The sequence below is a fragment of the Natator depressus genome, chromosome 24 (genome assembly GCF_965152275.1).
Source record: "Natator depressus isolate rNatDep1 chromosome 24, rNatDep2.hap1, whole genome shotgun sequence".
In the NCBI taxonomy this organism is placed as follows: Eukaryota; Metazoa; Chordata; order Testudines; family Cheloniidae; genus Natator; species Natator depressus.
Window position 1 is genome coordinate 14,714,009 of NC_134257.1, and position 67,896 is coordinate 14,781,904.

Sequence of the window (67,896 nt, forward strand, 5' to 3'; positions counted from 1 at the left end):
TATCAGGTGGGTGGGGCTTTTGGCACCTTGCAGGATCAAGGCCTTTGACTGTATTTATAATATAAATATAAGGAGGGTGTGTATAAATATGTTCTTGTTGTCTGCACACATGTTTTAAAATTCTGCATATTTTATTAGTCAAAATAACACTATGTAATCACACCAGATTCACTTATTTTTGTAATTGATTTCAAAATACCTGTCGGCAACTATGTCTGCCACCATCCACACACACAAACATTCCCCCAGGAAGGAAACCCCTCCGACAGACCAGCTTCTGTTTCTCTTCACCCTCCCCCGCAGAGCCCAGCAGGGGAGCCATGCACCCACACCCCCTTCCCGCAGAGCCCAGCTGCAAGGCAACCTCCAGCCCAGATACTCAAACCCCCACCCCACCAGAGCCCGGCCTCCGACAAACCAGCTTCTGTTTCTCTTCACCCTCCCCCGCAGAGCCCAGCAGGGGGGCCATACACCCACACCCTCTTCCCGCAGAGCCCAGCTGCAAGGCAACCCCCACCCCACCAGAGCCCGGCTGCAAGGCCCCGCAGCCCAGACACCCACACCCCCTCCCCACCAGAGCCCAGCCACGCTCCCCCGCCCCCAGCCCAGACTCTCACACCCCCTACCTCCAGAGCCCAGGGATCCAGAGGGAGAAACAGCCTGATACGGGGTCTCAGGCTTGTAAGGAGTTTCCTGCGCACCGCCTCCTTCTTTCAGGGCACGCTGGGAACTGCAGCTGCCCAGAACCCAGCAGTTCCCTCCCCCGGCACTGACTTCTATTTGCAGGGTGGGCTCTGCTGGGTCCAGTGCGCCCTAGTGGAGCGCTCTGCAGCCCATTTCTTGGGGGGAGGAAGGGGAAGGAAATTCTGCACCTAACGTTAATTTCTACGCAAATTCTGCATTGCGCAGTGGTGCAGAATTCCCCCAGGAGTAAAAGTTAACAGATCAGAAGATTTCCTGGACAGACGTCAGGATATGTTTCTACGGGCACAAGGTTCTAAAGATTCAGAGCAGGCTGCACATCGGGGACAGGAGGACGGTGAAGAAATTTGGCATCATGTGACCTCCAGAAGAAAAAAGGGGAACCTCCATGTACCAGCAACGCCGGTACAGGTAAGTAACCATTTTCATGTTCTCTCCACAGGTACTAATGCGGAGAGTGGACCAGATGATACGTCTGAGGGAAGGGAGCAGAAGGAGACTCCGCCGATTGGAAGGCATGAGATGCACTGTCCTAGGGATGGGGGTTCCACGACCACCGCTCCCAAGAGGAGGAGGCGGGTGGTGGTGGTCGGGGACTCTCTCCTCAGGGGGACTGAGTCATCTATCTGCCGCCCCGACCGGGAAAACCGAGAAGTCTGCTGCTTGCCAGGAGCTAAGATTCACGATGTGACGGAGAGACTGCCGAGACTCACCAAGCCCTCGGATCGCTACCCCTTCCTGCTTCTCCACGTGGGCACCAACGATACTGCCAAGAATGACCTTGAGCGGATCACTGCGGACTACGTGGCTCTGGGAAGAAGGATAAAGGAGTTTGAGGCGCAAGTGGTCTTCTCGTCCATCCTCCCCGTGGAAGGAAAAGGCCTGGGTAGAGACCGTCGAATCGTGGAAGTCAACGAATGGCTACGCAGGTGGTGTCGGAGAGAAGGCTTTGGATTCTTTGACCATGGGATGGTGTTCCATGAAGGAGGAGTGCTAGGCAGAAATGGGCTCCACCTAACGAAGAGAGGGAAGAGCATCTTCAGAAGCAGGCTGGCTAATCTAGTGAGGAGGGCTTTAAACTAGGTTCACCGGGGGAAGGAGACCGAAGCCCTGAGGTAAGTGGGGAAGTGGGATACCGGGAGGAAGCACGAGCAGGAGCGCGTGAGAGGGGAGGGCTCCTGCCTCATACTGAGAAAGAGGGGCGATCAGCGGGTTATCTCAAGTGCCTATACACAAATGCACGAAGCCTGGGAAACAAGCAGGGAGAACTGGAAGTCCTGGCAAAGTCAAGGAATTATGATGTGATTGGAATAACAGAGACTTGGTGGGATAACTCACATGACTGGAGTACTGTCATGGATGGATATAAACTGTTCAGGAAGGACAGGCAGGGCAGAAAAGGTGGGGGAGTTGCACTGTATGTAAGAGAGCAGTATGACTGCTCAGAGCTCAAGTATGAAACTGCAGAAAAACCTGAGTGTCTCTGGATTAAGTTTAGAAGTGTGAGCAACAAGGGTGATGTCGTGGTGGGAGTCTACTAGAGACCACCGGACCGGGGGGATGAGGTGGACGAGGCTTTCTTCCGGCAACTCGCAGAAGTTACTAGATCGCAGGCCCTGGTTCTCATGGGAGACTTCAGTCACCCTGATATCTGCTGGGAGAGCAATACAGCGGTGCACAGACAATCCAGGAAGTTTTTGGGAAGTGTAGGGGACAATTTCCTGGTGCAAGTACTGGAGGAACCAACTAGGGGCAGAGCCCTTCTTGACCTGCTGCTCACAAACCGGGAAGAATTAGTAGGGGAAGCAAAAGTGGATGGGAACCTGGGAGGCAGTGACCATGAGATGGTCAAGTTCAGGATCCTGACACAAGGAAGAAAGGAAAGCAGCAGAATACGGACCCTGGACTTCAGAAAAGCAGACTTTGACTCCCTCAGGGAGCTGATGGGCAAGATCCCCTGGGAGAATAACATGAGGGGGAAAGGTGGAGAAAGAACATGGGGAGGAGGTGACCAGCCCTCTGTGGAGAAAGAAGTGGTTCGGGACTATTTAGAAAAGCTGGACGTGCACAAGTCTATGGGGCCGGATGAGGGGATATGAGGGGGAAAGGAGTCCAGGAGAGCTGGCTGTATTTTAAAGAATCCTTATTGAGGTTATAGGGACAAACCATCCCGATGTGTAGAAAGAATAGTAAATATGGCAGGCGACCAGCTTGGCTTAACAGTGAAATCCTTGCTGATCTTAAATACAAAAAAGAAGCTTACAAGAAGTGGAAGATTGGACAAATGACATGGGATGAGTATAAAAATATTGCTCAGGCATGCGGGAGTGAAATCAGGAAGGCCAAATCACACCTGGAGTTGCAGCTAGCAAGAGATGTTAAGAGTAACAAGAAGGGTTTCTTCAGGTATGTTAGCAACAAGAAGAAAATCAAGGAAAGTGTGGGCCCCTTACTGAATGAGGGAGGCAACCTAGTGACAGAGGATGTGGAAAAAGCTAATGTACTCAATGCTTTTTTTGCCTCTGTCTTCACAAACGAGGTCAGCTCCCAGACTACTGCACTGGGCAGCACAGCATGGGGAGGAGGTGACGAGCCCTCTGTGGAGAAAGAAGTGGTTCAGGACTATTTAGAAAAGCTGGACGAGCACAAGTCTATGGGGCCGGATGCGCTGCATCCGAGAGTGCTAAAGGAGTTGGCGGATGTGATTGCAGAGCCACTGGCCATTATCTTTGAAAACTCATGGCGATCGGGGGAGGTCCCAGATGACTGGAAAAAGGCTAATGTAGTGCCCATCTTTAAAAAAGGGAAGAAGGAGGATCCGGGGAACTACAGGCCAGTCAGCCTCACCTCAGTCCCTGGAAAAATCATGGAGCAGGTCCTCAAGGAATCAATTCTGAAGCACTTAGAGGAGAGGAAAGTGATCAGGAACAGTCAGCATGGATTCACCAAGGGCAAGTCATGCCCGACTAATCTAATTGCCTTCTATGACGAGATAACTGGTTCTGTGGATGAAGGGAAAGCAGTGGACGTGTTGTTCCTTGACTTTAGCAAAGCTTTTGACACGGTCTCCCACAGTATTCTTGCCAGCAAGTTAAAGAAGTATGGGCTGGATGAACGAACTATAAGGTGGAGAGAAAGCTGGCTAGATTGTTGGGCTCAATGGGTAGCGATCAATGGCTCCATGTCTAGTTGGCAGCTGGTATCAAGTGAAGTGCCCCAAGGGTCGGTCCTGGGGCCGGTTTTGTTCAATATCTTCATAAATGATCTGGAGGATGGTGTGGATTGCACCCTCAGCAAGTTTGCAGATGACACTAAACTGGGAGTAGAGGTAAATAGGCTGGAGGGTAGGGATAGGGTACAGAGGGACCTAGACAAATTGGAGGATTGGGCCAAAAGAAATCTGATGAAGTTCAACAAGGACAAGCGCAGAGTCCTGCACTTAGGACGGAAGAATCCAATGCACCGCTACAGACTAGGGACCGAATGGCTCGGCAGCAGTTCTGCAGAAAAGGACCGAGGGGTCACAGTGGACGAGAAGCTGGATATGAGTCAACAGTGTGCCCTTGTTGCCAAGAAGGCCGATGGCATTTTGGGATGTATAAGTAGGGGCATTGCCAGCAGATCGAGGGATGTGATTGTTCCCCTCTATTCGACACTGGTGAGGCCTCCTCTGGAGTACTGTGTCCAGTTTTGGGCCCCACTACACTAGAAGAAGGATGTGGAAAAATTGGAAAGAATCCAGCGGAGGGCAACAAAAATGATTAGGGGACCGGAACACATGACTTATGAGGAGAGGCTGAGGGAACTGGGGATGTTTAGTCTACGGAAGAGAAGAGTGAGGGGGGATTTGATAGCTGCTTTCAACTACCTGAAAGGGGGTTCCAAAGAGGATGGCTCTAGACTGTTCTCAGTGGTGGCAGATGACAGAACAAGGAGTAATGGTCTGAAGTTGCAGTGGGGGAGATTTAGGTTGGATATTAGGAAGAACTTTTTCACTCGGAGGGTGGTGAAACACTGGAATGCGTTACCTAGGGAGGTGGTGGAATCTCCTTCCTTAGAAGTTTTTAAGGTCAGGCTTGACAAAGCCCTGGCTGGGATGATTTAATTGGGGATCGGCCCTGCTTTGAGCAGGGGGTTGGACTAGATGACCTCCTGAGGTCCCTTCCAACCCTGATATTCTATGATCAAAATGCAGTTTGGGAAGGACATTGAGGACGTGTTCCAGCTTTGTGGGTCATCAAAAAATGAAGGTACCCAAAAATAAGTGGACACTCGGCAGAATTGCCCAGCTGCCCTGAAATATTATTGGCCAGCAGTTGAACTCAAATTGCAGGGTCGAGGCCAATTAGAATTTAACTCCTCATCCTTTGAATTCAACTGTTGGCAATTCTGCCAAGAGTCCACTTATTTTTGAGTACCTTCATTTTTGCATCCCCAACTTCTGGGGATTTTGTCCAGATTTCTCTTTTTTTGAGGTTTTGCTTTTATATATAAAGGGCCTGGATTGAAGTTCAACAGCTGTATGCATCCGATGAAGTGAGCTGTAGCTCACGAAAGCTTATGCTCAAATAAATTGGTTAGTCTCTAAGGTGCCACAAGTCCTCCTTTTCTTTTTGCGAATACAGACTAACACGGCTGTTACTCTGGAACAGCTGTAGACATGACCTGAAGGCATTTTTAAAAGCAAAATGTGATGACTGATCTGCTCCAGGCACGATCTCAATCAAGATTTGCGGGCCTATAATTCGATGAATGTTTCCCATCTTTCCAGCAATATTCTGTTTAAAAAAAAAAACAAAAAAAACCAAGCCATATTTTTGGTGGTTCACTTTTCTAATGTTGGTGTTTAAATATCCCTCTTTCTTGTTGATACTTAGGCATGTGAGTAACTTTAAAACTCAATGGCCTAGATCAGGGGTCGGCAACCTTTCAGAAGTGGTGTGCCGAGTCTTCATTCACTCACGTTAATTTAAGGTTTTGCGTGCCAGTCATACATGTTAAAGTTTTTTAGAAGGTCTCTCTCTGTAAGTCTACATACGACAATAGTTTAGTTATATAATATAGAAAGTAAACAAGGTTTTCAAAACGTTTAAGAAGCTTCATTTAAAATGAAATTAAAATGCTGATCTTATGCCGCTGGCCCGCTCAGCCCACGGCCAGCCTGGGGTTCCGTTCACCTAGGCCGGCAGGAGGCTGAGCGGGGCCTGCGGCCGGGACCCCGGCTGGCAAGGGGCCGGCAGCCAGAACCCCCGACCGGCAGCGGGCTGAGCGGGGCCAGTGGCCGGGACCCCAGACCAGCAGTGGGCTGAGTGGCTCAGCCCGCTGCCAGTCTGGAGTTCCGTCCGCCGGCTCCTGCTTCTGGGATCCCGGTCCTGCCCACATAGAGTGGGTACCTACCTTCTCCCGGGTTCTAGCCCATTCGCTTCCTCTCTCTGCACTGAGCTGAGGGTGGGAGTGCACTGAGCACAGGGCTGGGGGTGAAGGAGCAGGCTGGGGGTTGGGGTGTAGGGTCTGGCCTAGAATGAGGGAGGGGGCTCAGGGTTGGGGCAGGAAGTTTGGGTGTGGAGTGCTTACCTGGGCAGCTCCCATTTGGTGCGAGGGGTGCAGGTGGGAATGTGGGGGTGGTGGTGGTACAGGAGCTCCCGTTTGGTGCTCAGGGTGGGGGTGGGAATGTGGGGGGTGCAAGAGTCAGGACATGGGGGTGCTGGGTCTGTGTGCAGGGTGCAGGAGTCAGAGCTGGGGGGCTGGGTATGTGTAGGGGGTGCTGGAGTCAGGGCTGGGGTCGTGGGGGGGTGCAGGGGTCAGGACCGAAGGCTGGGTGTGTGGGAGGGGGATGCAGGGGCCAGGGCAGAGGGCTGGGGGCCCCGGCTAGGGTTGGGGAGGTGCTCCCAGCCCCCTGCCCAGAGGGCTCAGGGCAGAGGGCTGGAGGGGATATGCCCTGATTCCACCCCCCTTCCCCAAGGCCCCGTCCCCGAGAAGAGTCCGCGCTGCGGCTCCCCCTCCCTCGCCACGGCCCTCAGGTGATGGGCGGCAGGGAGGGAGAGGAGGTGGGGCAGGCACCCAGCACGCTGGGGGAAGAGGCGGGGGAGTGGGGAGCTTGCCTGCCCTGCAGCAGCAGCCGGCAGGACCAAGCTTCTTCACCCTGCCCCGGCAGGGGACTGGGGTCGGGGGGCGGAAAAGAGCAGGCCGGGGTGGGCAGGAGTTTTAATGGCCGGGTCTTGGCCGCTCAGCCCGGTGCCCGCACATGTGTTTATTGTGCTGGCGCCCTAAAGTAGGCCTGGTCCACAAGCTTGGGTCTTTGGTTCGGTTTTTTTTAACCTGGTGCATCTGCGCATGTGCGGTAATCAGCTGCCGACTTGATTTTTTCCCCCGGACAATAAAACAGAAGTTCTCTCGGTTGGGCACGTCAGCTAATTTGACACAGCGTCAGACACGACTGTTTTTGCGAAGTGCGGAAGCAGGTTAAGATAATGACAACCTGATCAGAGTCCCCCCGAGACCTTGCCAATGAGCGGGCGCGCGTCTCCCACCACCACCGCGCTGGCCACCCCGGTGCGTCTGTCTGGGAAACGCCACCCGTTCCTAAACCGAATTTCGCACCCCTTGATAATCTGTACCTTATTCCCTGATAACCAGAAACTTCTATGCTTGAACTCTGTACCGTTTTCTTTTTACTTCAACATGATCTTAATAAAATTATTAAATCTGTTTTTATCTGTTTAATCTCTGGTATATTCTGTAGGCGAGAGCTTTATATTAAATGGATGTTGGGAACAGGGAGCGGGATGAGGAGCTCGCTCCGTCGGCTCCACGCATCAGCCCGGTGTTGCGGTGCTGCCGGGTGCGGTGCCCTTCCCCGGGGGGTTGGGGAGGGAAGAACCTGCTGGTAGAAAAAAACCAGCTGCCTCGTGCAGCTGCGGGTCTGTTCCCGGGAGCTGGGGGGTCAGCGGGTCAATCCCCGCCCCCGGCGCCCGCTGCTTTATCTGTCCGCAGGAGCGGCCTCGGCTCCTCTCGCCGCTGCCGCCGGACGTGGCTGATCTGCATAACCCCGCCCCCCGACAGGGGACCCGCCCCGCGCTGCCCCCCCGTCTCCGCGCCCCAGGCGCTGGGTGCCGCAGCCCCTCTCGGACCCGGCCCCGGGGGGCGCCTCCGGCGGCCACTGGTCCAGCCACCGCCGCGTCCCTGTCCTGAGCTCCTCCAGCTTCTGCACTCGGCTCGGGGAGCCCGGCAGTGAGAGCCGGGCTGTGCATGGAGGGGAGTTTCTGGGGGTGCGGAGCGTGCAGGGGCGACGGAATTTCCGGTCCCTAAAAGTGGGGGGCCACAAGCGCCGGAATGTGGCCACCCCCCTCCCGCAGCTCGCCTTCCTCCGAGCCCCCACCCTTGCCGCTCCCCATCCCCCGAGGCCTCGCCCCCGCACCGCCCCTTCCCCCAAGGCTCTGCCCCCGGGCCGCCCCTTTTCCCCAATTCTCCAACCTCGCATTGCCCCTTCCCCCTTGTGCTTCCCCTTCTTCCTGAAACCCTGCCCTGCCCCGCCCCTTCTCCCAAGACTCCGCCCCCACCCCGCCCCTTTCCCCTAGCCCCGCCCCCACATCGCCCCTTTTCACCATCGCCGCTCCCGCAGGGTCTCACCCCTCCTGGGCCCGCCCCTGCCCCGCCTCTTGCTCCAAGGCCCCGCCCTCGCCCCGCCCTTTCTACCGGGGCCCCGCCCCTTCTCCGAGTCCCGTCCCCACTCCGCCCCTTCCCCGGAGTCCTCACTCCCACGCTGCCCATTCCCCTCGAGGCCCTGCCCCCTCTCTGCCCCTTCCCTCTCATCCCCACCCCTGGTTGGAGGTGGCGGCTGACAGCTTGCAACCCCCCCCCACGTAATAACCTCACGACCCCCATTTTGAGAACCCCTGGGGTACAGAATGGCTCAGCAAAGACCCCGGGGGAATTCAGAGCCCAGGCACATGAGCTGCGCCTTCTGTTCGTTCTGCCGGAAGCCTGCAGGTGGCGCTGTTACACACTGGGGAGGGGCCACCCTGGGGCCTGTGGCGGGACCCGCACGAAGGGGGGAAAAGCCAATTGCGGCTGCCGGCAGGCCCCGCCCCCCAGCAGCGGCAGGCTCCGCCCCCAGCTCCCGGCGGGCTTTGCGGCAGCGGCCGGCGCGCTCGGTGCTCGGGTCCCGGCATGGAGCGGGGCGGGCCCGCGCTGGAGCTGAAGCTCTGGGCGGCCCAGGAGATGGGGCTGCCCCCCGGGAAGGTGCCCCCCGACGGGGCCTTCCGCCGGTGAGAGCCCCGGGCCCCCCAGCGCGGGGACCCGCCCCCGGCTCCAGCCCCCCCCCAGCGCGGGGACCGCCCAGCTCCCGTCCCCTCCCTTTCCCAGCACTGGCACCCTCCGCCCCCTGGCCCCCCCCACCATGCTCCCCGTCTCCTTTTCTTCCGCGGGTTCCCGTTTCCCTCCTTGTCTGCGGGCTCCTGCGGCTCCCCCCGGCCGCCTTTCCCCTGCTCCTTCGGGGTCCCCGCTGTGGGGGCCGGCCTCCCTCTCTCCTCGCGTCCTGCCCCCCTGGTGGTCCTCCCCTCTTGGCCCCCCCTTGCTCCCTCTGCTCCTTGGTACCTTCCTGCCTCAGCCCCCACCCCCCCTCACACACCCACCTGGGACCTCTCTTCCCCATGGGTTCCCTGCCTGCCCTACTCCCCCCACATCCACATTCAGGGCCCCTTGATTGTATCCCAGCTGTGGGGCCAGAGCCCCCCCCCCCCACTCCGCTCTCCCCCAGAAAAGGGCCTCCCAGCCCCCTGCCAGGTTACCCCCAAGCCCTGTGAGGTTACCTGGATGAGCCTGGCCCGGTGGGGGGAGGGAAGGAAAAGGGGGTATCCAGCCCTGGGGCAGGGACGTGGGGGGGGGGGGTATACGGCCCTCAACCGAGGGCCACCCGTGCTCCTCGTAGAGGTTTCCGGTCGCGTCCCTGTGGGGCTGATGCTGTTGCTCTGTATCCCCAGGATGTGCTCAGGCCAGTGTGCGGAGATCTGGAGATACGTCACCCGGCATGTGCACCACCAGAGGTGAGAGGAATGGGGTGCGGCGCCTTTCCCCTGAAAGGGCCGCTGGCTCCCACCCGGCCCCAGGGCGGCGGACTGGCTGGCTCAGCGGGGCAGCAGCGGGGAATCGGACATGGGGGCCTTCTGCTTTTCAGGTCTCCTCCCAGAGCCAGGGGTAGAACCCAGGAGTCCTGGCTCCCGTCCTCCTCTGTTCTAACCACTGGACCCCCCTCCCTTCCCAGAGCCATTGCTGCTTCTGCAGTAGATTCACCCCTCTCTCTTTCCTCACAGGAATGTGAAGAAGATCCGAGGGAACTTGCTGTGGTATCCTTTCCTCGTTCCCCTTTGCCGTGGGGGCTTGTTACTATGGGCAACTTTCTCACCAAGGGGCCCATCCAGCCCAGTGTCCTGCCCCGTCCCTGCCACTTAGATCAAGCCCCTGGGCCCATCCAGCCCGGTGTCCCCTATGCCCTATAGGAGCGGGTTTAATTTCCTTGTCGAGCCTTGGCTGGCGTCTGTCTCCTGGCCTTGGACCTCCAAGCTTGCTGGCTCCAGCCTCTCCCTGACGTCTGTCTGTCTGTCTGTCTGTCCGTCCGTCCGTCCAGTCCTCTGTCACTCCACGTTCAGCCTCCTTTACTCAGGCCTTGCCTCAGGTACCAGCATCTGGAGGAGGCAGAGGTGAGGGGGCCGGTGGAGACTGCTGGTTGAATGAGAGATGGGGCAGGTGTGGATAGGGGCATGTCGGTGAGGGCTGTGGGTGGGATGGGAGGGGACGGGTGTTGTGGGTGGGATTGGGTGTTGCTGTGGTGGGTGGGGGAGTCGGTAGGGGATGATAATCAGGATTTGGAGGGGCGGGGAAGGGGATCGGGGTGCTGTGGGGTGGGATAGAGTGGGTCAGGGTAGGGGATGGGGTCGTGGGGCAAGGTGAGGATCAGGTGGTGCTGCGGGGTGGAATAGGGTGGCAGCAGTGGGTGGGAAGTGAGTCCGGGTGGGATCGTGGTGCAGAGGGGTCCTATGGCATGGGATAGGGTGGGGGACAGTGGGTGCCTTGTTACTGAGCTGTGGATCTGGGAGATGAGGGTGGGGGATTGGGATTGGGGTGCTGCAGGGTGGATGGAGCAGGGGCCTTGCCGTGGGGTGAGCAGGATGCCTGGGTCTATAGCAGTCGGTGTCTCCCCCTCCCCACAGGGAAAGCCCAGTGGGTCGGAAGCAGAGCAGGAGCGGCGCCAGCAGCTTGCCCAGGGCGTGGCCCGCCTGCGTGGGGAGCTGCAGCAGCTGGACCTGCAGATAGAGACAGCCCAGCGCGAGGTCATGGCTGACGGTAAGGGGGGAGCCCCAAGGATCTGGGAGGCGGCGTAGTCTGTGCCTCCAGCGCTCTACCCCAGGCCATCACTCTTGGGGTGGGGGGCACAAAGTCCACCCCAGTTCTCTCCCAACACCCAGTGGGATCGTCCCCCTGCAGCCCAAATCCATTTCCCCCCACTTCTTCGTGGGGGGCGGGGCAGGATTGTTCCCCTGCCCTGCCGTCCTTGGGGGCAGCATCTCCCCATGTGGTCTCTTCCCTATCTGCAAGGTTCCCGTGGCCCCTGGGGCTGCTGATTTTCCCCCTATGGTACCTCCCCAGACAATCACCTGTGGGGTTCACACCCATCACCTCAGGACTCCTGGGTTCTGGGAGCGGGGCAGGGGAGTGGGAGAGGCTGGGAGCCAGGACTCCTGGGTTCTATCCCAGCTCTGGGAGGGGAGTGGGGCCTTATAGTTAGCGTCTGGGGCTTGGGGTGGGGTTTCCCTGATGCTCTTTCTGCTCCCACCCCGCAGAGGTCTCCCTGGAGGCGGCCCAGGAGCGGATCCGTGACGCCCAGCGCCGCTCCCTGCTGCTCAAGGCCTATGCGGCCCGCCTGGCCAAGGAACGCCAGCAGCTGCAGGGCAGCATAGCACAGCTGTGGGGGCGGCTGGAGCAGCTGAAGGACATCAGCAGGTGTGTGGGGGGTGGTTCCGTCCTTAGCGTGGGGTCCCCACTGCTCCTGGTCACATCCCCCAGAATCCTTTGCTTCTGAAGCACTAGCTGGTGGACATCTCTGCTGGGCAGTAGCTTCCAGAATCCTTTGCTCCTTGGTAGGGGGTCCCATGGCAGGTGGCATTAGGGATTGCCCATCCTGGGTAGCATCTCTCAGGATCCTTTGCTCCATGGCAGGGTCCCGCTGGGGTTGGGTGGGGGAGATGTCCTGAACTGTGCACCCCACTCCTCTCCCCCCCCCCCCCCATTTTCACAGCCTCCTCTGGTCTCTGCAGAAAGGCCAAGGTGGAGCTGACGGTGGGAGGGAAGGTGCCTGACCTCGGATTTGCTGGCTTGGAGCCTGAAGTACTGGTGAGTTGGGGAGAGGATGGTGGGTAGATCCTGGGCGGGGGGAGAGGAATTTGAGAATCCTGCTCCCCTCTGCTAGTTGGGGATGGTGATCTGGGGATCCCAGTCCTGGATCTCATGGGGGGGGATCTGGAGATGCCAAGGCAGGATCTAGTGACAAGGGGTACCCCGTAATCTGAGCCCTGTGAATGCCAGCATGGGGCTCTGGTGATCTCACTGTGGGATCTGGCGATGGGGTTTGGTTGGGAAGGAGGAGGGAATCGGACTGAGCCTGGTGCCGGGCCCCGGGGAGAGTCTGTCGGGCCATTGGCAATCAGGTCTTGGGATCCTGAGGGATCTCCCTGAGCCTGGTGCCTGGATCCCAATAAGGGGGGAGGATCCAGTAGATCCTGGTGATCTGCAGCTTTCTTGAGGGCCGTCGTGTCTTCCCCACCCCTGTAACCCGTCCGTGTGTCTGTCCCTGTCTCCGCAGCGGGACGTGCGGACGGCCTGCCAGCTGCGCTTCCACTTCCTGAAGTCACTCTTCGAGCACAGCACATCTGGGGCCCGCCCGTAAGATCCTGTGAGCTCCCCTGCCCTCCCCTTCCCCCGTGCTCTGTTTCTGACCCGCCCCATGTGTGTCTCTCTCAGCAGCGGGACAAGCGAGGAGCTGCTGGAGGCGTCCTACCAGCACTGGCTGAGCACGGTGGAGGTAACGGGGGGGGGGGAGGAGCAATGGGGTAGGGACCCTGGGGACGGCTCGCCTGCTGCAGGGATGCAGCCACCTCTGGGAGGGGCAGCTGGTCGCCCCTTAGCGCCAGGCTGGGGCATTGGGGCAGCCCTGACTGCCAGGGGAGAGCTCCCTGCAGCGCAGCGCCCTCTAGCCCCGCATGGGGCATTGGAGCCAGCCGTGGGGGAAGGTACAGTGTCCCTGGCCCACTGTGGCTCATCTCCCACCTCTCTGCCCACGCAGGACATCGTGGGTTCCCACCCTCCCAACCATGTCCTGGCAGCCCTGGAGCACCTGGCCCTGGAGAACACCCTGCAGATGCAGGAGCTCACCAGCCTCATTGACATTCCCCGCGACGTAGAGGCCCTCAAGTGGGTACCGCTAAGGGGCTGACAGTGTGGGGGTGTGGTGCTGTACGGAGCTATCGCCCCCCAGTGGTGGTGGCTTGTACTTGGGGGTGGGGGCAGAGTCAGAGCTCGAGAGATAGGGGTGCTGTGGGGCTTTGGCCCCCTGGTGGTGGCAGCTTGTACTGCATGGGGGCAGAGTCGGGGCTCCGGGGCCTGTCACCCCAGTGGTGCTGCAGTGACCCATGGCACCAATGCTGGGACCTCTATCTCTGCCCTCTGGCCTGCAGGTTCCGCTATGAGAGCTCTCGCCTGGAAGACCTGGCGGGGCCGCCAGCAGCCCTGCCCTCAGTCCGGGGCCTCATACAGGTGAGTGGGGGCATGTGGGGGGGCAGGCAGGGCCGTATGTGGGGGCTGGGCAGTCCCAGTGGCTAGGATATATAGCAGGGGGGAGGGAGCCACATCTGGGGCTCCTGGAGTGTGGGATATATCAGGGGGAGGGGGCTGTATCTCAGTGCTGGGGGGTCCCAGGGACAACAGGGCTCATATCTCCAGCTGGGATATATTGGGGGGAAGGGGCAGAGTCCCCTGGCCCCTCCTTACCTGCTCCCTCCCCCGGCTGCAGGAAGGCTGGAGCAGGTGTGAGGAGCTGTGGGTGCAGCAGCTCCCCCTACAGGCCCGGGAGCAGCGCGGCACGGCGCAGCTGTCCTCCCTCGTGCAGGAGATGCACCGGCTGCTGGCGGACGGCTCGGAGCACGCCATCCTCGCCAGGTAGCTGCCCCAGGCCCTGGGAGACACCCCGCCCCCTGGACTCAGCCCTGCACAGTTCGTGACCACCCACCGCTGGGAGAGCGCTCCCTGCTGGCGGGATTTCCCACCCCAGGGGTACCCCGGCTCTGTCAGGGCCCCCTGGAGCACGCTCCCTGCTGGGGAGACTTCCCTGTCCTGCGCTCTCGGGGCCCTGTGGTGAGCACCCCCTGCTGGGGAGACTCCTCCCTGCCCCCCCCACCCCCCACTGAACTGGCCTGTCCCGCCCGGCCCCCAGGGCGGTGCTGGAGCTGGAGCTGCGGGCTGTGCGGCTGGCAGGGCTGCGGGATGGGCTGCGTCGAGGCTGCCAGGAACTGGAGCAGGAGGCAAGTGCCCGCCATGCCGAGCTGCAGGCCTTGCAGAGCAAGCGTCAGCGCATCCTGGACTTCCGCCACCTGGTGGTGAGTGCGGGAAGTGCGGGGGGGAATCTGGGGGCCAGAGCAGGGCAACCTCTGGACGTGGGACCTGCCTGGGGGGTGGGGAGGCAGTAGGGCACACAGGAGGATGAGGTGGGGTTGCCTGGGAGTGTGCCCGTGGGTGGGGGGTTCCTGGAGGGGGATCCACAGGGTACCTGGCTGGCCTGGGGGGAAGGAAGTAGAGGGGGGTGCATGCTGGGGGGAGTATATGGGTGTGGGGATGATGGGGGGGGGGGGCAGGCAGGGAAAGGAAGAAGTGTACAAGTTGGGGGCGGGGGGTTCCTTCTATGGGAAAGGGAGTGATTGTGGGGTTGAATATGGGGTGCCTTGCTGGCCCGGGGGGAGCAGGGACACTGTCTTGAAGCATCCCCAGGACTGACACTTTCTCCTCCCCCCCACCCCCAGCACGAAAAGCAGCAGCACGTCCGGGCGCTGATCAAAGGCACCTCCTACATCAAATCCCAGCTCCGCAAGGACCAGGCCGAAGTGAGACAACCTCCCATGCCATGGGGCGGGATCAAGGGGCACTGACAGAGGATGGGGCAGTCCAGGGCTGGGATACCAGGAGGCTGTGGGTCGGGACTGAGGGGCACCGGCAGGGCTGGGGGAATGGGGCCCAGGGCTGGGAGGGTGGGGCACCAGCATGGTCTCCCCCAAACCCCGCTCTCTCGCTCAGGTCCAGGCCTTCGTGCAGAGGAAGTTGCTGGGCCCGGAACAGGATGTGACCCTGGAGTCGCAGCAGCTGCACGGGGGGGTGGAGCGCGAGGTCCGGCAGCTGGGGGCCATCGCCCTCCCCTGCCTGCTGCACCGCAGCCTCCCGGGGTGAGTCTCCCCCCACCCTCCTGCTCTGTCTGATTGCTCTCCCCCACAGCGAGCAGGGTCCTGGGGCCAACTGTCCCCTCTTGGGCTACCCCAGGGGCTGGGTCCCCATATGGGGGGGCGCCCCTTGGTCTTCGGGGGTGTACCTGTGCCCCCCCCGCACTACTGGACTTGGGGTATGCAGGATTCCTGGGATTTTCTCCCCCCTCCCCTTCCCTGGGAAAAGCACCCTGAGATCTGCTGGTTGGAGGGAGATAGGTGCCCGCAGAGCAGTACTGATACTCTGCTCCTCTGCCCCAAGCTGGGGGCGCTGGGAGGAGCATCAATACTTAGGCAGTGGTATTAATGCTGCAGTCATGGCATGGAGATGAGCAGGAGCATTGGTGCTGGGGAATACTAATGAAAACCCCGTATTCTCTGGGCGGAGAGCTAATACCCTGGGAATAGGGCAGGGGCTTTAATACTCTGGTGGGAGCATGAATACTCCCTCCGGGGGGGGGTAATGCTCTGAGAGCATTGGTACCCGAGATCTGTGGTGGGAGGATTAATACTTTCTGGGCTGATAATGCTCTAGGAGCGTTGGTAGCCTATAGCGGTGAGAGAAGCATTGATACTCTCTGGGGTATTAATACTCTGGGAACACTGGTACCTGCTCTCCCAGGGGTACCAATGCTGTACTATGCCGGCAGGCTGCTGTGAGGACGGGGCCCCGCCAGCCCTTCCTGGGGAGCAGGAGGGCTGTGGGCTGGGGTGCCCGGTGGGGAGGGGGGATGCCTGAGGGTGAGGGGTTCAGGGGCTGATCCTCGGCTGCCCTGACCCGGTCGTCCCCCGCCTCCAGGTCCCAGCAGGTCCCGGCCCACGAGCTCTCCATCCATCGGCTGGACCGGACGGGGCTCGCCCAGCACCGGGCCTTCCTCACTGTGTGCCAGGCTGCCGGCTTCCCTCTCTACAAGGTGAGACGCACACTTGGTGGAGCAATGGGGCAGGGAGCAGGAATGTCTCCCCACAGGGTGGGAGTGAACCCCTCCTCTGAGACCCTCTTCTGGGGAGAGATGGGATGGGGGGCCCCGGGGAGGGGGTGGGGCAGGAGCACCCCCCTAGTTTATTCTGCATTAAACCTCCCCAGAGCCCCCTGGGGGGTGATCTTGGGGGAGAGGGGGCAGGCCCTGTCTCCCCTCACCCCCTGTGTCTATCTGTCTCTGCCCCAGGCCCCGGAGCACCTCCTGCCCCACATGGCTGCGCTGAAGAAGGAGCTGCTGGCCTTGCGTGCCCAGCTGGGTTACAAGAGCCAGGCGCTAGCCAGCCTGCAGCAGTGCCAGGGGACCGATGTGCAAGGTGAGCTCTCCCCCTGGATGACCGCCAGCCTGCGGCCCCTTCCCAGGGTCTGCGAGGGGCACCCTCCTGGCACACGAGCCGGCCTGAAGGGTGGCAGGACCATGGCATCCGCCCAGCACAGCTCAGCACCCCCCCCAAGCCATAACTCCTCCCGGCCTCACCAGTGTCTCTTTCCCCCAGTCCTGCTGCAGGCCCTGCGGGACCACGACCGGGAGCAGGCCGGAGCCCTGGGGCCGCGGATGCAGCTGGTGACTGAGCAGTGCGAGCGCCGCATCGAGCGCTGGCCCGAGATGCAGGCCACGATCGACGCCTGGTGAGGAGCCCCCGCCCACCTGGTTTATGGGACGCGTTGTTCTCCAGAGGGGGGAGGCCCTGCCCATCCTGTGCTGGGACGGGGTCCAGGGTTGGTTCTCCCCTGCCTGGGGTGGGGTGGGGGCTGTGAGGAAGGGGGCTTGCCCAAGTGGAGGGGGGGCACAGGAGGGACTGATGGGGAGGGTTGGGGGCTGGGGTGGGAAGGAAGGGGGTGGTCTGGTGCCTCTGGAGAATGGGCGTACCTAGGGAGCGGCCGGGGGGGGCATATGCCATAAGGGATGCTTTGGGGGGGAGATTGTGCGTGCGGGTTGAGTGTGGACGTGGTGGTGTCTGGGGCGGGGGGCCGGAAGGAGCCATCTCACCCGCTCCCCACTCTCTCCCCGTCCCTGTGTTCAGGTGGGAGCAGCCGGGGCAGTTCTCCCTGCCGGCGGAGCACCGCCAGGGCCTCACCTTGCAGCAGTGGCTGGAGCGCTGGACCCTGGCCCTCAAGACCCTCCAGCAGCACAGCTGGGCCTGATGGCCCTGTCCTGCCTGGGAGGGGTTCGGGGAGCCCCGCCCCCAAAGGGGTGCACAAAGGGGTGTAGGTAGCCACACCCATGTTAGGGAAGGAGTGTGGGTGGGATGCGCCTATCTGGGGTGGAGTTATTGGGGGCCTAACTCAGCTGTCCCCTCTTCCACAAGGTGGGGGGTCAGTGTAAGGGGGGGGTGACCAGATGCTGGTGGTGGGAGGGTTGGTGGGGCTGAGCAGAGGTGGAGGAGCGGTGTCAGGTGTGGGGGGGATCCCACGTGGGTTTTGTGGCGTTCTGTAATTCCCAATGTTCTGAATAAACTGACTAAATGCGCATTCAGGTGTATGGCAGGGACTGGGACATGGGGCTTTTCCCCTCTGGGGGACGCCAGCTCCGACCTGCCCCAGGGCAGGGCCTGGCAGGCTCAGGTGGGTGGGGAATGGTCCCCTGCTAGGGGGCACCAGCTCTATCTGGCTGCTCCAGGCTGGCTTGGCCTGTGGTTCTGCCTGGACCATCCCACCCTCCCTTGTGCCCTGCCCTAGGGGCCAGTAAAGACGGCCCTGTCCCGGGCACCTGAGCCCAGGGGTTTATTCCTGTGTTGAGGTAGCAACAGCCCCTGCTGCATCTTCCTTGCCTGTCCTACCCAGCGCAGCCCACTTGGGGCAGGCAGGGATCCCATCCCTGAGCTCACCACCCTGGCTGCGGCCATCCGCTCCTTGGCAGAACCACCTCTGAAGCCTTTGGGGGGGCTTGGGGGCAACTTTGTCCTTATCCCTCTTCCATGGAGAAACTGAGGGATGGAACAGGGAGAGGTGAGTGGCCTGAACTCAGGGGCCCTGGCTCCCAGACTCACCCCCTCCCCCTTCCTGTTGGAAATCAAGTGGAGAGAAGCTTTGCTGGGGGGGACCCCCAGCTCGGAAGTGGGGGTAGACAGCACCTATCGGTTGGGGGCAGGAGGCCCCTCTCAGGCTGATCCCTCTGACTTCCTCAGACCGGGCCCTGGGAGCGTCCCAGAGCTGACCACCACCTGTGTGATTTGCAGGGGGCAAGGAGGGTGCCAGCACTGTACAGACCCCGTCAGCTCCCAGGGGATGGGGAGTACCCTCAGCTGGTTGGGAGGACATGGGCTCCCGCTGCCCCGCGCTGGCTGATAGCATATGCAGGCTTTGGCTGATCCCCAGGACAAAGCCCCGCAGTACCCTGCAAATCAAACAATTCCCCTGGCCACAGCTAAGATACTGCTGGCCAGGGAGCCAACGAGACCCCACTGTCATTGCCAAGGCTGCTACTTCCCCTCAGCTCAGTCGCAGTCCGGCTGGTTAAAACATCCTCTTGCCGGACTGTGCTTAACGTGGCCGCAGAACCGAGCGCGGAGGATCGAGCAATCTCTGGGTGCAGCAGCTTTCGTCCAGCAGGCCCAGACCTTTCCAGGCATTTTGGTGCCTCGCAGCCCCTGATTTCCAGGAAGGACAGTGGATCAATCTTAATAGCCCTTGTGATTTCCTTGCTGGCTCTGGGACCCCCCCCTTTCAGCCCCCCTTTTGCACCCCGCTGTACAAACTGGCTTTAAGCCCCGGCTTTCCCTACTGAGGAACAAATGTAGTAGCCCAGCATGATCGCAAAGCCCTAGAATCCTGGAGACGATCAAAGTGGCTCTGAGCCCGAGAAACGTCTTCCCTGCCCCTCCTTTAAATATCGAAGGCTGCCCCCAAAATCCAGCTGGGTCTCGGCCATGGATCTTGTTCCCTTGATGCCCATGGGTTTTTGGTTTGATGCAGGGCACGAGATTCCCAGCTTCCTGGGCCACTGGACTCGGAAGGGAGCGAGGAAAAAGAGGAAGTGGAAAAAAAATAACCAGCGAGAGAGAAAAGAGTGTGAAAGACAGAGAAAGAAATAAAGGGAGAGGAAAAACATTAGAAAGTGAAGGAAAGAAAGAGCATGAAAGGTGGGGGGGGGGGAAAGGAAGCAAGAACCTGCAAACTACAGAAGGAAAGGAACAAAAAAGAACAAATGAACAAACAGGAGCGCTAGATAAAGCTAGAATGGGACATTGACAGAAAGGACAGACTGACCTGTTAAGCAAGGTTCTACCCCAGATTCTCCATGTTGGGGGCACAGGCCCTCCCACTTCCCTTCTGGCTTGAGATCCTTTCTCCTCTGCTTCGGTTGACCATCCATAGGTGCCCCATGCTCCCCAATCCCGACCCCCCTTCCCACACGCTTGGGAATGGGTAGGGGAGGCATCTTCCTTTGCGGGACTACGGCTGAGCAGCGCCGTGGGTGTCTCTCCCTGGGCGGTTTGTTTTGTTTTGGGTTATTTAAGCTCAGCCCTGAGAGTCTGTGTGTGTGTGTGGGGGGCGTTTGTGGAGCCAGGGCGCGCACCAGAGAGAGGAACTGAATGCAGCCCAGCACCAGCTGGAGCCCAGACGCCGGTAGCTGGTGGAACATCTCCAGAACCTTCTTTGATGGTGTCGTCCAACGCTGCTCCCCAAGGGGGACGGATAAGCCCGGGGGGGGCGGGTGTAGTCACAAACCGCTGCGGCCGGTTTCCTATTGGTGTGACCAATTTTTGTAGAGCCTTTTTTTTTTTCCCCCCTCCCCATCTTCTTTCGTCGCTAGGGCTGGGCGGCTTTCTTCACTGCTATTGAGGAGCACAAGGGGCTCAGGGCAGAGAATCGGGGAACTTGGGGGGAGGGGATGTACGGAGGGTCACATGGGTAAGAATCCCATTTAGCGCTTGCATGGCAATGGTGGTGCCATGGCTTTTAGTATTCAGGTCTATTGATCTGTACACAGCAGCATCTAAAGAGACCGGGGTAGAAGCAAGGCCCCTATTGTGCTGGGGGCTGCACAGACACAAGGACAGTCCCTGCCCCAGCTGAGATCAGGGCCCTGTTGGGCGAGGCAAGAGACAGGCCCTGCCCCAAAGAGTTTACAGTTTCCATACCCAAAAAGTAGGAGGAGAAAGAGGCCCAGTATCACACAGCAGCACTGAGAACAGAGCCCAGGACTCCTGGCTCCTCCTGCTGTAACTAGTAGCCTCCACTCCCCTCCCAGAGCCTGGATAGAACCCAGGCGTCCTGGCTCCCAAAATGGGCAGGAGTGGGGTCTAGTGGTTAGAGGAAGGGAGGCTGGGTTTCAGGACTTCTGCGTTCCATTCCCAGCTCTCGGGTTAGAGTGGAGCTAGGAGCCAGGACTCCTGGGTTCTTCCCATCCCCCCCTTAACCATCACACAGCAGGAGGGGGCAGGGCAGGAAGTGGTGATGGGGTGAAAACTACCAAGAAGTGCAAGGAGCCTGTACCAGGAACCAGGTGGTGCAGAAACCACGGCCCCTTCCCCACCTGTAACCCCCCCTTGGCTGCCATTGGATTGTGCCCCCTCAGCCCCCAATCCACCCCCATGTACCCTGGGGGGGCAGAGAATAGCCACAGCACGGTGTGCCCTGGCCACGCCCCCAATCCTCCCCCTGCGGGCCCTGGGAGATAGAGAATAGACACCCCCCGTCCAACTGAACTTTCTCAGTGACCCAAAGTGTGTGTATAGGAGGGGAATGGGGGGGTGGCGGTGTGTGAGTGTATGGATTTGTGCACGTTTGTGTGTGAATCGGGTTCTGTAGGGGTTTTGTGTGTGGGCGGGTGTTTGTGTAGCTGTGCAGGTGTGTTTGTTGGTGTGGCTGGATTTGGGTGGGTGTTTGTGTACGTTGGTAATAATGTGTATGTGGGGCTGGATTCATGCATGTGTTTGTGTATGTTTGCAATTGTGTGCGTGCATGCTCTGCTGCCCTCTGCTGGCTGCAGCGACAACCGCTTCTCCATGCATCAACAGCCCCCAAACCGTCAACTCCAGTGGCGATTCCCCCATCCTGGAAGGGCTGGCTGGCCTGACCCTTTGCCCGTCTGCGGAGTGTGGTGGGGGCTTCAGCTTGCCCCCTGTGGCTCAGCAGGGTGGAGGTGCGGGGCGCTGGGCTTTGGTGTACCTGGAGGGCAGATCGGGCGGGGCAGGGCCTGTGGTTTGCGTTCCGCGTTGCCTGGTGCTGGATCATTGCACAATCCCCAGCCACACCGCACAGCGCGCCCCGAGAGGGCGTGGGGGGCCTAGCAGATGATCCAGTACCAGGAGAAGAGGATATGTGGTTGGGGGGAGGGAAGGCCTTGGGCTGCACTGGAGGAGTGCAGAGCAGGGGTGACACCCCAAAAACCTGCAGCAAAGGGATGGAGAGATGGAGAGGGTGGGGTACGTGGATAGAAGAGGCAGCGAGCCTAACATCTAAAAGGGGAGTGGGGTCTAGTGGTTGGGGGGGGCTGGTGGTCAGAATTCCTGGGTTCTATCCCAAGCCCTGGGAGGGGAGTGGGGTCTAGTGATTAGAGTGGGGGCACGGAGAGGGGCAAGCCAGGACTCCTGGGTTCTGTCCCTGGCTCTGACTCTTGTGTAATCCCTCAGCAGTTACCCAACCTGCCAGTGTGTGGGAGCGAGGGGTGGGGCCGGGTTGCAACACGGCCCAGAGTCCCGTGCGGCCCCCTTAGTTACTCAGCCAGGGGCAGGGTGGGAGATGGCCTGGGAGATCCGCTAAGAAAGGTGCTTCCAGTGGGTTTTTGTGTGGGTCACGCTGCCCCCTGCTGGATAGACCCCTCTAGATCAGAGCCATGGGCCCCTCTAGCCCAGTCTCAGCCCGGGTCAGACCCTGGGAGCCCATCCTCATCTGTCGCCACGGCTATGTCTATTGGTCTCCTGGAAAGGTCCATTCCCATGGGTAGCTGTCCAGTGGCAGTGAGTTCCACAGGCCTCGGCACATGCTGCATGGGGCGAGAGGTCCTTGTGTTGGGAGCAGTGGGAGTGAACTGTGTGCGGTTATGTCTCTGAGAACGATTGTGAATATTGCGGTGTGTGGGGGGTGATTGTGGCTGGGGGTGTGATTGTCCCTCTCTTTTGGGGGTGGGCTAGTGTGTGCCCCGGGTGTGTCAGGGCACAATCTCCATAGGGCCAGCTTGCATGATTTCCCATCACGAACCGGCTTGGTGCTGGTGCCCCCACACGTGGATGGGCAGCGACGGGCCGGGGGGGGGCAGATGTGATGGATTTGGAAGGAAGCACTTTGGGAAAATCAGTCAAGGCCCTGAGCAGAGCTGGGACACAGACACAGTTAGCCTGCAGCACCCAGGGAGGGGAGTAGGGTCTAGTGGTCACAGCGGGGTGGGGGCTGGGCGCCAGGACCCCTGGGTTCTCTCCCTGGCTCTGGGCGCAGAGTGGTGTCTAGAGGTTAGAACAGGGGGACTGGGATCCAGGACTCCTGGGTTCCAGAGTGGTAGCTGTTTTTTCCTGTGTCTCCCTCCCTAGAGATCCCAGCCCAGCCCCCTAGCCGAATGTGAGCGGGGTCAGGGGGCGGGAGGGAGGTTGCCCTGCCACTTCAGAGTCATGATTTGAGCCCCTCCACCGCAGGGCTCTGACATCACGGAAACACCCCTCTCCATATCTCCAGCCCAAGTCAGAAAGTAGGAGCCTGTCCCCACATGCAGAGGAAACTAGTGGGTTTTTTTGGGGTCTCTGGCAGAGGTGTCCAGAGGGGCTGGACATCCATCAGACCGCCCCCCATGGCTGCAAGGAGAGACCCCCCCTTCACCCTCCTGGACAGCCCCCTGCTAAGAGGGGCCCAGGGCACCCAGAGAGGGTCAGGAGGTGAGATGGGGCTGCGGTGGCAGGAAGGGGGCAGAACTGGGGGCTGGTGCCGGGTCGGGGGCAGGCTACACGAGGGAAAAATGTGCGGCTTTGTTTAATATTTCCCAAGGCTGTGGCTGGATACAGGTTTTTGGAATGATTTTCGGGAAATATTTTGCTTCCAAACAGACTCCAGCTACCAAACGATGGTGCTAAGACGCTCCCCCTGCGCCCCTCGCCCATTACCCCAGGATCCGAGCCTCTTCCCAACCCACAGGGTAGTTCTCCTCCCAGGCTCCTGCGAGGGCGGGAAGTGCCACCAGCCCCATTTCCTGGATGGGAGAACTGAGGCCCAGAGAGACTGAGTTATGTGCCCGAGGGCACCCGGGAAGTGTGGGGCAGAACAGGGGGCTGGGACCGGATTCTTTTTCCTCAGTAAGTTTCTGCCCTCCCGCATCCCCGGTCTGTCCTGCTCCTGGGCCGCTGGGTGGTGCAGGGGCGGGGCCTCGGGAGAAGGGGGGGTTCTGGGGCGGGGCCTAGAGTGAAGGGGCGGTGCGAGGGCGGGGCCTTGCAGGAATGGGCGGGGCATGGGCAGGCCCTGGAGGGGTGGGACAATGCGGGAGCAGGGATGAGAGAAGGGCGGTGTGGGGGCGGGGTTTGGGGAAAAGGGGGAGTGTAGGGGCGGAGTCTTGTGGGAAGGGGCGGGATAGGGTTTCAGGAGGAACGGGAAGCACAAGGGGGAAGGGGCAATGCGGGGTTGGACAACTGGGGAAAGGGGCGGCACGGGGCAGAGACTTGGGGGAAGGGGCGGTGTGGGGGCGGGGATTCGGGGGAAGAGGCGGCATGAGAGCAGGAGATCGGGGAGAAAGTGAAGCGCCAGGGGGGGCCTCGAGGGATGGGGAGGGGCAAGGGTGCGGGCTCGGAGGAAGGGGAGGTGCGGGAGGGGGGTGGCCACATTCCGGGGCTGGTGGCCCCCCACTTTTAGGGACCGGAAATTCCGTCGCTCCTGCACGCCCCGCACCCCCAGAAACTCCCCTCCATGCACAGCCCGGCTCTCACTGCCAGGCTCCCCGAGCCGAGTGCAGAAGCTGGGGGGAGCTCACGGTAGGGCCGAGGCAGTGGCTGGACCGGAGGCGCCCCCCGGGGCCGGGTCCGGGAGCGGGGCGGGGCCGAGAGGGGCAGCGGGGCTGCGGCGGAGCGCGGCACCCAGCGCCTGGGGCGGGGAGACGAGGGGGCAGCGCGGGGCGGGTCCCCTGTCGGGGGGCGGGGTTATGCAGATCAGCCGCGTCCGGCGGCAGCGGCGAGAGGAGCCGAGGCAGCTCGTGCGGACAGATAAAGCAGCGGGCGCCGGGGGCGGGGATTGACCCGCTAACCCCCCAGCTCCCGGGAACAGACCCGCAGCCGCACGAGGCAGCTGGGTTTTTTCCACCAGCAGATTCTCCCCCCACCCCCCCGTCAGGGGAAGGGCACCGCGCCAGGCAGCACCGCAACACCAGGCTGATGCGTGGAGCGGACGGAGCGAGCTCCTCATCCCGCTCCCTGTTCCAAAAATCCGTGGAATAGGAAGATCTCGCCGGAGATTAAACGGAGAAGACCAGACACTACACTTGATCTGAGCCATAGGGGCCGAGAAGCGATACCGGGAGTCTGGGACACCGCGCTGCCCTCTCGCTCCCACAGCTGTTCACGTCCCCAGGAGCTACTTTGATAACTTCATGAGCTTTAGTGAGCTACAGCTCACTTCATCTATGCATCCGATGAAGTGAGCTGTAGCTCACGAAAGCTCATGCTCAAATAAACTGGTTAGTCTCTAAGGTGCCACAAGTACTCCTTTTCTTTTTTCTTTTTACGAATACAGACTAACACGGCTGTTACTCTGAAACCTTTGGTAACTTCGTAGCTAAGTGGCAATTACTGCCCCGGAGTGACTCCGATGCGGTCGCTCAGAGCGCGAACTCCCCGCACCGGTTTCTGCTCAGACACAGACAATTCTCTCCGCCCGCGTCCTGCGGCTCGTCTCGCCGGACTCCCCGGCTGGCGCCGGACGCGGCTGATCTGTATAACCCCGCCCCCCGACAGGGGACCCTCCCCGCGCTACCCCCTCGTCTCCCCGCCCCAGGTGCCGCGCTCCGCCGCAGCCCCGCTGCCCCTCTCGGCCTCGGCCCCGCCCCCGGGGGGCGCCTCTGGCCGCCACTGGTCCAGACACCGCCCCATCCCTGCCCTGAGCTCCCGCAGCTTCTGCACTCGGCTCGGGGAGCCCGGCAGTGAGAGCCGGGCTGTGCATGGAGGGGAGTTTCTGGGGGTACGGGGCGTGCAGGGGCGACGGAATTTCTAGTCCCTAAAAATGGGGGGCCACCAGCGCCGGAACGTGGCCACCCGCCTCCCGCGGCTCCCCTTCCTCGAGCCCCCACCCTTGCCCCTCCCCATCCGCCGCGGCCCCGCCCCTTCCCCCGAGTTCCCCCGCGGCGCTTCACTTTCTCCGCGGTCTCCTGCTCTCATGCCGCCTCTTCCCCCCAATCCCCGACCCCGCACCGCCGCTTCCCCCAAGGCTCTGCCCGGTGCCGCCCCTTTTCCCTAATTTTCCAGCCCCGCATTGCCGCTTCCCCTTCTTCTTGAAACCCTGGCCCTGCCCCGCCCCTTCCCCAAGACTCCGCCCCCACCCCGCCCCTTTCCCCAAACCCCGCCCTCACACAGCCCTTCCCTCATCCCTGCTCCCGCATTGTCCCACCCCTCCAGGGCCTGCCCCTGCCCCGCCTCTTCCTGCAAGGGCCCGCCCCTTCACTCTAGGCCCCGCCCCCGAACCACCCCTTCCCTTAAAGCTCCGCCGCGTGCCGCCCCTTTTCCCCAATTCTCCAACCCCGCATTGCCCCTTCCCCCTTGTGCTTCCCCTTCTTCTTGAAACCCTGGTCCTGCCCCGCTCCTTCCCCCATCCGCCCTCCCACACTCTCCCCACCCCTCCTGGGCCCGCCCCTGCCCCACCTCCTCCTCCAAGGCCCCGCCCCCGGACCGCCCCTTCTCCCGAGGCCCCGCTCCTGCACCCCCCAGCGTCCCAGGAGCGGAGCAGGGGAGAGTGGGGAGGGGGGAGGGCAGAAACTTCCTGAAGAAAAAGAATCCGGTCCCAGCCCCCTGTTCTGCCCCACACTTCCCGGGTGCCTTGGGCACATCACTCAGTCTCTCTGCGCCTCAGTTCTCCCATCCGGGAAATGGGGCTGGTGGCGCTTCCCGCCCTCACAGGAGCCTGGGAGGAGAACTACCCTGTGGGTTGGGAAGAGGCTCGGATCCTGGGGTGATGGGCGAGGGGCGCAGGGGGAGCGTCTTAGCACCATCGTTTGGTATCTGGAGTCTGTCTGGAAACAAAATATTTCCCGAAAGTCATTCCAAAAACCTGTATCCAGCCATAACCTTGGGAAATATTAAACAAAGCCGCACGTTTTGTCCCCCTGCTCTAACCTCTAGACCCCACTCTGCGCTCAGAGCCAGGGAGAGAACCCAGGTGTCCTGGCGCTCAGCCCCCACCCTGCTGTGACCACTAGACCCCACTCCCCTCCCTGGGTGCTGCAGGGGTAACTGTGTCTGTGTCCCAGCTTTGCTCAGGGCCTTGACTGATTTTCACAAAGTGCTTCCTTCCGAATCCATCACATCTCCCCCCCACCCCCGCCACTGCCCACTCGCGTGTGGGGGCACCAGCACTGTGCGGGGTTGTGATGGGAAATCATCCAAGCTGGCCCTAGGGAGACGATTGTGTTCATGCCGTCCCCTGCTGGCCCGGCTGAGCCCTGCTGTGTGTGTGTGTGTGACACTGTGTTTGTATCAGTGTCAATGTGTTGCTGGGCTAACCGGTAGGAAATGGTTTTGCAGGACTTTGTATCCTGTAGCAGGTGACACACAAACACAAACACACCGCAGCTACCACACAAACACCTCCACAACTCCACACAGCCAGCCATTCAGACACGCTGACGCTCAAAGGGACTCACACAATCCCAAAAACAGCTACAGACACTCCCACACTCCACATCCAGGGCACACGCCAGCCCACCCCCAAAAGAGAGGGACAATCACACCCCAAGCCACAATCACCCCACACACACCGCAATATTCACAATCGTTCTCAGAGACATAACCGCACACAGTTCACTCCCACTGCTCCCAACACAAGGACCTCTCGCCCCATGCACCATGTGCCGAGGCCTGTGGAACTCACTGCCACTGGACATCTACCCATGGGAATGGACCTTTCCAGGAGACCAATAGACATAGCCGTGGCAACAGATGAGGATGGGCTCCCAGGGTCTGACCCGGGCTGAGACTGGGCTAGAGGGGCCCATGGCTCTGATCTAGAGGGGTCTATCCAGCAGGGGGCACCGTGACCCACACAAAAACCCATCGGAAGCACCTTTCTTAGCGGATCTCCCAGGCCATCCCCCACCCTGCCCCTGGTTGAGTAACTAAGGGGGCCGCACAGGACTCTGGGCCGTGTTGCAACCCGGCCCCACCCCCTCACTCCCACACGCTGGCGGGTTGGTTAACTGCCGAGGGATTACGCAAGAGAGAGTCAGAGCCAGGAAGAGAACCCAGGAGTCCTGGCTCACCCCTTCCGCCCCCACCACTCTAACCACTAGACCTGACTCTCCTCCCAAGGCTGGGGGTAGAACCCAGGAATTCTGACCACCAGCCCCCCCCCCCCCCAAACACTAGATCCCACTCCCCTTTTAGATATTAGGCTCGCTGCCTCTTCTATCCCTCTCCATCTCTCCATCCCTTTGCTGCAGGTTTTTGGGGTGTCACCCCTGCTCTGCACTCCTCCAGTGCAGCCCAAGGCCTTCCCTCCCCCCAACCACATATCCTCTCCCCCTGGTACTGGATCATCTGCTTGGCCCCCCACTCCCTCTCGGGGCGCGCTGTGCAGTGTGGCTGGGGATTGTGCAATGATCCAGCACCAGGCAACACGGAACAGAAACCACAGGCCCTGCCCCGCCCCGCCCCACCCGATCTGCCCTCCAGGTGCATCAGAGCCCAGCGCCCCGCACCTGCACCCTCCTGAGCCACAGGGGGCGAGCTGAAGCCCCCACCACACTCCGCAGATGGGCGAAGGGTCAGGCCAGCCAGCCCTTGTAGGATGGGGGAATCGCCACCGAGGTTGATGGTATGGGGGCTGTGACACATGGAGAAGCAGTTGTAGCTGTAGCCGGCAGAGGGCAGCAGAGATGCACACACGCAAACATAATTGCAAACATACACAAACACATGCATGAATCCAGCCACACACACACATTCTTACTAACATACACAAACACCCGCACAAATCCAGCCGCACACCAACACAACCCTAACAGATGCAAACACATGCATAAATCCAGCCACACGAACACACACACCTGCACGACCACACCCCCCCCACTGCTACACAAACATCCACACACACACACAACCCTTGCAGAACCCAATTCATACACAAACACTTGCACAAATCCGTACACACACACACACACACACCCCATCCCCCTCCTATAGACACACCTTGGGTCACTGGGACACTTAACACTTCAATTAGATGGGGTGCCCAGTACCGTGTCTAGTCTCTGCCTCCCAGGGCCCGTAGGGGGAGGATTGGGGGTGTCGTCGAGGCGCACTGTGCTGTGGCTATTCTCTGCCCCCCAGGGCCCATACGGGTGGATTGGGGGTGTGGCCATGCTGCCCTGCACTGTGGCTATTCCCTGCCACCTAGGGCTTATAGGGGGTGGATTGGGGGCCTCAGCCAAGGGGGGGTTAGAGGTGGGGAGGGGGCTGTGGTTTCTGCACCACCTGTTCCTGGCACAGGCTCCTTCGAGGATTTGCATTTCTTGGTAGTTTTCACCCCATCACCATTTCCTGCCCAGCCCCCTCCTGCTGTGCGAGATGGTTAAAGGGGGGATGGTAAAAACCCAGGAGTCCTGGCTCCCAGCCCCAGCTGTGCTAACGTACCAGACCCCACTCTAACCCCAGAGCTGGGAATGGAACCCAAGAGTCCTGACGCCCAGCCTCCCTTCCTCTAACCACTAGACCCCACTCCTGCCCATTTTGGGAGCCAGGACACCTGGGTTCTATCCAGGCTCTGGGAGAGGAGTGGGGACAGGAGGAGCCAGGACTCCTGGGTTCTGTTCTCAGTGCTGCTGTGTGACACTGGGCCTCTCTTTTTCCTCCCACTTTTTGGGTATGGAGACTGTAAACTCTTTGGGGCATGGCCTGTCTCTCGCTGTGTCTGGGCAGCGCCTGGCCCAACAGGGCCCTGATCTCTTTAGGTGCTGCTGTGGTACAGATCACTGGTCCTGAATACTAAAAGGTATGGCACCACCATTGCCGTGCAAGGGCTAAATGGGATTCTTATCCCTGTGGCCCTCCGTGCACCCTTTCCCCCCAGCTCCCCAATTCTCAGCCCTTAGCCCCTTGTGCCGTTGCCCTCATCAACGGCAGTGCAGAAAGCCACCCAGCCCTAGCGCCAAAAGAAGAAGACAAGAAAAAAAAAAGCTTTGCAAAAATTGGTCACACCAATAGGAAACCAGCCCCGGCGGTTAGTGACTTCACTTCCCAAAATTAGACGCACACACACACATACACACACACACATACACACACACACACACAGAGCACCGCTCATCCGGCCCCCTTTGCCAATGCACCACCTCGCCTCGTCCATGGAGGTCTAGGCAGGGAGCTCCGTGGGGGAGCAACGATGGATGGAACAATCAAGGTAGGTTCTGGAGATGTTCCTCCAGGTGCCGGTGTCTGGGCTCCAGCTGGTGCTGGGCTCATGCTGGGCTGCGTTCAGTTCCTCTCTCTCTCTGGTGCGCGCCCTGGCTCCACAAACGCCCCCCCCCCCCCTCCGCTCTTTCCTTCTGGTACAAAAAATTTCCTCTTCCTTCCCGTTCGTGGCGGTCGATGTCGCTGAGCTTAAATAACCCAAACCAAACCGCCCGAGAGAGAGACACCCACGGTGCTGCTCAGCCGGAGCCCCGCAAAGGCACATGCCTCCCCCACCCTCCCCTCCCCGTTCCCAGGAGCGTGCAGGAAGGGGGTCAGGATCGGGGAGAGCCTGCATCCCGAGGGGAGGAAATGGGGGGCTCACCCCCTCCACGGAGCATGGGGGTGCCATGGGGCACCTATGGATGGTTCCCACAAAGCAGGGCAGAAAGGATCTCAGGCCGGGATGGAAATGGGGGGGCCTGTGCCCCCCAACATGGAGAATCTGGGGTGCAACCTTGCTTAACAGGTCAGTCTGTCCTTCTTTCCATCACTGTCCCATTCTAGCTTTATCTAGCGCTCGTGTTCGTTCTTTTTTGTTCCTTTCCTTCTCTAGCTTGCATGTTCTTGCTTGCTTTTGCTTTTTCCCCCCTCTACCTTTCATGCTCTTTCTTTCTTTCCTTCGTGTTCTACCATTTTTTCTCTCCCTTTATTTCTTTCTCTGCCTTTCACACTCTTTTCTTTCTCTCTCTCTCTTGCTTGCTGGTTATTTTTTTCACTTGCTCTTTTTCCTCGCTCCCTTCCGAGCCAAGTGGGTTCTCCTCGCGCACAGATTTCGGGGCAGGTTTCCCTCCCGATCACCGAGTGGATTAAAAATGCCCCAGGAGCATATTATGGGTTACCCAGCAGCTCCGCTGACAGGACCACGGCTGGCCCGGGAAGCCTGGAATTTCGTGCACTGCATCAAACTGAAAACCCATTGGCATCAAGGGAACAAGATCCGTGGCCGAGACCCAGTTGGATTTTGGGGGCGGCCTTCGATACATAGAGACGTTGCATCTTTATCCAAGGGGCAGGGAAGGTGTTTCTCGGGCTCAGAGCCACTTTGCTCATCTCCAGGATTCTAGCACTTTGGGATCGTGCTGGGCTACTACATTTGTTCCTCAGTAGGGAGAGCCGGGGCTTAAAGCCGGTTTGTACAGCGGGGTGCAAAAGGGGGGCTGCAAGGGGGGGCCCCAGAGCCAGCAAGGAAATCACAAGGTCTATTAAGATTGATCCACCATCATCCTGGAAATCAGTGGCAGCGAGGCACCAAAATGCCCGGGAAGGTCTGGGCCTGCTGGACAAAAGCTGCTGCACCCAGAGGATGCTAGATCCCCCGGACTCAGTTCTCCAGCCACTTTAAGCACCGTCTGGTGAGAGGATGTTTTAACCGGCCAGGCCGCGACTGGGCTGAGGGGAATTAGCAGCCTTGGCAATGACGGTGGGGTCTCGTCATCTCCTTGGCCAGGGGAATTGTCTGATTTGCAGTTTGCTGCAGGGCTTTGCGGGGCAGTTTCCTGGGGATCGGCCTGGTGCCTGCATATGCTGAGGCAACTGTGCCCAATTGATTCTTTCTGACCCGGGCACTACACAGACACACAGGGAGAGACGGGCCCCGCCTGGCTGAGATCAGGGCCCTATTGTGCCGGGCGCTTCCCAGACACAGAGAGAGACAGGCCCTGTCTAAAGAGCCCACAGTCTGAACAGATAAAGGACAGGAGTAGAAACTGAGGCCCAGAGAAGCGGCCAAGATTACATGGTAGGTCAGGGATTAGTCCTGGCTCCCAGCACCCCCCCGTTCTAACCCATTGGACCCCCACTTCCAGGGCGGGGGATAGAACCCAGAAGTTTTGACTCCCAGAGACCCTCCCCAGAGCTGGGGATAGAACCCAGGGGTAGGGTTGCCAATTTTGGTTGGATGTATTCCTGGAGATTTCATCACATGACATAATCTCTAATTAAAGATTAATCTTTAATTCCTGAAGACTCCAGGCCAGTCCTGGATGGCTGGCAAGCCTACCCAGGAATCCTGGCTCCCAGTCCCTCCTGTGCTAACCCATAGCCCCCCCTCCCCAAGTCAGGGATAGAACCCAGGAGTCTTGGGTCCCAGCCCTCGTCCCCCATCACTAGACCTCCCTCCCCTCCCAGAGCAGAGTACAGATTGCTAATTTACAGCACACAAATTCTCCCGATCCAACAGACATGATTTGCTTCCACGCAATGTTTGACATCGCTGCCAGTTTCTCCCAAAGTCCAGATTCAGCGTCTGGGCTGTTATCAGGGCGAAACCCCCTTATCACACGGGGGTGGGGTGGGGTGGATCTGAAATGGAAACCGCACAGTCTGTGCCACTCCCTTATTACACGGACTCCCTTCTCCTTGTCTTCCCGGGCTGTTCCATGGTTCTGGGGGTGATGCAGGGAGAGGGAGGTATCTGTGTCTGGCTGCCTCTGGGTGTGTCTGTGCGGGTATGTATCTGCCTGTCTGGGTGCGTGTGTACCTGCCTGACTCTGTGTGTGTCTGCCAGGGTGTCTGTCTGTCTTTGTGTCTGTGTGTATCTGCCTGTCTCCCTCTTGCTCTCGCTGACTCTGTGTGTCTGCCTCTGTGTATCTGTGTGCGTGGGAAGGGGGGGTTACACCCTACATCTCGCTGTGTTTTAGTTTCCAGGTGACAGCTAATGTAGTTGCAAGGGGTGAAAAGGTCGGGTGTTTCAAGTGCAGGGCTGCGCACTCGGTACACACACAAAGGGAGGGTCATTCTCAGTGTATGGGGGAAACTGAGGCACAGAGTGATGTAGCAGCAGGCACAAGGTCACCTAGGGAGTCTGTGGGAGACCTGGGCGTAGAACCTGGGGCGGGGGGGGCCCTGAATTCAGCACCTTCCCCACAAGACCTGCCTTCCTCCCACACAGTGTTTTGGAGCAGGGGAGGAGGGGCTGGGAGCCACGATCCTGGGTTCTCTCCCCGGCTGGGGGAGGGGAGTGGGGTCCAGTGGTTAGAGCAGGGGGAGCAAGAGTTGGGAGCCAGGATTCCTGGGTTCTGTCTTGGCTTTGGGTGGGAGCTGGAGTGAATAGCTGTGTGTGCAGGAGGGCACCCCCCGCCCCCGCAAACCGGTGCCCCAGCCCCCAGCCCATTGTCTGGCCGGATGGGGAGCTATTTAAAGCAGCCCAGGCCAGTGCTGCTCAGAGCCTCGCTCCCCATCAGGTGGCCTTATCAGGAGTCCAAGAGGCTTCCGGCTTTGTAGCCTCAGGCTTCCTGCCTTGGCTTCCTGTGCTGCTGCCCAACACAGCCCCGCCCACTGCACACAGCCCCACCCCCACCCCTGCCAGATCACACCCATGGGCCCATCTACCCTGGTATCCTGCCCCAATCTGACCCATGGGCCCCTCTACCCCGGTATCCTGTCCCAATCAGACCCACGGGCCCCTCTACCCCAGTATCCTGCCCCAATCAGACCCATGGGGCCATCTACCCTGGTATCCCACCCTGGATCAGACCCATGGGCCCCTCTACCCCGGTATCCTGCCACAATCAGAACCCTGGGCCCCTCTACCCTGGTATCCTGCCCCAGTCAGACTCACAGGCCCATCTACCCCGGTATCCCAGCCTGGGTCTGGCCCATGGGCCCATCTACCCCTGTATCCCGCCCTGGGTCACATCCATGGGCCCATCTACCCTGGTATCCCGCCCCGATGAGACCCATGGGCCTATCTATCCCAGTATTCTGCCCTGGATCACATCCACAGGCCCATCCACCCTGGTATCTCGCCCCATCAGACCCCTAGGCCCATCTACCTTGGTATCCCACCTTGGGTCCGACCCACAGGACCATCTACCCTGGTATCCTGCCCTTGGTCAGACCCAAAGGCCCATCTACCCTGGTATCCCGCCCTGATCAGACCCATGGGCCCATCTACTCCAGTATTCCATCCCCTCCCTGCCCGCCATATCAGAGCCCTGGGCCCATCCAGCCCCTAGAGATGGATAGAGGGGATCGTATGGGGATGGATCTATAGCATCCGGTCACTCCATGCTGTATGGGGTTGGGGTGGTGATGCAAGGCTTGTGCCCGCTGCCTCAGGCTACAGTACCTGGCTCCCTGCCCTCCCAGGCACACGTGGAACAGGGTAACCTGGGTTCCCTTGTGGTGCTTGTGTCTCCCTCGATTACATGGGCACAGTGTGTAGCCCACAAGGTATTTGCACCTCTTATCAGACACAGCAGTGCCCCTTCCCCTCTGCTTTGAGTCCCGTGGGACCCGCCCTTGTCCGTGGGGTTTCCAACATTGCATCGACCTGGTGCCACGGGACTGCGATTGCACTGAATGCAAAGCCTGCAGCTCACCCATCATTCAGCGTGTGTGCAATTGCACGGATGGGGCATGTTCTGATTTTGATGCACACGGCACAGCTGCCGGGCAACGACTGTGGAAGTACACCCGTGCACGCTCTGCTTGTGATGCAACTGACATGTCCACCGTGCAATGGCTGAGAAGGGCCCTGATCATGCAGTGCTCTGGTTGTGAGGCATGTGGCGTGGCCTTGCAATCAGGGGGCAATTGTGTCGATGGTGCATCCTTGGGCGCATCCCTCCTGCAATGGGGCCCGGGGCATTTGCCCTGCTTGGGCACATGCAGTTTGTGACGTGAATGGCACCTCTGTTGTAGGGAGGGCTGTCTTTGTGCACCCGCTGATTGTGACATGAGTGCTTGTGGGGCACGTGGGCCATCCGTCGTGCAATGGGGGGGGGCCACGATTCCACTGCTTGTGCGTGCACAATACGGGGCCCCTCTGTCATGCTCTGTGCTGCACGGCATGGCCCTGCCTTGGGCATGGGCAGATGATTCTGCACATGGGCATCTGTGTCCGCAGGCCACCTCACCCCAGATGGGCACCCAAAGCTTGTGCAACGTAACTCACCAGCCCTTCGCATGCCACCCCGGCACCTCTGCCGTGCCCTGTGCCATCTGGTGTGCAAGCAGGCCTTGCGTGGAGCCCCCTACATGTGCTTTGTGCCATGCGAGCGCGTGCCAGCATGCCATGTCATGCAGCCTGTGCCCCACGGGCCAGCTGCATGGTACCCGGTGGCCTGCTTGATTACTGCGCAGCTCGGGCATCATCGGTGGCCCTTCCACGGCATCCCACGACGAATGCCATGTGGGCTGCCACCCTGCAATGTACTGCAGCCCCTCCGGTCAGCACTGCAGGGCTGGCACCCTCCTCGGGCGCCACATCTGGTGCCACACTGGCACTTCCACGCCACGTCGCGTGGGCATTGTGCCGCTCAGGCAACCTCGTCGGTGCCGCCCACCTCGCCCCGCGTGGGGCACCCTCCGTCGTGCCTCCTCCGGGTGGGTGTTCCTCCCTTCCCTGGAGCCCCCCCCCCCGGCTTTGCCCCTCACGGCTCCTACCCGCCTTTGCAAGAAGGGATGCTGCATGCAAAGTCAGCAGAGCCCTGCGCAGAGCAGCAGCCTCGGGGGTGGGCAGGCACGGCAAGGGAGTAACCGCAGCCAGGCCCCCCTCCCCCCCCAATGCTTGGGCGCCCGATAACATCTCCAGCGCAGCAGCTCCCGCTGCAAACAGAGATCAGCCCAGCTCCCCTGAGACTTCTGCTTTCTGTGCAAAGAGCCCACACCCAGTGTGCAACTGTGTGTGTGTGTGTGTGGGGGGGAACCTAGAGGCAGATCAGATCAGAGCCCCCCCTCCCCCAGCCCTGCAGCAGGGGCACACATAGCAGGGGATGGGGGGAGGTCAGTGTCAATCGAGTCAGGCTGGGCTTGGGAGGGTTCCCCTGGTGCCCGGGTCATCCTGAGATTCCTGCAGCTCCCACCGCCAACAGGGGGCACTGCAAGGGGTGGGGGGAGCTCCCCCCACCCCTTGCAGTGCCCCGTTCTATCATCCTCCAGCAGGGGGCGCTGCAAGCAGTGGGGTGGGGGGAACCTTGCAGCTTGGGGCTTTGCTAGCTACAGGCTGGGGCATATAACCCAAGGCAAGGGCGGGGGGGGGGCCTTGCGGGGGGGCGAGTTTGAGCTATGAACCTGTGTGGGACCTCCACTCCTCTGCTTCCCTGCCGGTACCCGGGACTCCCTGCCTGTAGTCTATGCTGGAGCCTGAGATGCCCTCCCTGTTTGCGGCTGTCACCGCTGCTCCTCTGTCTGTGTTTCCCGCCTGTCCCTGTGATGCCCTGGCTGCACCTGGATACCCTGGCTGCACCTCCAGGGGTGTTGGCACTTTCCCTGCCTGTGTTTTCTGCCTGTACTTCTGCTTTCCCAGGGGGCTACCTGCAGACTCCTTCTCTGACCTCAGGCCAGGCTTCACGGCCTTTCTCTGCTCCCCTGGCTCCACGGTGCTGAGGCTGCATAGCCCCTCCCTGCCTGGGCTGGCGCCACATCTGACTGCCCAGGGATCCCAGTGTCACAGCCCCGCTCAAGCCCCCTGTGGAGTGGGGGGAGGCTGGGCGCCAGGACTCCTGGGTTCTATCCCCAGCTCGAGGCAAGGGAGTGGGGTCTTGTGCTTAGAGAGGGGGCTGCAAGCCAGGATTCCTGGGTTCTATCTGTCCCCATCTCTGGGACGGGAGTGGGCTGGGACCTGGGACTCCTGGGTCCTGCATCTGCCATAGACTATGTGACTTTGGACAAATTAGCTCCCCCCACCCCATGTCTCAGTTTCTCCATCAGTCAAATAGATACAATGGGAGGTACCCAGCAGGTGCAGCCAACTGTACCCCCTCCCCCCCATTCATAGAATCATAGAATCTCAGGAAGGGGACCTCAGGAGGTCATCTAGTCCCACCCCCTGCTCAAAGCAGGACCAGTCCCCAATTTTTGGCCCAGATCCCTAAACGGCCCCCTCAAGGATTGAACTCACAACCCTGGGTTTAGCAGGCCAATGCTCAAACCACTGAGCTATCCCTCCCCCCAATTACAGTGCATTATGTATGTGTGTGTGTGTCTGACTGTACATTTTCACAAGCACACTGGGTGTGGCCGACTGTACATCTTGCACATGGTTTTGCATGCACTGTGCAAGCGTGTCAGCCATATGTGTACGGACCATTTATAGCTGTCTAGGCCTGCACAAGTGCATGTGTGTGTGTGTGTGTCTCTGGGATTTTGTATGTGCGATTGTCTGTGTGCGTGTGTGTGTGCCTGGGATTGTCTGTGTGTGTGTGTGTGTGTGATTGTCTCTCTGGGATTGTCTCTGTGCATGCGTCAGGCTGTGCCGTGTGGGTGTCCAGCTGGGCATCGGTGTGTGGGTGGGTGCAGCATGTGTGTCCGTGTAACTGTACCTGGCCTGGGAGTGTCACACGGCAGACAAGGTTCCTTCGGCCTCAGTCCCGGGGTGGGGTGGGTGGGCGTTTGCAGCCCAGGCAGGGCCAGCCCAGGCAGGAAGCCGCACAGACCACTGAACTGTCACCTGCTGGCAACCACGCTCGGGCGCCGGCAAACAGGAAACGTCCCCTCCCCCCAGGACTAACGGCCGGGGACAGACACCACCCTGGTGGGGACAGAATAACACCAGGGCACCGTGGCAGTCAGGGCTGGCCCCGATGCCCCAGCGCAGCATAGCCATGCTGTGGGGAGCAGGGTGGGGGTCTTAGCAGAGGGTGCCATGCTGCAGGGAGTTTGGGGGGGCTCAATAGGGGGCGCCGTGCTGCAGGGAGTTGGGTGGGGGGCTCGGCAGGGGGCGCCATGCTGCAGGGAGTGGGGTGGGGGGGCACAATAGGGGGCGCCGTGCTGCAGGGAGTTGGGTGGGGGGGCTCAATAGGGGGTGCCGTGCTGCAGGGAGTGGGGTGGGACACTCTAACCTCGCCATATGTCCCCCCCTGCAGGAGGCACTTTCTGTGGTGAGCGAGGACCAGTCCATATTCGACCCCTCCTACGGCCCTCCCCACCTCATGAAGACAGAGGTGCCCCCTGACGAGGAGTACAACTGCAAGGAGAGGCCGGTGCTGGGGGAGCCGGACTGGTCCAGTCAGACCAGCAGGGGGCACTCTGTGAAGAGGGAGAATGAGACTGTCAACTGCTCCAGGTCAGGCAGCTGGGGATAACCTGCGGGGCTGGGATGATTTAACTGGGAATTGGTCCTGCTTCAAGCAGGGGGTTGGACTAGATGACCTTCTGGGGTCCCTTCCAACCCTGATATTCTATGATTCTATGATTCTATGACTCCCTGCTACCAGGGATTAGTGGGGTTAACCTGTGGGACTCCCTGTCACTGGATATTAGTGGGGTTAGCCTGTGGGACTCCCTGCCACTGGGGACTGTGGGAACTGGCCCATGGAGCCAGGCTGCAGAGGGGGAGGTTCTTGCGCCCGTGGCCCAGCAGAAGGACCCGGCACAGCCCCCCTGCCCGCCCCGGGTCCACAACTCCCAGCTCAGTAGAGCTGGGCTGAACCGGAGCCCGCAGGAAATGACTCACTTCCCTCATCCCATCCCCAGGAAACCTCGGTCAGCGCCAGGGGCTGCGCTAGGAGCCCAGCCGGCCTCAGCGCCACAGGGCAGGTGGGACCGGCCAACACACAGCCCTGCTGGTGCTTCTCACTCCTGACCCGCAGCCCCTGCTAGCCCAGCCCTGCCCCCCCTACACAATGGGTCTGAGACCGGCCAAACTCAGTCCTCTTGTGGTCGGATCCAGTCCTCACCCACCCCCTGTCACCCTGCAGACAGTCCCCCGTGGACTGCAGTGTATCCAGACGGAGCAAATCCGGGAGCGACCCACACCCCATCCCCTACCCAGGCAGCTACAGTGACCAGCGGAGCAGCCCCCCAGCCAACCCCCCCAGCGAGGAGAAGAGGGTTATCGTCCCAGCGGGTGAGTGCACCCTCTCTTCCCCGCGTGCCCCCCGATGGCTTTTCACTGTAGCACAGCCCCTGCCCCCTCCCCTGACACGTGGCCCAGTGCTGGGGTCTCTTATTTCCTTGTTTGGGGCAGGGTTGGTAAATGCCTCCCAGGAACCCAAACGTCCGGGCCGGCTGGCCCCTCACCGTGCCACGTTTCTGGGCGGGTAGCTGCAGCCCAAGAACCCAGGTGTCCAGGGCCAGTTGGCCTCTTCCCTCCCAAAGCGAGGCTCAGAGTGGGTTGCTGTTCCTCTGGAACCCAGGTGTCCAGGCTGGCTGGACCCTTTCCCTACTCCTGTGTGTGTGTGCTGTGGTCTGGGAGGGCAACTGTACCCCAGGGACCCAGGCATTCGGGCTGGCTGGATTCTTTCCCCCTTCCCAGCAAAGCTGTGGCAGGGTGGTTGTGTCTCAGGGACTCAGGTGTCCGGGCCAGCTGGACTCCCCTGTGCATGTGTGTGCCATGCTTTGGTTGGGTAGAGCTCTCAGGAACCCAGGAGTTCGGGCCGGCCGGACTCCTGCTGTTTGGGTAGCTGTACTCTGGGAACCCAGGCATCCGGGCCGGCTGGACTCCCCATGTCTGTCTGTCTCCTGCAGACCCTGGCGTGTGGACCCAGGACCATGTGCGCCAGTGGCTGGACTGGGCGGTGAAGGAGTACGGGCTGGAGGAGGTGGACGTGGGCCTGTTCCAGCACGTGGACGGCAAGGAGCTGTGCAAGATGGGCAAGGAGGATTTCCTGCGCCTCACCTCGCCCTACAACGCTGACGTGCTGCTGTCCCACCTGGCCTACCTGCGTCAAAGTACGGCCAGGCCCCACCGAGCCCCGCCCATCCACCGGGAGCCCCACCCACAGACAGGGAGCCCTGCTTCCCCACAGACAGGGAGCCTCCTAGGATCAGGATAACCATACATGTCTGGGAGCCCCATCCCCAGACACAGGACCTAGGCCCCCAGACATAGGAGCCCCACCCCTAAACCAGGGAGCCCCGCCCATCACCATACCACACCCCCTATTGCAGGAGCCCCACCCACCTATTGCAGGGCCCCCCTGCTCCACCCTGTGGTGCTCTGGGCAGACCCCAGCTCTGACCAGTGCTCTCTTGTCTCCCCCACACAGGCAGCCCAACCTTCACCTACCCGGCTGCCCCAGCTGTGACCCCTCAGCCCCCCGCACCCCCACCACGGGTGCAGGTGAAAACAGGTGAGTCTGCGAACACCAGCCCTGCCCCTCCCCCATGGGCTGGGAGCCAGGACTCCTGGGTTCTAGCCCAGCTCTGGGTGGGGAATGGGAACTGGGGCGGGATTCCTGGGGTCTATCCCAGCTTGGGGGAGGGGGGACTCCTGGGTTCTATCCCAGTGGGGCTGGGGGGGGGGCTGGGGAGATGGGAACTAGTCGGGGGGGAGGGCTGGGAGCCAGGACTGCTGGGTTTGCTCCCCAGTTGTGGGAGAGGAGTGGGGTCGAGCTATTAGAAAGGGGAGGGGGCTGGGAGCCTGGACTCCTGGGTTCTGTTCCAGCTCTGGGTGGGGAGTGGAGTCTAGTGGTTAGAAAGGAGGGGGCGCTGGGACCAGACACAGAGCAGGGCTTGTCCTCTCCAGCAGTGGTTCCCCTTTGCCACTACTAATGGACTGTTTCCCCCCCACCCCGCTATTGGCCTGCAGAATCCCCCTATGAGGAAATCAGGCGAAGCAGCTGGAGCAGCTCCCTCAGCGGGGGCCCCAAAGGTACCATCATCTCCCCGCGCCCGTGTCTCCCCAGGGGGCACTGCCCCATGGCTGGCTAAAAACCCCTGAATCCAACTCAGGGCATGGCTCCCGCATGGGGGGTGAATCCCGGGGCTACTTCCCCGGGGTGCCGGCTGGCGGGTCCTTCCCCTCCCCTAACGCTCTCCCCCCACATTTCTCCCTCACCTGCCAGGGTCCCCCCCCCAGATCCAGGGGGTGAATCGGACGAGTGAATCCCCGCGGATCGTAACAGGTGGGTGCCTCTGCTTGGGGAGTGGGGCGGGGGGAGATTGCCCCCATAGCTAGGCCCCTCTCTGCCCCATGGATGGCCCCCTGCCCCACACACCAGGGTCAGGGAGTGCCGCGAACCCACGGAGGGGGATATTGAATGCATTTTGAGGGGTACGTCAGTCCCCAAACAGTGCAAGGTTTAGGGCTGCTCATGGAGAGTTTTGGGTGGAGCCCTGGGGGGCGGTCTGATTGGGTTGGGGGCAACTGGGGATTTGGTTTGAAGCCCATCTGGGAATGATGGGTCATGGGGACCTGGGGGGTCAGAGGGTTAGATGAGGGGCTGGGAGTCAGGACTTCTAGGTTTCCATGATGGGGGTTGGGGTGGAATGGGTCCCAGCGGGAGGCAAAGGGGGTGTCTCTGACGCCCTCCAAAACTAACTCCCCCCAACTCCCTTTTCACCCCCCAGATCCATACCAGGTCCTGGGACCCACCAGCAGCCGCTTGGCAAACCCAGGTGGGTCTGGGCACCTATTACAGCTTGGGATGGGGTGAGGTTCTTTGTAATTGCTAGAGACATGGGGGGCTGGGAGCCAAGACTCCTGGGTTCTATCCCTGGCTCTGGCAGGGGAGTGGGAGCTAGTGGGTTAGAGCGGGGGCCGGAGGGAGGAAGAGGGGCTGGGAGTTAGGACTCCTGCGTTCTGTCCCTGGCTCTGGCAGGGGAGTGGGCTCTAGGGGGTTAGAGACCCTACAATAACAAACCAGGGCCCTCCTTCCTGCGGCAAAGCAGAGCCCCTCCGTTAACAAACAAGTGCACCCAGCAGACCCTACCATAACCAGCCAGAAAAGACCCTACAATAACAAACCAGGGCCCCCCTTCCTGGGGCAAAGCAGCGCCCCGCCGGTACCAAACCCGTCTCCCGCCCGGCAGGCAGCGGCCAGATCCAGCTGTGGCAGTTCCTGCTGGAGCTGCTGTCGGACAGCAGCAACGCCGGGTGCATCACGTGGGAGGGCACCAACGGGGAGTTCAAGATGACAGACCCGGACGAGGTGGCGCGGCGCTGGGGCGAGCGCAAGAGCAAGCCCAACATGAACTACGACAAGCTGAGCCGGGCCCTGCGCTATTACTACGACAAAAGCATCATGACCAAGGTGCACGGCAAGCGCTACGCCTACAAGTTCGACTTCCAGGGCATCAGCCAGGCCCAGCAGAACCACCCGGGCGAGGGGCCCCTCTACAAGTACCACCCGGCCGACCTGTCCTACCTGCCCTCCTACCACCAGCAGAAGGTGGGCTTTGGCCTCAGCCACGCCGCCCAGCTGCCCGTCTCCTCCGCCGGCTTCTTCGGGCCCCCCTCGCCCTATTGGAACGCCGGCTCCGGGAACCTCTACCAGAGCCCGCCCGTGCCCCGGCCCGCCGCCGGCCACCTGAACTCCTTCTACTAGCCATGGGCGGTGCCCGGCCCATTGCCGGCCACCTGAACTCCGTCTACTAGCCATGGGGGGGCGCCCGGCCTGCCGCCGGCCACCTGAACTCCGTCTACTAGCCACGGCGGGGGGGGGGGGCGCTTGGCCCGCCGCCAGCCACCTGAACTCCTTCTACTAGCCACGAGTGGATGCTTGGCCTGCCGCCGGCCACCTGAACTCCTTCTACTAGCCACGGGGATGCCCCAGCCTGCCGCTGGCCACCTGAACTCCTACTAGCCACGGGGAGGAAGTGGGTGCCATGGCATATAGGGGCTGGCTAAATACCTACTAGCCATGGGTGGGGTCTCCCCAAACATGGATAGCCACGTGGGATCCTTCTGCTGCCTGTCCCCACCCCTGTTGCTGCCTCCAACCCAACCAGTGCCTGGAAAGACCTCCCCCTTCCCTCCCCTGCCCCAATAGTGGGGTGCCCCCCCCACACCTCAGGTTTTGGGGGGACCAGGGGCTCCCCACTCTGGCTGGACTTCTTGTGCTCTGAACTGGGCAGGGCCCAGGGGGCTGGGATTAATTGGGGTGCAGGGTTTTTTAAATGAGGGATTCACCTGCAGCTGTCCCTCCCAGAAGACAGAACACCCCCCACCCCCACCCCCACCCCCACCCCTGCCTTGCGCAGAGGCCTCCCCTCCTCCTCCCAGCGTGGCTCCCAGCTCCCACAGCAGGTGCTCGTTGAACACCGTGGGATGCCTATTGGGGGCTGGCTGAGAACACCCTTTGGGTGAGGCTGCTGGCTGTTGAGAGTGGACACCTGGCGGGGGGGAGGCGGGTTGTTGCCTTTGGGAGCCAGCTGAGGCTGGACACCTGTTGTTACGGGAGCCAGCTGTTACCTCCAGACACTAGGGGGCGCCTGTTGGGCGAGGCCGGCTGTTGTGTGGCGGTGCCTATGGGGGGGGTGTGGGAATCGGCTATTGCCTCTGGACATGCAGGGCTGGACCAGGAATCCCAGCCAGCTGTCTCCCCCCTCACCCCCCTCACCCCGCCCCCCCGTAGGCAGGGCCCGTGGGTCTCCTGGTAGCAGCCCCCTCCCTGGGAGAGGGGTGTGCGGATACATCCTAGCGCCACTGCTCTGCAGGGGGATTGTATCCGTGACACCCCCCACACCCCCAGGCCCATGGGGCCGACAGCGACTGTAATATGTCTCCTCCCTCACCCCATGTATTAAAGGTTGTGTTGTTACGTGTGACATTGTTTATGCTTGCAAGGTGGGGGGGGCCCCCCGCTGGCAGGGGGGTGAGGCCCTGGGATGTTGGGGAGATTGGCTGGGGAGGCCCAACGGGGTAAGGAAAGGGACTAGCTGTGGGGAGGCCTAGCAACGGATGGGAAGGGGGGGTGGCAGTGGAGGGGGGCAGAATAGGAGGGGCTCGCTCTACTTCACACCCAAGCTCCAGGAGAATCTCCCTTAGCGGACGCAGCCTCAAGGCTTGGGGCCCCTCCGGGCTGGCTCTCTCCAGCAGGGGCTGCCGGCTGCTCCCATGGGAAGGGGTTCCGACTGGGAAAAGGGGGGGAGGAGCTAAGTGGGGGCAGACCTCCACTCCCCCTCCCCCTTCCCCCAAAGGATACAGCTGCCCCTGCGCTGTCAGAACAATCCTGTCCCCCCATGCATGGGGGGTATCAGTGCTCACAGCTTCCTGCCCCCCGTCCTCCAGACCAGCTGGGGCTGGGCAAGGATCATCTACAGGCAGGGGTGTCTGGCTGAATGGGGGCTGAGGTCAGGCCAGGAAGCCAGGACACCTGGGTTCTATCTCCAGCCCTGGGAGGGGAGTGGGGTCCAATTGTTAGCGCAAGGGAGGGGGGGCTGAGATTGGCTCCAGGGAAGACTGCAGACAAGCTCCCACATACAGAGACACCTGGCCACCATCCACCAGCAGGTGGCGCTACAGCCTGCCACACCTACTCCAATCTGCACCTACCTTCCAGCTCCACAGTGCTACTGCCCCCTGGTGGAGACACTGCAGGGCTCCCTCCCCTAAGGGTTACATCAGGGGTGGGCAAACTTTTTGGCCTGAGGGCCACATCTGCATATGGAAATTGTATGGCAGGCCATGAATGCTCATGAAATTGGGGGTTGGGGTGCGGAGGGAGTATGGGCTCCTGGGTGGGGCCAGAAAAGAGTTCAGGGTGCAGGAAGGGGCTATGGGTTGAGATGCAGGATGGGGAGTGTGAGGGCTCTGGGCTGGGGGGGGTGCAGCTTCCAAGGTGGGACCAGAAATGAGGGGTTTGTCATATGGGAGGGGGCTCCGGGCTGAGGCAGGAGATTGTGGTGTGGGCGCGGGTAGGGGCTGGGGTTGGAGCAGAGGGGTTAGGAGTATGGGAGGGGGCCCCAGCCGCAGGCACCACCCCTACAGCTCCCATTGGCTGGGATTCCCAGCCAATGGGAGCTGCAGAACCAGTGCTTGGGGCAGGGACAGCAGCAGCAGGATGCGGAATCCTCTGGCTGCCCCTACACGTAGGAGCCGGAGCAGGGACATGCCGCTGGCTCCCGGGAGCCCTGTGGAGTGGGACAAGCTCCTGACCCTGGTCCCCAGCGGGAGCTCAAGAGCCGGATTAAAAGGTCTGACAGGCTGGACACAGCCCGTAGTTTGCCCACCCCGGGTTACACATACCTGGGCTGCCTTACCAGGTCAGAGCTTGAGATCCAGCACCCAGCCAGCCCCCCACAGCAGGGGCTGCAGGTCAGGCTAGAGGGTCACTGGCAGAGCTTGCAGGGGGGGAGCCCAGGTCAGGCCCAGCAGGGGGCTATTGAGCCAGGACTGAGGGACACTGGCAGAGCTGGGGGGAAGCGGGGGAGCCCAGAGCTGGGCTGCAGGGTGGGATTGATGGGCACTGACCCGAATTATTCAGCTCTGTGGGGGAACAGTTTGGTGCTCGCAGTAATCACCTCTCCCTCTGCCCCCTACCCTGGGATGGAGGGAAGCGAATGAGGCTTTAGACCCATCCCCATCCCTGAGCTCCGACAGGAGGCGGTATGGACCTGGGGAGCACCCCCCATACCACGCCCCAGGGAGAAACAGCAAGGGAACCCCAGCCATTGGGCTTGTAAGTACAAAAGAAAAAAAAAGAATATTTATTAGAGTGGAGCCCCTGGCCCTGGGGGGAGCGTGACACACATGCCCACCCCCCATGGGCACCGGTACCCCCGGGCAGCACCCAAGGGGGCACTGGAGAGTCCATGGAGGAATCTGCCCTGGGCCAGGAGCTGTCATTCAAGACAGATGGAACGGGGCAAGGAAGCTGGCCACCCAGCACCAAAGCCCCAAGGGCAGGTGGGGGCCAAGTCTGCCTGGCGTCTGCTGGGGGGCCCAGGCTGGCAGGATCCTCCCCCCCGGCTATCTCAGTCCAAGTTTCTTTTTCTCTTTCTGCTTCTTGCGCACCACATCGATGTTGCGATCCTTCCACATGCTCTTGCGCAGCTTGATGGGGCGACTGCCCACGTATTTACCTGTCGGGGGACACAGATGGGAGCAGGGGGTCAGTAGATGGGGGGCAGCAGGCATTCCCAGAATGGGGGGGGGGGAAACGGGAGGGGACATTACACAGATCTGGCTGCACCTTCCTCCGCAGAGGTGCTCTTCAAACACCCTCAGGTTGTTCCCTTCGCCAGGCTGGGTGCTTCTCCCAGGCCAATCGCCAGGGCTCTATGTGGGGCTGAGCTGCCCCATAGCTTGCATTGCCCGCCAGGCACTCCCTCCGTAAATCACCTTTGGGCAACATCAGCCCCCCCTGCCCAAGATACACGCTGGGGGTCAAAGGGCAGCCAAGCCAACTGGAGCAAGACAGGGTAACCTGCCCCCCACCCATTAGTGGTGCGACAGCCTAATCCGCCCCCCCCCCGGCACCTGTCCCACCTCCCCTCACCGTTCATCTCGCGCATGGCGCGGACGTAGTCGTTGGGGTCCTTGAAGCTGACAAACCCGTAGCCCTTGGTCTTGCCGGTGCGCTTGTCCCGGATCACCTTGGCCTTGAGGAAGGACGGGTAGCGGCTGAAGGCCCGGGCCAGGATGTCGTCATTCACCTCGTTGCCCAGGTCCCCGCAGAAGATCCGGAAGTCATCTGGGATATGGGGTGGGGGGGAGGTTGAGAGTGGGGCAGGGCCATAGGACCCCTGCCTGTGATCATGGCAATCCTCTGCCACAGAGCTCAGCATCTGCTGCATGGAATGAGCCTGCCAGGTCAACCCCCAGCAATATCCAGTGGCAGGGAGTCCCAGAGGTCAACCTCAACATCATCCCCCTGCAGCAGGGAGTCCCACAAATCAACTGCAATAATATCCTGGGGTTCGCCTGCACCCCGCTCCAGTTGGCAAATTCCCCCCCCCCCCCCCCCAGCTGATCACAACCCTGCCTCCCACTCACCTGAGTCCCACTCCAGCAGGCTGGAGTCCTCCCAGCAGCTCCCGGCGGCCGTGCGGATGCAGCGCTTCAGCTTTTCCTGCCTGCTTTTCTTCTTGTCCTCGACCACGGGTTCCGCCACGGGCTGGGGAGGCCACGGGTCAGCCACATCCCCTAGGGCAGACCCCAGAGCAGCCGTCCCCGCGCTCTCCACTCCCTCCAGGGCCTTCATAGCCCTCTGGCCCAGGGCTGGCTCCAGACCACCCCCTGCCCCGGTGAGATCCTGACTCAGCCATGGGGAGCCCCCCGTCCCCCTTGGGATTTCCCCAGCCTGTGGCCTATTGGCAGAGGAGGAACCGTCACACAGTGCAGACCAAGCCCCACCCCCGCATGCAGCACTCCCACGGTACAGACCCCCAACCCCTGTAGGAGCAGCCCCCCGCCTTGGCACAGGACCCTCCTTCCCTATTGGTACCCCTGGTATCTCTGGAGAGACCCCATCCCTCCCATGGTTCCCCCCACTCCAGCCCAGACTCCCTCCCACTTGGTGTCCCCCTACAACCATCCCACGACATTCCCCACCCCAGCCCTCCTGTTCTCCCCCTACTCCCACACATACCCCTCCCCCGATCCCCTCCATCAGAGAAAGATGTCCCCTTACCTCCATTGGTGCAAATCCAGGTTCAGGGCCCCGGGGCCGCCGCCCCCGTATGGGCCCCAGTTCAGGCCCACGCAGTGCAGGCAGCGCCCTGGCCTCTGGCATCACAGGCTCCACCTCAGGCATGCTGGGGCCGATCACAGCCTCCTCCAGCCCCCCCGGCTCCTTCTCTTCCACCACAACTGGTGGGGGCTGCTCCCGCAGCTCCTCCTGCAGCAACAGGGAGACTGACACCAAGGGCCATGCGACTGCAAAGGGATTAGCCTGGGGAACTCCCCACCTCATTAATCCAGCCCAAGGGGAGGAGGTGTGTTCGCCCATGGGACTCCCTGCCCCACGAATCCCATGGAAGGTCAGCCTGAAGCCCTGAGTTAACTGAATATCCAGGCAGGACAGGTTATTATAAAGGAATTAACCAATAGGACACCAGAGCTAGCCCATGGGACTTCCTGCCACTGGGGCAGTTAATGGGGTTAACACAAAATCACTGGGTTAAACCTGCGGAACTCCCTGCCACTGGGACATGTACTGGGAGTTCTCCATGTTCCACGCACTAATCCTCCAAACATTGATGCAGTGGGCGAAATCCGAGGTACTATAAGGACGGAATCCTGGGGGACATTAAAGTCCGTCCCGCAAGACCCCTCCACCCCTACTGCAGGGGTGTGGCTGGCACCTGCCCCACCAACCTCCCCGCATTCCCCCCAACCTGGCCAGCACCAGAGCCCTTCCAGGACACCTCCCAGCCACAGGGACATGGCAGCAAGAAGCTTGGTATGTTTTAAAGGGGCATTAGACATTTAATAACCCCATACAAGACTGGCAAGGATCAGAGCTCTTGACCCTCGTGCTTCAGGGCAGGAGCAAAGCCACAGACTGGGGGAAGGAAGGAAGCTCCCCCCATGGGGTGGGATGGCCCAGCGAGATGTGTTTCGGGCAGGGGTGGGTGGGTGTGTTTAATGCCTTCCTCTCAAGCACCAACGGAGTTTCAGTGGCAGAGGGCTCTGCCTCTGCCCCTCCATACCTCCTGCTTTTTCACCGGCGGTGCGGAGTACACTGTGGGAGCTGCCTGGATCACCATGGGGTTTATCTTCGGAGCTGCCACGACAGGGGGGCGGGGAACCGACATCAGAGGAGTGATTGGGCCGATGGGGACCCCGGGTCCCACCTAAACAGCAGCAACAGCAGGGCCATTAAGGGGGCTTATGCAGACAATGGCTCCCCGGCCTTTGCCTCTGTCCAGCTGCTGGACAGAGCTTAGAATACAGCCCCACCCCCACAGCTGGCGATACCCCCGGTGCTGAAATGCAGCTGTCTCTGGGGTGGGACATAGCAGTTAGTGAGCAGCCACACAACAGGGTCAGCCAGCACTGACCGTGAGAGGACAGCGCCCCCTCTATTGAGCCCTCCACCATGCTCCCTGCAGCACAGCGCCCCCTAGTGCCATGCTAAGGCATCGGGACCAGCCCTGACTGCCAGGGGAGAGCGCCCCCAATCCCGCTCCCTGCAGCACAGCGCCCCCTAGCGCTGCACTGGGGCCAGCCCTGACTGCAAAAGGAAAGCACTCCCCCACAGCTTCCTGCAGCACCTATCATTCCATTTGCCTCTCCAAGTGCTGACCAGCCCCAACCCTGCTTCGCTCCAGATCTGATCCCATGATACAGCCACAGACGCCCTCCACCCTGGCAGGTGAGAGCCAACCGCCACTCCCCATTGGCTCCTGTCCCTCCCTCACGCCCCATCGCTGAAGGAAACACACTCACCGGTGGGCCAGTTCTCATCGGCCCTATGGGCCCCATGAGCGGGCCAGGGGGCCTCTGCATGGGGGGTCCCATCATCATCTGTGGGCCCTGGGGACCAGGCATGGGGGGCCCCACCATGGCTGGGTGGTGAGGCGGACGCATCGCCAGGGGCCTGGGAGCACCGGCTAAGAGACAGACAGACAGACAGAAACGGGTTTTCCATTTCGATGACAACAGGATTTCCCCCATGGCTTCGATTCTGGGACTAGCCCCTGATTCAAGGATGGAGGGAAATCCAGGAAGCGAAACTTACCCAACAGGAAGTGAAACCAACCATCCCACCCCCGGGCTTTAGGAAGTGCAAAGAAAGGAGCAAGCAAACTGCAAAAGTCACCAGGAAAACAGGCTTCCCCCTTCTGCTTGGGTTTTAGCATTTCCCCTGAGTGGGGGAGAATCCAGGAAGTGAAACTGGTCTCCCCGTCCCTTGGCAAAGAATAGAGCAAACAAACTGCTAACCTCAGGATTTATAGAAAGGCCTGATTTATTTCTGCAAGAATCTCACTTATCAGGAAAACTTGGGAGGGAATTTTTATTGAAATACGATTTCAGACTCAACAGTGTCTCCTGATTGAAAGGGAGAGCACCGGTAGGATCCAGGCACGTCAGACTAGGGTAAAGATGGGGCTGGCTGGGGGAAGCTTACCAGATCTCTGCAGGACGTGAGGCACAAAGGCTGGTCGAAGGATTGGAGGCCTCTGTGGAGGAACAACTGCAGAGGGTGAGAAGGACAATTTTACGTTAAGGCGCCAGGCCGGGTCTTGCAAGTGCTGGGTTCAATTCCCAGCACTGCTGCACGCTCCCTGCGTGACTGCGGACAAATTACTTTGACTCTCCATGTCTCACTTTCCTCACCTGAAAAACTAGAATGGTCCTTCCTTTGCCTCGTCTAGTTATATTGAGAGCTTTTCGGGGCAGGACGGTCTCTCATTGTGTCAGGGCAGTGCCTGGCACGATAGGGCCCTGATCTTAGCTGGGGCAGGGACAGTCTCTCGCTATGTGTCTGGGCAGCATCCATCATGATGGGGCCCTGATCTTAGCTGGGGCAGGGTCTGTCTCTCACTGTGTGTCTGGGCAGCGCCTGGCACAACTGGGTCCTGATCTCAGGTGGGGCAGGGACTGTCTCTTGCTGTGTGTCTGGGCAGTGCCTGGCACAACTCAGCTGGGGGTGCTACTGTATTACAAACAGACCAAGCGTACTAGCTCTGGGATTGACCATTAGGGGAAAATCCCTTCTAGACTCCAAGCTGTAAGGCAGCAATGTACAGGAATCATGTTACCCTGAGGAAATTGCATCCTGGTTGATTAGATAGCTGCCTTTGGAGGAGGACCCTTGTTAATATCCATCCACACCCATCCCAATTCTGTACAGCGATCACGAGTTACGTCAGGCATCTAGGGTGAAGGAAGATGGGAGCTGGAGTCCCCTCCCCCAAACCACGATTGGAGTGCAGGTGTCCACACACATTTCAACAACATGAGGCAAATTGAGTCACAGCCAACTGCTGGCTCAGCTGGATTCATTCCCACTCCGTCTTGTGATGTCAGCACAGACAACAGAACAAATACGACATCTTTTCTACACCTTTGCAGCTAAAGGATCCCAAAGCCCTTTAGAGGCTGCATACACAGCAGGGGTTTTCAAACTGGGGGTCAGGACCCCTCATGGGGTCACGAGGTTATTAAATGGGGGGTTGTGAGCTGTCAACCTCCACCCCAAACCCCGCTTTGCCTCCAGCATTTATAATGGTGTTAAGTATATTAAAAAGTTTTCTAATTTATAAGGGGGGGGAGGTCGCACTCAGAGACTTGCTAAGTGAAAGGGGTCATCAGTAAAAAACGTTTGAGCCACAGATATACAGTAATCATTCACTCAGTGATGAAATGCAGCTGCCTCTAGGGCGGGGCACAGCCGCTGTATACAGGTAGCTGCATCTCACCACAGAGTGAATGATTACTGTATATGCAGCCTCTAGAGGGCTTTGGGATCCTATATAGTGCAGGGCTAAGATGCAGCTGCCTCTGGGATGGCATACAGCATTTATAAAGCATGTTAGGCTTCTTTAGGGTTAGGAACAAACTTTGCCTGAGAGATTATTCCATAACTGTCCACTAGAGGGTGCACCTTACACCATCCTCTGAAGCAGCTGGTGTAGGCACCTGTCAAGAGACCAGGCAGACAGGATACCTCACTAGAAGGACCTGCTGGTTCGATCCAGACAGCAGGGAGGAGGCCACGGTTATGATCCAGGGTGGCAGGATACCGGGTTAGATGGGCCTATTGCTATATATATGATATGATAAAGCTGCTCCCCAGAAGACGACCGTTCAGTAGCCCCATGTATGAAATGAAGTTACTGGGTCTCCTGTCAGTTCCTAGCTATATCGATGCCTGCAAACAAACAAACCCAGCACCCAGCTGGGACAAATAGCTCATCGGCAGCCGTGGAAGAGGAGCCGTGGGCTGGCTGAGCCCCCCCTCCAGGCGGTGAGGTTTGTGGAGGGACTCCTGTCCTGTCGCTGTACCTGCCCTGCGGATGAAGAGGGGGCTTCGGTTCTCGGGGCTGTCGATCCGGCACCTCTCGCCAGCGCTGAAGTTCACTCAAAGAGAAAGAAAGGACACATTGCTTTGGAATCTCAAACGTGCCATGTGCAGTCAGACACTAGGCCACCGAGACACGCTACGTACCTGGTCCCACAAACGGTACCGGGGGGGCCACGATGGGGGCCACGACGGTGGCTGCGGCAGCCGCTCGGGCTTCTAAGCTCTGCTGGACCTGGAGCAGAACAGAAACATGAATCAAGAGTGGCAGCTGTTAATGCAGACCTCTATAATACCCCTGGGGGAGAGACACATGGGCTAGTGCAGAAGGAATACCACCCCTCCTCATGCCCCCTGCCCTGAAACATCTGTCCAGAGGCAGGTAACACAGCCCCCACCACCCCAGGAAACATCTGTGCAGCTGCAGAAAGGACCAGCTAGTTAAAGGGCACAGCAGGACCAGGAAAGAGGCTGAGCAGTGGGATTTGACAGGGCTGCTGAGGGAGTGAGACCCGCAAGCCTGGCATAGGAGTGGAGGGTTAATTTAGCTTTAGCTCAGCCACACCACTGGCCTCCAACAACACCAGACCATCAGCATAGAGAGGCAAGGGGAGGTGGACGACACCGCACAGAAATGAGAGCAAACAGAGCCAGAGACCCACTCCGGGAACAGCCCATTAGGGGACTGGGTCCCAGCTACATTCTGTCTGTGTGCCAACCTGGGATTTAGACCCCAGACAGTCAGGGGAAGGACATGGTAACTGGCTACTGCTCTTCATGCAGAGCAGTTTTCATAGATTCCAAGGCCAGAAGGGAGCATCAGATCGTCAAGTCTGACCTCCTGTATAACACAGGCCAGAAAATTTCAGCCAGCTCCCACTGTACTGAGTCCAGTCACTTGTGTTTGACTAAAGCTTCCTCCAGTAAGGCATCCGGTCTGGATTTGGAGACATCAAGAGACGTACAATCCGCCACTGCCCTGGTGAGTTTGTTCCAATGGTTTGTTTGGATTAAGCTAAACAGGAACAAGACACCCTTAATCTGAATTAACTTCTCAGTTTAGACAAGCCTAGAATAAGGTAGGGCAGTGGTTTTCAACCTTTTTTCATTTGTGACCCCCTAAAAATGTTGGCGGCACAGACCCCTTCGGAAATTTTAGATGGTCTGTAGACCCCCAGGGGTCTACAGACCACAGGTTGAAAACCACTGAGGTAGGGTGTGAATTTAAAGTGCAGTAGCTATTCCTGATTAACTCCCTATGTGAATGACCTTATTCCGATATGAGTGTTCCCACATGAAGATAGTTAGGATCAACTATTCCTAAATAGTTCCAGGAATAAACAAGACATAATTGTAAAATCTCCAGGGGAAGGAATGTCTTTTTCATTGTGTGTTCGTACAGCACCAAGTGGGGAGCCCTGGTCTATGAGGACACTTGGCAGAATTTTTTAAAATAATTTCAAAGCCTAATATTGGTGTTTTTAAGCATTTTTTTCACCAATTTCTATCCATTTAAATTTTCACAGTTGCGGGAAGTTATTGGGGGAAGTCAGACAATAATTTAATGACAGCAGATGTTGAGATTCTAACAGTTTATAACTGTTAAAACACAAATTGTCAACATCACACGTCATATACAAAGTAAATATCCTTAAATCAAACTTGTGAGTTTTCAAGCAGCATTTTGCTTACTTTGCATGTAAATTTTGATTATCACGGATGGAAATATTTTTACAGCATTTGCAAGTGCACAGTGAAATCAATGTTTAACAACAAAAATCAAATCCTTCCCAGCCTAAGATGACTAGGGCCCCAGGAGCTACCCTAACACAAATAAGGGACTGACACAGTGAAGAGAGGTGTTTTGCATTTAATGATATTTCCACACAATCTACTCCACCACTCAAAAAGCATCCTACCCACGTGCAGCTCCCTAAAAGCCAATGAGGGAGAGCAGCCGGAGACCCCTGAGGACTATTAGGGACCTCACTATGTCGATCTATTAACCTGGGGGCAAAGGTACCTTGGTTGTGAATATTTCATCTAGTAACCAAGGGGGGTGGACGACTCACTCCCTAGTGATGGGTGCCAACACTGTCCCCTAACCAGACAGACAGATGGACACACAGCAGAGAGTTGATGGAGAAGGGGGGGGGGGGCAGGGGAGTGCAGTCACAGAGAGCCCAAGTCAGGGCTGTGGCCAGCACGTGCCCAGAGCATCTCTGTTTTTAACAAAAAGAAAAGGAGTACTTGTGGCACCTTAGAGACTAACAAATTTATTTGAGCATAAGCTTTTGTGAGCTACAGCTCACTTCATCGGATGCATTCTGATGAAGTGAGCTGTAGCTCACGAAAGCTTATGCTCAAATAAATTGGTTAGTCTCTAAGGTGCCACAAGTACTACTGTTCTTTTTGAGGATACAGACTAACACGGCTGCTACTCTGAAATCTGTTTTTAATCACTCAGCTGCCACCAAACTACATTCCCTCACCGCGTTTCTGGGCCAATGAACTGCAGCGGCACCCAGCATCGCTCCCACGCTGCTCATGCCCCATGGTGAGGGATAAGCCAGTGCCTCACCTGCTGGTAGGTGTTGGTGGCGATGATGGGCCGGATCACTGGGACTGGGGGCACCGTGGGCACAGCCGGCACTGCCAGAGCTACCGGGACGGCCTCCACCACCGGGGCCCCGGAGGGCAGGGAGACAGGGGCCCCCAGCACCTCCTGCTCAAACCTGTACAGGGCGAGGGATGACAAATGGAAGCACATTGAGGCCTCCCTGCTACCATCCAGAGTTTTCCATGCCCTTGCCCTGAGCCCCCCCAGGTCCCAGTTGCTCAGGTCCCCCTTATGCCACAAGACCCACCCCTTCTTCAATGCAGGGTCTTTCACTGCTTTGCCCTGATATCTGCCCATCCCCGGCCCTCCTCCCCGCAGCTCCCCATTCCCTCCCGCCAAGAGCTCTCCGTTACCCTCACCAGACACCCCAAGGATTCCAGGTGTTCCCACCTCCCTGCGCCCTCTCAGGGGTTCCCATCCCTTTGTCCTTCAATCTCCCTGCAGAACTCACCCCCTTTCCCCCCCCCAAGTCTCTACGGATCTCCAGCCCCTTTCTACTCCAGATCTCCCACCCCTCTGTCCTGGGCTCTGCTCATCACACACCCACCACCGCGAGCCCTAATTCTTCAGCCGAACCCTCCTGCTCCCTCCCTCCATCATCCTCTCCAGACACCCCACCAGCTTCTTTTCAACCCCTTTATCCTCATCCCACCCCCCTCCCGGGGTCTCCCGGCCTTTTGTCCCAGCCCAGCTCCCCACAACCCATCCCTCAAGTCTCCCCACCCACAGGCCTCGCCCCCTTTTACCCTGGTCTCCCCGCAAATCCTCCCCTGCCCACTCCAGCTCACCCCCCCCAAACCTCCTCCCGCCCTCCCCACGGTCACCCCCTCTTCTCCCGCCCACCCCAGGGCCCCGATCTCCCCCACAGACCCGCTCCCGCCCCCCCCAGCCACTGCCCCCGCGCTCACAGCGCCATCTCCGCCTCCATCTCTTTCAGTCGCTCCTCCCCACTCTTGGGCCCCCCCGCAGCCGCGGCGCCCCCCGCGGGGCCGGGTCCCGGTCCCGGGGCTGGGGCCCCCCCGGCGGGGGGCGGGGCGGGCGGAGCCGCCATGGCGGGGTCCGGGCTCAGCCTCCGCCGCACCGCGCTGCGGCCCGACACACCCGCTTCCGGCGGGACGCCAATGACGTAGAGCACCTTCCGGCGCAGGCCGCTGAAGGTGCCACTGATTAGCCGCGCGCCACTTCCGGCGCGCGTTTGTGACGTATCACGAGGGCGTGCGGGAAGGGTGGGGCGGCCGGAGCCTTCCGAGGCAGGAAGGGGGCGTGGCTTGGAGGGCCCCCATGGGGCGGGGCCAGGAGGACGGGGTTCCCATTGGCCTGTGCGGGGAGCACGTGATTCCTGTTTATTTCCCAGTCTCCTACGCAGGGGGGGCGGCCAGGGACTTCACCCCCTGTGTCAGAGCCCAGGCAGGGCCTAGCCCCGCCCCTTCACGCTGCTGCCCCGCCCCTTCCTGGCCCCGCCCCCGCAGCGTGCTCCACCCCTCCCTGCCTCACTGCCCCCGCCCCTCGGCTGGTTCGTCCACAGTACCCCAAATTCGACCCCGCGAGGCCGACTTCAGCGCCAATCCCCTGCCGGGGCGGCGTAAAGAAATCGGTTTTAAGAGCCCTTTCCGTGGAAGAAAAGGGCTCCGTCGTGTGGACGGGCGCGGGGTTAAATCGATTTAACGCGGCTCAATTCGACCTCAGCTCCGAGTGTAGACCAGGGCGAAGCCGCGTCTCCTCCAGTGGGTGGGTGGGTGGGGCTCACCCTGACTCCTCCCCGGGGCGGGGGCGGGGTGCAGGGCAGAGCCTGGGGGCTGGCAGCTCTGGGGGCTGGACTGCTGTGGTCCCAGTGCCCCGGGCTGGGTGACTCCCCAGGGCGGGCGCGTGGCAGTGGGGTGCTGAGCTCCCTCCCGGCGCTGCAGAGCGGCTGGGATCGCGCCCCTGCCCCGCTCCCAGGGGGCTCCTGCCGTTGGCCCTCAGTGCCCCCCGCCCTGCACAGCTGGCTCCAGCTTTTCTTTCTTGGTCTGAATAGAATTAGGGCCCTACCAAATTCAGGGCCCATTTGGGTCAATTTCACGGTCTTAGGATTTTAAAAATAGTCAGTTTCATGATTTCTATAATTTAAATCTGAAATTTCACAGTGCTGTAATTGTAGGGGGTCCTGACCCAAAAAGGAGCTGTGGCAGGGTCACAAGGTTATTGTGGGGGGGGCTGTGGTACTGCCACCCTTACTTCTGCCCTGCTGCTGGCGGGGCGCTGCCTTCAGAGCTGGGCGCCTGGCCAACAGCTGCTGCTCTCCAGCCACCCAGCTCTGAAGGCAGCATAGAAGTAAGCATGACGATACCGCGATCCCCCAGCAACTCCCTTTTGGGTCAGGACTCCCAATTTGAGAAACGCCGATCTCCTCCCTGAAATCTGTATAGTATAGGGTAAAAGCACACAAAAGATGAGATTTCACGGGAGGAGACCAGGTTTCACGTCCATGATGCATTTTTCATGGATGTGAATTTGGTAGTTTCAATAAATAGATTGGGCTAATTTGGGGCCATTTTTAAATTATCTTGGGCTATTAATGCAGTAGAAATGCAGTGTCAAACCAACCTAATAGCTATCTTTGACAGGATAACAAGCCTTGTGGATAGGGGCATATATTGTGGTATATATTGACTTTAGTAAGGTTTTTAATATGGTTTTGCATGATATGGTCTTGCAGTTAAGGGATGGGGGGAAGGCAGGGTGTGGGGCTGCTTGGTGGAGATTGTCCAATAAGATCTTACATGACAGATTCACATTCCCAACCATAGGACTGACACACTCTTTGGAGAGGCCAACAGGTGCCTATGGGGCTGGGGAAGATGGCTGGCATTGGCCACTGTCAGAAGACAGGATACTAGGATAGATAGACCTTTGGTCTGACTCAGTATGGCTATTCTTATGAGGTCAGGACACCTGAGTTCTGTCCCTGGCTCTGGGAGGGGAGTGAGCTCTAGTGGTTAGAGATGAGTAGCTGAAAGCCAGGACTCCTGGGTTCTCTTCCTGCCTTTGTCACTGACGGGGTGACTTTGAGTCCGTCAGTTCACTGCCTTTGTGCCTCCATTTTTCCATCTGTAAAATAAATTGTGATGCTTATTTATAGCTGAGGCTGGGATCTGGTTGCTGGTCAAAGTGTGTGTGGGGATCTTCTGTGGCCTGGATCTCTAGGTGGGGGAGGGGGCTGGGGCTGCAGCTGAGGTCTCTGGGGTCACTGGGCAGCAGGGAGTGGGGGGCATGGCTGTGCCCAGGATCTCTGGAGTTTCTGGGCACCGGGGGAGTGGGAGTGGGGCTTCAGCTGGGATTGCTGGGGTCACTGAGTAGTGTGTGGGAGGGAGCTGGAGCTGGGGTCTCTGCCCCGACCCTGTTTACCTTTCAGGGCCCATCAGAGCAGCATCGCCCGTCATTGCTCTGTTTGGGGGGGACGTCACTCTGAGCTGCCTCTTCCCATCCCAGCCCGTGCTGAACCTCCAGTGTCTGACCCTCACCTGGCAGAAGGAGGGGGCGGGGGCAGGGGTCCTGATGGTTCATAGTCACTATTACGAGCGGGAGCAGCTGGCGAGACAGGACAAGGCTTATAGGAACCGGACCCGCCTGGATCCGGAGGGACTGGCCCGGGGGAAAGCGTCCCTGTCGCTGAGGGGCGTCCGCATGCAGGACGAGGGCGTCTATCGCTGCCACGTCACCTCGGAGCTGGGCACGACGTCTGAACACTGGGAGCTGAGAGTGGGAGGTGGGTGCCGGGGATGCTGCATCTTGGGATGGGCCTGGCAGCGTGGCTCTGTGTCCCCCTCTCGTGGCTGTAGCGTGAGTGGCACTTTGAACCGACCAGCAGCGTTCTGTTACTGTGACTACTTCTTTAGCTCAGCCAGCTGCAGCTCAGGAGGAGAAACCTACAGGCCATGGGTTCAAGCCCAGAGATAACCTGATGTGATTGTCGTCAAAATATTTTCCTCACTGGCGAGGGAGGGCTCATCCCCAACCTGTTATCTCCTGCAGCTGGGACTGTGTTTCCTGCATGTGCTGGGAGGGTGAATCCCGGAGCTGGGGCCCCCAGGGTCTGCCTGGAATCTCTCTGCTGAAGCTGCCTTGCATGTCCCAGCTGTTAATTCCTAAAGGCGCTTTCAGTGAGTCCTGGGCCAGAGCAGACTCAATCCGGATTCACAACCCAGGGCAGGATCCAGCCTTTGGGGCCCAATTCTGAGTCCCTTCCCTAAATCCATCCCCATGGTTCTTTTCCCTCAGCCTTGTGCAGTAAGCCCCAGCTGACCTTCAGCCTCTCGAGCACCGGGGTCACACTGACTGTCCGCACATGGGGCGGGTACCCCGCGGCCACAGTGCGGTGGCTGGACGAGGCAGGCAGGGACATCATGACAGAGGGCGCCATGAAGCAGCAGGTGGATGAACAGGGGCTCTGCCACGTCACCAGCTGGGTCAGGGTGCCGTCTGTGATGCACTGCACCAGGCTGACCTTCGTGTTAACCCCCCGAGTGCTGGGGGAGCCGATCACCCAGCCCCTGAGCCTGGAGCTGAGCCCAGGTGAGTCAGAGGCTGGGAGGATCTGGATCTCAGCTCTCAGAGGGAGCTCAGGCCTGGGAACACAGAGTTCGGGAGGAAGCTCCTGGGTATAGGGGACCCCATTTATTCCCCCCACCCAGGATGGCCCTCTGCAGTCTATTCCCTGCAGCTCTTAAATCTGCCCTGCCAATGCGATTGGGCACCCGCCCCTTTCTCTGAGCATTCGCCCCAGCCGTCGTCAGCGCAGGACCCCTGCTGCCCCATTCCCTCTCTCTGTTGCAGGACTTCTGGGTCCACCGGTCTCCTGTCTTGAGGGCCGCTTGGCTGTCGTCTTCACCGCCTGCCTCTGTTTCGTCCTGCTGGCCGTCATGTTTCTCTGCCATCCCAGCCGGGGCCCGGCCAGTTCCTGCTCCTGGAAGAACGCTGAGGAGGAGGGTGAGAATGAGGTCTCTTGACTGGTCCCAGCTGGCCCCAGCTCAGAACAAGCTGGCCACAAGCAGCCGGCAGGGACTAAGTCCTAGGGGATCAGCTGGGGCAGAGCTGGAGCCACCATGAGCAAGATCTAGCACCACCTCCTGGCGACTGAGCCTCTGGAGGACCTAGGACAACCCCGCTGCCCCGGATCTACCAACCAGCCATGCCCCTCTCCCTGGTGCCCTTGACCTTGACCAAGAGCTGGGGAGACTCACCTCATCCTCTAGCAGCGTCACCAAGGGGTCTCCGACCTTCCCCCCACCTCCATCATAAGAATCTGGCTCCTTCCGTGGCCTGTTACGTTCCCAGCAAGTGCACGCAGAGATGTTAGATCAAAACAGGAAATCCTCCTGCTGGGAGGCTGCCACGTCCCATAACTTTATTGCTTACACTCCAGGACCCAACACACAAAAACCCAGCCCAGCGAGAGACAAAGCAGGCTGCTCCCAAGGGAGTGAGGTACAACTCCCCCCACCTTGCTTTAAGCTGACTCAAACAGAATCCAGCAGGACCGGAACCCCCCCCCTTCCCTGACTGCATTTGCCCCCCTCCCCGTGTGCCTATGCCACCCGGGACCTGGAACCAGGCCTGCTGGCTCCTGGGCTGCGACTGTATCCACACTCCTACCTCTGGTGAAGAAGGGAACAGCAGCCTGGGAGCCCTGTCTCTTCAAGCACCACTGCATGTCCTGCCCGCGGGTGTCCTGGTTGGTGGAGCCTACTGCCATCCCTGATGGGCCTTAAATAGGGTGCCCGGGCCAAGCTGGAGGCTGGCTGTGCCCCTAGGGCCTAGGTGATCCTCTGGCTTGTTGCTGCAAACAGACCCTGCTGCCCTATCCTGAGACCCAGCCTTGCTCCAGGTTCCTCCTGGTCCCCTGCGCCTTTCCTGAGGGCTCGCCCTGCCTCTGCTCCACTGGTCCCCTTTGGCTGACTCACCTGGCTCTGACCCGGCTCATCAGCGTCAGCTCTGTGCTGACCCTATGGCGTGACGCTGGTACAGATGGCTGCTCCTGGCCTTGGCCCTCCGCACTGAACTCAAACCCCCTCCAGCCCAGGCACTCAGCTGATTCTTTCTGAGCTTTATTCATGTCTAGACCTGACCCTGGCACAACAGACAAATCACCAAACTCCTTCTGAGTTTCACATACATCCAGAATCACCTCTGGCTGATCAGGATTGTTACACAACCCCCTTTCAGGTAAACTGCTAGACTTCATAGTCAAAAGATTAGAAGCATTCTCTTCCTTGTTACAAGTTTCCACACTGTCAGTGGGTAACATAGTCAAATCACCATCATGCTTTCCTTGTGTCCTGGCTGTGATATTGTTGGATCATATTAAAGAAGTTCTGTATTAAAATCACAAATGAGTTTGATTCCCCATAGTTTAAATTCCAGGGTATTACTAATTAAGAGGTCTCTTGGTTTTTGGTACTGTTTCTCTCCCTCTATGTGTGAAACTTGCAAGCTGCTTGTTAGGGGGCTTATTCCTTCACCCACTTACTTCCCTGGTCCTTCTCGCATGAACAGAGAGCAACAATACCTGAAGTCCAAAGGTGCAAACAATTCAATGTTTATTGGGGTGAACTTCCAGCAAGCATGATTCCAGTTTCCTTCCTTAGTATCCTCCTTCCCAGCTCTGACACCACAGAGCCTTACACCTGTGTCCCTGTTCCCATTCCTGCCCTTAGCCAAACAGTATTCCAATTTCCTTAGCCCCATTCCCTGTTCCCATTTCCCCCTTTAGCAAAACATGATTGCAATTTCCTTACCCCTATTCCCTGTTCCCATTTCCCCTCTTTAGCAAAACATGATTCCAATTTCCGCATTCCCATCCCCACACACCCATCCCCTCCCACCCATGCCCACTCACTTCCTCATTGACTACAGATTATATAGTAAAACTTGAGTTCTGCTTAGCTATACCTTAACCAATCATTTTCCTGAAATTTAACTAACCAATCCTAACATATTGTAACATGATTATGTAACCAATTATATCCTACCACCTTCATTAGTTTACACCCAGCAAAATTAATTATACAGCAGACAGGAACAATCACAGAACCAGACAGAGATTATACAGACAAACAATAGCAAAGTGGGAACTATAATGACAAGACAATACAGAAGTGAGGATTTCACATCCCAGCTACTGATAAGTGAGTTCTTGCCAGACAGGATGCTATCAAACTAAGTTTCCTTTTACATTTTCTAGGCACTTCCCTTTCTCTGGAGGTGACAGGAATACAATCCTGTCCTGATAGTGCCTAACAGCCCAACAGCACCTTATTTCAATGTGACTAGTTTGGAATGTGAGGATGTGACTGTTCGCTTCCTAGCTTATGGCTGCCTCTGCTGCTTAGCCAAAGGCCTTAGCCTAAGAACAGGGCCTCAGACTGTCACAGTAAGAGAAGGCCCTTACACCGGCAGACAGTGATTTTGATTCTTTCTTTTATACCTCTAGAACTAGCCAAGTGATAAGAATACACCTAAATTCTTAAAGTACAGGCCTTTGCAGACAGGCCTGAATATCTATATCCTAACACTGCTAATTGTGTTAGTACATTCTAAGACAGAGTCTGTTCTCAAAGCAATACTCTGTAACAACAGAAACAGCACCCAGAGACTCCCCGCCCTTTTGTTGTATTCATCTTGCTTTGTTAACAATTGTGATTAAAATAGAGATAGAAGATGTATGTGGATGGATGCTTGGTGTGGATAATAACTGAATGACCAGGGAGGTGCCAGCCTAAGAATCCAGTGTCCATCGGCTGAAGAAGGCGTCAAGTGGAAATAACCAGAGGACCCCCGGAGGGCAGACTGGAATCCACCCAACAGCCTCAAGAATGGGAGAACCAAAGAACAAGATAACGTCCGGCAGCACGGAGCCGTCAGGAATGTGCCATCTGCTGATTGATTCAGCAACAGCATGATGAAGCAATTCCCACAGACTGGCATAGGAAGAAACTCCTATAAAAATGGCCTCTAGAAAGTGAGAACTTTGGGGTCTGATTCTGCAAACCAACTTCCAGGAGCATCAGATGAGCATCTGACAAGGCCCTGCTCCCTCCTCATGTCCAGGCCACCTGGCCAGTGGCTTGGCATGAGCAACTCTAAGGCTGGTAACTATGATAACAACCTTGCAGAACCTGTGTGTGTGTGTGTGTGTGTGTGTATGAATGAATGTGTGAATGAATGAATGTGTGAATAAATATGAGATTGAATGGAATGTTATAGCTATAACTAACTGCTTACTATGATTCGTTCTGTGTTCACAATAAATGTGGTATTTTGCCTTGTCCCTTTAATAAGAGCCTGCTGGTTTTTATTTTATTGGTATAACAATATCACCCTGATCAGACAAGGTTGTCATATCTTTACCCAGCACCACACTAGCAGCAGACAAAACAGAAGCACCAGAATCGCTTGATCCCTGGGATTTATTTATGACATTAACTGAATGCAACTTAGTTACAATGTCATTATTCCTAGCAGACACAAATTTAGGACCGCTTCCTTCCTGGGCTTTAGCTGTATCCAGATTCAACTCTGGGTCAACTGATATATTTTCAACCATCATGGGCTGACACGGTTCTTCTTTCTGCTTTACAGACAGAGAACTAGAGAGGAACTTTTCCTCAGCAGGCATGCTGCTATTCAAACAGAGAAACAATGGGAGATATCCTTTCCTTTGTCCCAGCACTCCTTGCTGATTTCAGACACATATAGGGTGACCAGATGTCCCGATTTTATAGGGACAGTCCCAATATTTGGGGCTTTGTCTTATATAGGCGCCTATTACCCCCCCCACCTCCATCCCGATTTTTCACATTTGCTATCTGGGCACCCTAGACACATACCTGGAAAGTGAGACAGCTTCTTTCACAAGCAAGTTGCCACTCGCAACAGATAAACTGCTATTCTCCACAGACAGAGTCTCATTACACCAAGCTGCTTTCAAACAAATCATTTTTACCTTTTTCGGGCTTACTTTCACAAACTTCACTCGCTAACAATCTATCACTTACCAAGACTGTGCCCTTTCCTTCCTCAGTTAGGGCTTTAACCTGACCATCAACTTTAATCTGCTCTAGGTAAACATTCTCCTGAGCCTTGTCTAATGCCAGATTCACTTCTGAGATACAGACAGACACTTAGAAATTTCATCACAGGAAGAGGCAGCTCAGGGTGATGTCCCCCCCCAAACTGAGCGGTGACGGGCAAGTCAGCTGTGATGAGCCCTGAAAGGAAAACAGAGTTGAGGGAGAGATCCTGGCTGCTGCCCCAGCTCTCGTCCCCAGCTACCCAGAGATCCCAGCTGCAGCCACGGTGCCTGCTCCTGGCTGCAGCCCCCCGCCCCCCACTGCCCAGGGACCCCAGAGATCCTGGCCGCAGTTATAAACAAGCATCATAATTTATTTTACAGATGGAAAAATGGAGGCAGAAAGGCCATGAACTGAGTGACTCAAAGTCACCCTGACAGTCAGTGGCAAAGGCAGGAAGAGAACCCAGGAGTCCTGGCTTTCAGCTGCCCAGCTCTAACCACTAGACACCACTCCCCTCCCAGAGCTGGGGATAGAACCGAGGAGTCCTGGCTCCCAGCCTCTGCTGCTCTAATCACCAGATTACGCTTCTCCCTGGCTGGTACTATCTATGGAGAGACCAACGTCACCTTCTGAACAACCCGCGCCGGGGTGGGGGCTCGAGCCGGCTCTGCGCTGGGTTGTTAAGAGGGACCCCTGGGTATGGAACCCGGCCCTTGTTGCTGCCGACTCCACCTGGCAGCAGGGTTCAGTTACCACAGGATACGCTGTGGTCACAGGCCGTTTAACCCCCCATCCATTGACGGGTCTGACAGCTCCACGGTGAGAAGCAGCAGGTCCCTCAGAGGCTGCCTGTGCGGGTGGGTCGAGGACTAAAGCAAACTGCAGGTGATTCTGTATTTGCTTCGCCTTCCACCCTGGTTACAGGAAATTGGTTACACAGGCTTAGAAGCAGCAGAGGTTTCAGTAAATTTGTCCTGAGGCCAGACCCTCGTGACAGAGCTGGGCTGATGGAAACTCCACAGTCACATGCAGGCATGATGGAATGTTTGGGGACATCTGCAAACCCCTGTGCTTTCCCCATAGCAATGGGCTGCCGGGAGTTCCCTTAGCTCAGCGATTTAAAAACCCAACAAGGAGCGACTAATTATTCAGAGCAGGCTTCAGGAGGCCACACTGCCTGTGCCCGTCCCCCATTTCCTGACTGCGACTCTCTCTGGGCTCTCTGTCTGCCGGGATCCAGCTGGGCTGCGCTGGTGAGTACATCAGTGGCCCAGGTTGCTTGTCTCAGACAGCGTCCGCCTGTCTCCAGGGTTCGAATGGCCAGGGCCAGCCTTAGGGGAAAAAAGGTGCCCTGGGCGAACTTATATTTTGGCGCCCTTTCTTTGAGTTTAAATATGTAGTCGTGTTGGGGAACGTTTCAGAAATAAGGCTGTAATCTCTAAACAGGGCCCTATCGCTGGGCAGCAGCACGGGAGAGGCCAGCGCCCGTCACGGGGTAGAATCAGAGCTGGCACCAGATCCCGGCTGGTGTCAATCGGCCCCAGCTCCATTGGTTGCTGTCAGTGGGGCCAGATCATACTCTCCAACTCCATAGGTGCTCTGGGACTCAAGCGCCCACGGAAAAAAAATGAGGGGGTCCTCAGCACCCACCAGCCACAGCTGTTTGGTGGGGCCCCAGGGCTGGCCACTAATCAGCTGTTTAGTGGCTAGCGGGAGGTGCTGGGGAAGGGCGGAGAGGAGTCAGCAGCAGGCAGACGGTGGGGGGGGGGGGGACTTGGATGAGGCGGCTGAGATGAGCAAGCAAAGGGAGGGTGGAGTGGGGTCAGGAAGAGAGGGAGCGAGGGCGGGGCCTCAGGGGAAGGAGCAGAGTGCGGGGTGGGACCTTGGGGGGAAGACCCACCAGGGAAAATAAAAGTCAGGACCTATGGGCCAGATCCCAGCTGGTGGGAATTCCAGCTGAAAAGCAAGTCACTGGTTGTCAGCACTGGGCGGGCGTTAATTGGCATGAATACTTTGAAGCCACACAGGTGAACACACCTGGTGCAACACTGCATACAATGCAGTAGAGGGCAGAAGTGTCTGTGTGTGTCTCAATCACATTCACTTGCACGCACTGCAAGTTGGAGGTTTGCCCATCTTTACAAAAGGGAAGGAGGAGGATCTGGGGAACTACAGTCCAGTCAGCCTCACCTCAGTCCCTGGAAAAGTCATGGAGCAGGTCCTCAAGGAATCCATTCTGAAGCACTTAGAGGAGAGGAAAGTGATCAGGAACAGTCAGCATGGATTCACCAAGGGCAAGTCATGCCTGAGTAACTTAATTCCTTCTATGACGAGATAATTGGCTCTGTGGATGTGGGGAAAGCAGTGGACGTGTTATTCCTTGACTTTAGCAAAGCTTTTGATATGGTCACCCACAGTATTCTTGCCAGCAAGTTAAAGAAGTATAGGCTGGATGAATGGACTATAAAGTGGATAGACAGCTGGCTAGATCATCGGGCTCAGTGCGTAGTGATCAACGGCTCCATGTCTAGTTGGCAGACGGTATCAAGCGGAGTGCCCCAAGGGTTGGTCCTGGGGCTGGTTTTGTTCAATATCTTCATTAATGATCTGGAGGATGGCATGGATTGCACTCTCAGCAAGTTTGCAGATGACACTAAACTGGGAGGAGTGGTAGATATGCTGGACGGTAGGGATAGGATACAGAGGGCCCTAGGCAAATTAGAGGATTGGGCCAAAAGAAATCTGATGAGGTTCAACAAGGACAAGTGCAGAGTCCTGCACTTAGGACAGAAGAATCCCATGCACTGCTACAGACTAGGGACCGAGTGGCTAGGCAGCAGTTCTGCAGAAAAGGACCTAGGGGTTACAGTGAATGAGAAGCTGGATATGAGTCAACAGTGTGCTCTTGTTGCCAAGAAGGCCAATTGCATTTTGGACTGTATAAGTAGGAGCATTGCCAGCAGATTGAGGGAAGTGATTATTACCCTATATTCAGCACTGATGAGGTCACATCTGGAGTATTGTATCCAGTTTTGGGTCCCCACTACAGAAGGGATGTGGACAAATTGGAGAGAGTCCAGCGGAGGGCAACAAAAATGATCAGGGGGCTGGGGCACATGACTTATGAGGAGAGACTGAGGGAACTGGGCTTGTTTAGTCTGCAGAAGAGAAGAGTGAGGGGGGATTTGATAGCAGCCTTCAACTACCTGAAATGGGGTTCCAAAGAGGATGGAGTTTGGCTCTTCTCAGTGGTGGCAGATGACAGAACAAGGAGCAATGGTCTCAAGTTGCAGTGGGGGTGGTTTAGGTTGGATATTAGGAAACACCATTTCATAAGGAGGGTGGTGAAGCACTGCAATGGGTTACCTAGGGAGGTGGTGGAATCTCCATCCATAGAGGTTTTTAAGGCACGGCTTGACAAAGCCCTGGCTGGGATGATTTAGTTGGGGTTGGTCCTGCTTTGAGCAGGGGGCGGGACTAGATGACCTCCTGAGGTCTCTTCCAACCCTGATCTTCTATTATTCTATGTAAGCTGCCCACGCATCTCTCTCTGCCGCTAACCAACAGGGCACATGAATATTATCGAGCAGACAGGCAGCTCACAGTGACGCTGGAGGCAGGGCCATGATTTCCTTTCTCAGCTGCTGCTTCTGTGCTTCTCAGTGCTGGCCATGAAAACAGGTAACGGAAATTTCCTTGGAATCACATTTTCCTTACAGAAACCCCACAGCCAGAGCCCCAACCCTGCTCCCCACAGCGCCCCCTGGTGGGGTGGGAATGGCTGGGAGCTCCCCCTACAGGCAACACCCTTGCCCCACTCCCCACAGCGCCCCCTGCTGGGCCAGGCCAGGGCTGGAGTAACTGGGAGCTCCCTCCACAGCCAGTGTCCTGCCCCACTCCCCACAGCGCCCCCTGCTGGGCCAGGCCAGGGCTGGAGTAACTGGGAGCTCCCTCCACAGCCAGTGCCCTGACCTGCTCCCCACCGCGCCCCCTGCTGGGCCAGGCTGGGGCTGGAGTAGCTGGAAGGATCCCCCACATCCAGCACTCCCACCCAGTTCCCCACAGCGTCCCCTGATGGGAGAGGCTGGGACTAGAGTAACTGGGAGCTCCGTGCATCGCCCCCTGCTGGGTGAGGCTGGCACTTCTCACACGCAATCCAGACCTCACTAACGCCTGTGCTTTCTGCTCTGTGCAGTGCAGTTGGAATCAGACGTTGTAGCTCATTTTGGGGGGGACGTCACCCTGAGCTGCCTCTTCCCATCTCAGCCCGGGATGAACCTCCAGGACGTGACTCTCACCTGGCAGAAGGAACAGGAGGGGCCAGAGGCCCTGGTGGTTCATAGTCACTATTACGGGAAGGACCAGCTGGCGAGACAGGACGAGGTTTATAGGAACCGGACCCACCTGGATCCAGAAGGGCTAGCCTGGGGGAACGCGTCCCTGATGCTGAGGGGTGTCTGCATCCAGGATGAGGGCGTCTATCTCTGCCATGTCACCTCGGAGCTGGGCTGGACGGCTGAGCGCAGGAAGCTGAGAGTGGGAGGTTAGTGCTGGGGATGCTGCATCCCGAGAAGGGTCTGGCTAACATGATGTGGCTGACTGCTTGACTTATCTTATATAGTACAATGTCCTTTCTCTGCCTGATAAGTCATTTGCCTCCCTGATCCTGTCTTCCAAAGAATGAGCTGCCTCTCCCCCTGTATTAATTACTCATGATGGACCAGGTCTCAGCTACACTAGCATCGCTGTGTTACTGCGGCTGGTTCTTTCGCTCAGCCGGCTGCAGTGCAGGGGGTTAGATCTCCAGGTCATGGGTTCAAGCCCCAGAGAGAACCTGACATGGTCGTCATTAAATACCTTCCCCACTGGCAAGG

The 67,896-nt window shown here is 58.8% G+C and overlaps 3 protein-coding genes, 1 non-coding gene and 1 pseudogene across 7 annotated transcripts; 3 read left to right on the forward strand and 2 right to left on the reverse strand.

Annotated features, from left to right (window-relative positions):
- Positions 1 to 7,367: 7,367 nt before the first annotated feature.
- Positions 7,368 to 7,559, forward strand: LOC141977619 (U2 spliceosomal RNA). Its single transcript, XR_012636247.1, has one exon. It is a non-coding gene; the product is annotated as a U2 spliceosomal RNA (small nuclear RNA).
- Positions 7,560 to 8,803: 1,244 nt separating this feature from the next.
- Positions 8,804 to 17,453, forward strand: LOC141977018 (HAUS augmin-like complex subunit 5). 4 transcript variants are annotated; one of them, XM_074938224.1, is made up of 19 exons: positions 8,804 to 8,969; positions 9,684 to 9,746; positions 10,014 to 10,046; positions 10,376 to 10,400; positions 10,911 to 11,043; positions 11,541 to 11,700; positions 12,015 to 12,090; positions 12,560 to 12,639; positions 12,721 to 12,778; positions 13,040 to 13,167; positions 13,431 to 13,509; positions 13,766 to 13,911; positions 14,186 to 14,348; positions 14,769 to 14,849; positions 15,040 to 15,185; positions 16,021 to 16,135; positions 16,391 to 16,517; positions 16,698 to 16,830; positions 17,226 to 17,453. In XM_074938224.1, exons 1-19 carry the CDS (start codon positions 8,872 to 8,874, stop codon positions 17,344 to 17,346), a joined length of 1,965 nt encoding a protein of 654 aa, XP_074794325.1. In that variant the 5' UTR covers positions 8,804 to 8,871; the 3' UTR covers positions 17,347 to 17,453. The 4 variants fall into 4 exon arrangements, 3 of the variants coding, with proteins under 3 accessions (XP_074794325.1, XP_074794323.1, XP_074794326.1); XM_074938222.1 differs by having other exon boundaries at positions 12,718 to 12,778; positions 17,226 to 17,452; XR_012636167.1 differs by lacking the exon at positions 13,766 to 13,911 and having other exon boundaries at positions 12,718 to 12,778; positions 17,226 to 17,364.
- Positions 17,454 to 24,450: 6,997 nt separating this feature from the next.
- On the reverse strand, positions 24,451 to 24,629 carry LOC141977624 (U2 spliceosomal RNA; annotated as a pseudogene).
- A 4,601-nt stretch (positions 24,630 to 29,230) lies between these two features.
- Positions 29,231 to 42,087, forward strand: LOC141977037 (retroviral integration site protein Fli-1 homolog). The gene is made up of 9 exons (XM_074938246.1): positions 29,231 to 29,721; positions 37,583 to 37,782; positions 38,417 to 38,565; positions 39,186 to 39,389; positions 39,707 to 39,790; positions 40,249 to 40,311; positions 40,505 to 40,564; positions 41,010 to 41,057; positions 41,472 to 42,087. The coding sequence occupies exons 1-9, from the start codon at positions 29,704 to 29,706 to the stop codon at positions 41,984 to 41,986; spliced, it is 1,341 nt and encodes a 446-aa protein (XP_074794347.1). The 5' UTR covers positions 29,231 to 29,703; the 3' UTR covers positions 41,987 to 42,087.
- Positions 42,088 to 45,199: 3,112 nt separating this feature from the next.
- Positions 45,200 to 55,023, reverse strand: RBM42 (RNA binding motif protein 42). Its single transcript, XM_074939134.1, has 11 exons — positions 54,881 to 55,023; positions 53,934 to 54,087; positions 51,500 to 51,587; positions 51,337 to 51,411; positions 49,457 to 49,522; positions 48,775 to 48,938; positions 48,036 to 48,179; positions 47,015 to 47,221; positions 46,378 to 46,498; positions 45,881 to 46,075; positions 45,200 to 45,464 (listed from the first exon to the last, which is right to left on the reverse strand). Exons 1-11 carry the CDS (start codon positions 55,021 to 55,023, stop codon positions 45,352 to 45,354), a joined length of 1,470 nt encoding a protein of 489 aa, XP_074795235.1. The 3' UTR covers positions 45,200 to 45,351.
- Between the last annotated feature and the right edge of the window lie 12,873 nt (positions 55,024 to 67,896).

Bases quoted from the DNA above. Each gene is read 5' to 3' on its own strand.
- LOC141977018 (XM_074938222.1), top strand. From the start codon at position 8,872: ATGGAGCGGGGCGGGCCCGCGCTGGAGCTGAAGCTCTGGGCGGCCCAG. The intron at 11,701-12,014 runs GTGTGTGGGGGG...TGGTCTCTGCAG, and splicing joins CAGCTGAAGGACATCAGCAG to AAAGGCCAAGGTGGAGCTGA. The intron at 13,510-13,765 runs GTGAGTGGGGGC...CCCCGGCTGCAG, and splicing joins CAGTCCGGGGCCTCATACAG to GAAGGCTGGAGCAGGTGTGA.
- LOC141977037 (XM_074938246.1), top strand. The intron at 38,566-39,185 runs GTGAGTGCACCC...TGTCTCCTGCAG, and splicing joins GAGGGTTATCGTCCCAGCGG to ACCCTGGCGTGTGGACCCAG. The intron at 41,058-41,471 runs GTGGGTCTGGGC...CCCGCCCGGCAG, and splicing joins CAGCCGCTTGGCAAACCCAG to GCAGCGGCCAGATCCAGCTG.
- RBM42 (XM_074939134.1), bottom strand. From the start codon at position 55,023: ATGGCGGCTCCGCCCGCCCCGCCCCCCGCCGGGGGGGCCCCAGCCCCG. The intron at 47,222-48,035 runs GTATGGAGGGGC...CTGTTGCTGCAG, and splicing joins CGCCGGTGAAAAAGCAGGAG to GAGGAGCTGCGGGAGCAGCC. The intron at 46,499-47,014 runs GTAAGGGGACAT...TGGCCTCCCCAG, and splicing joins CTGGATTTGCACCAATGGAG to CCCGTGGCGGAACCCGTGGT.